Consider the following 71,974-nt stretch of genomic DNA (forward strand, 5'->3'; position numbering starts at 1 on the left):
TCCTTGCAATTGTCACTGTGCAGCCGGGTACAAGCCAAAGTGGACACCTGAAGCAGTTGTTATGGGCAGGGAGAATACATGTGTTTCACAGCTCACTGTGTCTATGTTTTTTTGCAGAAGAGGCGAGGCAGCACCCCAGCAACAAGGCTACATCCTTTTGGAACCTCCATGTTTGTGTCAGCCTGGCTCCTACGCAAGGCAGTTATCTGCCTTCTCCTTCTTCTCCTCCATGGACATTCTCCTGTTCCCTAAAGTAGCAGGCAGAGTGTTGCTCCCACTCCCCCTCCCTCCTATGACATGTGTAAAGTCAAAGATTGCCATATGCTGTTAGATCTGATTGGCTTGGGTGGGAGCAGCCACACAGCCGATCACTTGCTAAATTCCACTCTGCATATGCTAGAACGTCTGTACGATACAAGCAGCGTAAAGCTGTGAATTATTTTGCCATACACCTCAGCAGGGAGCATTTGATGTTTTGATGTCAAACAGTGGCAGCTCATCAGAGACATTTGTCGTATGTTAAAACCCTTAAACCCCTTAAGGACCTAGGACGTACCGGTACGCCCTATTTCCCGAGTCCTTAAGGACCGAGGACGTACCGGTACGTCCTGACTTAAAATCAGAACTCCGGCGCCGCAGGGGTTAATCGGAACGGGATTTCGGCTGAAATCATTCAGCCGGCATCCCGTAACAATGCAGGGGGGGGTCATTTGACCCCCCCGTATCGGCGATCGCAGAAAACCGCAGGTCAATTCAGACCTGCGGTTTTCTGCGTTTCCGGTCCATTCGGGTGTCCTGTGACCCGATGAACCGGAAAAAGACTGCGATCGGTGGCGTAATTATACACCACCTATCGCAGTCCGAGGATTTGGAGAGGCGGTGCTGGCCCTGGTGCTGAATGCCGCTGTCCAGGGTGCTGATTGGTGCAGGGGAGAGAGGCGCGAGATTCAAACTTCCTGCGCTCCTCTCTCCCCTCCTCTTCCTGTCCAGCACCCTGACCGTGCAGCATCGTCCAGCACCAGCTCCTGTGTCCCCCTAATCGGAATCCATCACCCTCCTGCACCCATCGCCACCCAGGTAGGTTAGGGTCAGTGAGGGAGAGGCACCGTTAGGCAGGGAAAGAAGGGAAAAGTAAGTTAGAGAAAAAAAAAAAAAGTACTTTTATTCCAAACTTCCAAACTTCCATCTAACCCTAACCCAGACCCCTCCTGCCACTTGTCCCCCCCCCCCCCCACCCCCCACCAGCCTCCCTGCCTACCCCCTCCAGGTACCTATCCCCAGGGGTGAGACCCGTGCCCTTACCAGTGGAAACCTGTTGCTGGTCAGGTATAAGGACAAGAGGGATGTCCTTATGCTGTCCACAATCCACAGTAACGGCACCACCCCTGTCCCTGTGCGAGGTACCGCGGCAACGGTCCTCAAGCCCGATTGTATCGTCGACTACAATCGGTATATGGGAGGAAAAAAAAAAAAAAAGTACTTTTATTCCAAACTTCCAAACTTCCATCTAACCCTAACCCAGACCCCTCCTGCCACTTGCCCCCCCCCCACCTGCCCCCCCCCACCCACCCCCCACCAGCCACTTCCCCCCCCCCCACCTGCCTCCCCCCCCCACCCACCCCCGACCAGCCCCCCCCACCCCCCACTCACCACCACTTTTTTTTTTCTGCGTGCGCTGACTGGCCGGCACTTTTTAGCGTCCGTCCACTGTTAGCGCATCGCCCGCCCCACCACCCCACCGACCGCTGATCAGCGTTGTACCGCTGATCAGCAAGTTTTAACTTTTTTTTTTTCTAACACTTGCCCATTTTTTTGCCTGGACTTTTTAGTACGCGAACACCCGTTGCCCCCACACACACGCACATATAATAAAGTTTGCCACACACGCACACCTACACGCACACACACCCATGGCCCGCCGGATGTTCTCGGCCGAGGAGGCATACGCCCAGATTGCCTCCGACTCTGAGAGCCCCAGTGAGGATGAGGATGACCCCACATTCCTTTTATCATCCGCATCCTCCTCATCATCATCTGATGACGATGAGCCACCAAGGCGGCGGAGACGCCGCCAGGCGGAGCCAGGGGCCCCACATGCTAGGGATCCTGTGGCCCACCCTAGTACGAGCCGCCCTGGGGTTCGTACTGGTTTCCCGGCCCACCAAATAAGTCCACCGGAGCCCCCTGCCGATGAACTTAGCTGGTGTCCCCCAGTGGACTTTGAGCCTGAGATTCCGGATTTTGCTGGCAATCCTGGAATCCAGATTCCCACAGTGGGGTTTACTGAAATAGACTATTTTAGTTTTTTTTTCAGTAACTCACTGGTGAATTTGATGGTGGAGCAGACGAATCTGTACGCCCAACAGTTCGTCGCTCAAAACCCAGGCTCAGTTTTGGCTAGACCCGGTGGCTGGACGCCGGTCAGTGCAGCCGAAATGAGGACATTTTGGGGCCTCGTGCTGCATATGGGTCTAGTCCAAAAACCCAGTGTCAGGCAATACTGGAGTGGGGACGTCCTATACCAGACCCCACTGTACAGTATGGTCATGATACGTCACCGGTTTGAGGCCATCCGGAAATGTCTGCATTATTCCGATAATGCAGCATGTCCCCCCCGAAGTGATCCTGCCTATGACCGGCTGTATAAGATACGGCCGGTCATCGATCACTTTGGGGCCACATTTCAGCAGGCCTACGTACCTGGAAGGGAGGTCGCGGTTGATGAGTCTCTCGTTGCGTTCAAGGGGAGACTCAGTTTCCGCCAATACATTCCCACAAAGCGGGCGAGGTATGGCGTGAAGCTATACAAAATTTGTGAGAGTGCCTCAGGGTACACTTACAAATTTCGTGTGTACGAGGGGCGAGATTCCCGTATTGAACCCCCAGAATGTCCCCCCACTCTGGGTGTTAGCGGGAAACTCGTGTGGGACCTTATGTACCCACTGCTGGATAATGGTTACCACTTGTACGTGGATAACTTTTATACCAGCATTCCCTTGTTCAGGTCCCTTGCCGCCAGATCCACGTTCGCTTGTGGGACCGTGCGGAAAAATCAACGCGGCCTCCCTGCCTACCCCCTCCAGGTACCTATCCCCAGGGGTGAAACCCGTGCCCTTACCAGTGGAAACCTGTTGCTGGTCAGGTATAAGGACAAGAGGGATGTCCTTATGCTGTCCACAATCCACGGTAACGGCACCACCCCTGTCCCTGTGCGAGGTACCGCGGCAACGGTCCTCAAGCCCGATTGTATCGTCGACTACAATCGGTATATGGGAGGAGTTGATCTCTCTGATCAAGTCCTCACGCCATATAACGCCATGCGCAAAACCCGGGCATGGTACAAAAAAGTTACGGTCTACTTGGTACAGGTTGCCATGTACAACTCTTTTGTACTATCCCGAAGCGCTGGCAGCACAGGGACATTCCTCCAGTTCTATGAGGCAGTCCTCAAAGACCTGATCTTTTCGGACCGGGAAAGAGCAGGCCGGAGTACCTCGGGAATTGGAGGCGCCCGGATCGTCCCTGGCCAACACTTTCCAGGTGTGGTCCCCCATACTGGAAAGAAGGGACGAACCCAAAAAAAGTGCAGAGTGTGTCACAAGAGGGGGATACGGAAGGACACCACTACTCAATGTGACACTTGCCCCGATCATCCGGGCCTCTGCATTATCAATTGCTTCAGGGAGTATCACACTTCCATGGAGTACTAAATTTTTATAATCCTCAACAGTCCACTAGAGAACATAAAACACTATGGCTCTCAGACTTTGGAGACACGGAAACAATTTTTCTTTCCCCAAAAAATATTAGTTTTAGAGCAGGCATCCTCAAACTGCGGCCCTCCAGATGTTGTAAAACTATAACTCCCAGCATGCCCAGACAACCTACAGCCATCAGCAGGGCATGGTGGGAATTGTAGTTTTACAATATCTGGAGGGCCGCAGTTTTAGGATGCCTGCTTAGTGTCTCCAAAGTCTGAGAGCCATACATATTGGGCATCGTCGCGTGCGTAAAAGTCGTCGCTATAAAAATAACTTTTGACCAAACGCCTCGGATGAACGGTGTTAAAAATATAAAATAAAAACTGTGCCAAAACACCAATTTTTGGGCAAAATTTCAATTTGAATCCATTTTGCCGGTAATAAAGCAAGGGTTAACAGCCAAACAAAACTAAATATTTATTGCCCCGATTCTGTAGTTTGCAGAAACACCCCATATGTGGTCGTAAATGGTTATATAGCCGCACGGCAGGGCATAGAATGAAGGGAACTCCATATGGTTTCTGGAAGGCAGATTTTGATGGACAGTTTTTTTTTTGACACCATGTCCCATTAGAAGCCCTCCCTGATGTAGCCTAGACTAGAAACTCCAAAAAAGTGACCCCATCTAAGAAACTACACCCCTCAAGGTATTCAAAAGTTACTTTACAAACTATGTTAACCCTTTAGGTGTTCCACAAAACCAAATAGTGAATGTAGAAACAATTTTAGAATTACATTTTTTTGTTACATTGCCTCAAAAAAGAGTAATATAGAGCAACCAAAAATCAAATTTACCCCAAAAATAGTCCCAAAACAACAACCACCTTATCCCGTAGTTTCCTAGATGGGGTCACTTTTATGGAGTTTCTACTCTAGGGGTGCATCAGGGGGCTTGAAAGGGTACATGGTGTCAATAAACCAGTCCAGCAAAATCTGCCTTCCAAAAATGACGTTCCCCTTCTTCTATGTCCTGCCGTTTAGCCAAATAGTAGTTTACGACCACATATGGGGTGTTTTTGCAAACTACAGAATCAGGGCAACCCATTTTGAGTGTTGTTTGGCAGTTAACCCTTGTTTTACTCCTGGAAAAAATTGATTATATTGGAAAATTTTCCAAAAAATATAAATTTCAAAATTGTTTCTCCATCTGCCATTAACTCTTGTGGAACACCTAAAGGGTTAACAAAGTTTGTAAACCCAGTTTTGAATACCTTGAGGGGTGTACTTTCTTAGATGGAGTCACTTTTTTGAAATTTCTATTCTAGGGGTGCAACAGGGGGCTTCAAATGGGACATGGTATAAACAAAACCAGTCCTGCCAAATCTGCCTTCCAAAACCCATATGGTGTTCCCCTCCTTCTATGTGCTACCGTTCGGCCAAACAGTAGTTTACAACCACATATGGGGTGTTTATGAAAACTACAGAATCAGGGCAACCCATTTTGAGTGTTGTTTGGCAGTTAACCCTTGTTTTACTCCTGGAAAAAATTGATTATATTGGAAAATTTTCCAAAAAATATAAATTTCAAAATTGTTTCTCCATCTGCCATTAACTCTTGTGGAACACCTAAAGGGTTAACAAAGTTTGTAAACCCAGTTTTGAATACCTTGAGGGGTGTACTTTCTTAGATGGAGTCACTTTTTTGAAATTTCTATTCTAGGGGTGCAACAGGGGGCTTCAAATGGGACATGGTATAAACAAAACCAGTCCTACCAAATCTGCCTTCCAAAACCCATATGGTGTTCCCCTCCTTCTATGTGCTACCGTTCGGCCAAACAGTAGTTTACGACCACATATGGGGTGTTTTTGCAAACTACAGAATCAGGGCAACCCATTTTGAGTGTTGTTTGGCAGTTAACCCTTGTTTTACTCCTGGAAAAAATTGATTATATTGGAAAATTTTCCAAAAAATATAAATTTCAAAATTGTTTCTCCATCTGCCATTAACTCTTGTGGAACACCTAAAGGGTTAACAAAGTTTGTAAACCCAGTTTTGAATACCTTGAGGGGTGTACTTTCTTAGATGGAGTCACTTTTTTGAAATTTCTATTCTAGGGGTGCAACAGGGGGCTTCAAATGGGACATGGTATAAACAAAACCAGTCCTACCAAATCTGCCTTCCAAAACCCATATGGTGTTCCCCTCCTTCTATGTGCTACCGTTCGGCCAAACAGTAGTTTACGACCACATATGGGGTGTTTTTGCAAACTACAGAATCAGGGCAACCCATTTTGAGTGTTGTTTGGCAGTTAACCCTTGTTTTACTCCTGGAAAAAATTGATTATATTGGAAAATTTTCCAAAAAATATAAATTTCAAAATTGTTTCTCCATCTGCCATTAACTCTTGTGGAACACCTAAAGGGTTAACAAAGTTTGTAAACCCAGTTTTGAATACCTTGAGGGGTGTACTTTCTTAGATGGAGTCACTTTTTTGAAATTTCTATTCTAGGGGTGCAACAGGGGGCTTCAAATGGGACATGGTATAAACAAAACCAGTCCTACCAAATCTGCCTTCCAAAACCCATATGGTGTTCCCCTCCTTCTATGTGCTACCGTTCGGCCAAACAGTAGTTTACGACCACATATGGGGTGTTTTTGCAAACTACAGAATCAGGGCAACCCATTTTGAGTGTTGTTTGGCAGTTAACCCTTGTTTTACTCCTGGAAAAAATTGATTATATTGGAAAATTTTCCAAAAAATATAAATTTCAAAATTGTTTCTCCATCTGCCATTAACTCTTGTGGAACACCTAAAGGGTTAACAAAGTTTGTAAACCCAGTTTTGAATACCTTGAGGGGTGTACTTTCTTAGATGGAGTCACTTTTTTGAAATTTCTATTCTAGGGGTGCAACAGGGGGCTTCAAATGGGACATGGTATAAACAAAACCAGTCCTACCAAATCTGCCTTCCAAAACCCATATGGTGTTCCCCTCCTTCTATGTGCTACCGTTCGGCCAAACAGTAGTTTACGACCACATATGGGGTGTTTTTGCAAACTACAGAATCAGGGCAACCCATTTTGAGTGTTGTTTGGCAGTTAACCCTTGTTTTACTCCTGGAAAAAATTGATTATATTGGAAAATTTTCCAAAAAATATAAATTTCAAAATTGTTTCTCCATCTGCCATTAACTCTTGTGGAACACCTAAAGGGTTAACAAAGTTTGTAAACCCAGTTTTGAATACCTTGAGGGGTGTACTTTCTTAGATGGAGTCACTTTTTTGAAATTTCTATTCTAGGGGTGCAACAGGGGGCTTCAAATGGGACATGGTATAAACAAAACCAGTCCTACCAAATCTGCCTTCCAAAACCCATATGGTGTTCCCCTCCTTCTATGTGCTACCGTTCGGCCAAACAGTAGTTTACGACCACATATGGGGTGTTTTTGCAAACTACAGAATCAGGGCAACCCATTTTGAGTGTTGTTTGGCAGTTAACCCTTGTTTTACTCCTGGAAAAAATTGATTATATTGGAAAATTTTCCAAAAAATAGAAATTTCAAAATTGTTTCTCCATCTGCCATTAACTCTTGTGGAACACCTAAAGGGTTAACAAAGTTTGTAAACCCAGTTTTGAATACCTTGAGGGGTGTACTTTCTTAGATGGAGTCACTTTTTTGAAATTTCTATTCTAGGGGTGCAACAGGGGGCTTCAAATGGGACATGGTATAAACAAAACCAGTCCTACCAAATCTGCCTTCCAAAACCCATATGGTGTTCCCCTCCTTCTATGTGCTACCGTTCGGCCAAACAGTAGTTTACGACCACATATGGGGTGTTTTTGCAAACTACAGAATCAGGGCAACCCATTTTGAGTGTTGTTTGGCAGTTAACCCTTGTTTTACTCCTGGAAAAAATTGATTATATTGGAAAATTTTCCAAAAAATAGAAATTTCAAAATTGTTTCTCCATCTGCCATTAACTCTTGTGGAACACCTAAAGGGTTAACAAAGTTTGTAAACCCAGTTTTGAATACCTTGAGGGGTGTACTTTCTTAGATGGAGTCACTTTTTTGAAATTTCTATTCTAGGGGTGCAACAGGGGGCTTCAAATGGGACATGGTATAAACAAAACCAGTCCTGCCAAATCTGCCTTCTAAAACCCATATTGTGTTCCCCTCCTTCTATGTGCTACCGTTCGGCCAAACAGTAGTTTACGACCACATATGGGGTGTTTTTGCAAACTACAGAATCAGGGCAACCCATTTTGAGTGTTGTTTGGCAGTTAACCCTTGTTTTACTTCTGGAAAAAATTGATTATATTGGAAAATTTTCCAAAAAATATAAATTTCAAAATTGTTTCTCCATCTGCCATTAACTCTTGTGGAACACCTAAAGGGTTAACAAAGTTTGAAAAAACAGTTTTGAATACCTTGAGGGGTGTAGTTTCTAGAATGGGGTCATTTTTGGGAGGTTTCTATTATCTAAGCCTCACAATATGACTTCAAACCTGAACTGGTCCATAAAAAGTGGGATTTTGAAGATTTCTGAAAATTTCAAAATTTGCTTCTAAACTTCTAAGCCTTGTAACTAGGGTTGTCCCGATACCACTTTTTTAGGACCGAGTACAAGTACCGATACTTTTTTTCAAGTAGTCACCGATACCGAATACCGATACTTTTTTTAAATGTCATGTGACCGTTTTGGGGGATCTGTGGATGACGCACTGTCATGTGGGGGATCTGTGGATGGCACTGTTATGGGGGACCTGTGGATGGCACTGTTATGGGGGATCTGTGGATGGCACTGTTATGGGGATCTGTGGATGGCACTGTTATGGGGGATCTGTGGATGGCACTGTTATGGGGGATCTGTGGATGGCACTGTTATGGGGGATCTGTGGATGGCACTGTTATGGGGGATCTGTGGATGGCACTGTTATGGGGGATCTGTGGATGGCGCTGTTATGGGGATCTGTGGATGGTGCTGTTATGGGGGATCTGTGGATGGCACTGTTATGGGGATCTGTGGATGGCACTGTTATGGGGATCTGTGGATGGCACTGTTATGGGGGATCTGTGGATGGCACTGTTATGGGGGATCTGTGGATGGCACTGTTATGGGGATCTGTGGATGGTGCTGTTATGGGGGATCTGTGGATGGCACTGTTATGGGGATCTGTGGATGGCACTGTTATGGGGGATCTGTGGATGGCACTGTTATGGGGGATCTGTGGATGGCACTGTTATGGGGATCTGTGGATGGTACTGCTATGGGGTGGGATATCTGTGGATGGCATTGTTATGGGGTGGGGGGATCTGAGGATGGCATTGTTATTTGGTGGGGGATCTGTGGATGGTGCTGTTATAGGGGATCTGTGGATGGAACTGTTATGGGGAGGATCTGTGGATGACACTGCTATATGTCATCCACAGATCCCCCTCATAACAGTGTCCCCCAATACACCGGGCCCCGCCGCTCACCGAAGTATTTATAAACGTGAATCCTTATCCTGTTGTTAAGTTGAACTAACGCTGCCCTCTCCCATGTTCCCCTGTATCCCCCTGTATCTCCACAGCACTTACTTAAGCTTCCATAGCAGGCAGAGCGGACGGCACCAGTAACGTCACTCACTGACGTCGCGCGCCTGCTCCGCCTGCTTCACTCATAAAGTGGGCGGAGCAGGCGCTCTACGTCAGTGAGTGACGTTACTGCTGCCGTCTGCTCTGCCTGCTATGGAAGCTTAAGTAAGTGCTGTGGGGATACAGGGGGGACATGGGAGAGGGCAGCGTTAGTTCAACTTAACAACAGGATAAGGATTCACGTTTATAAATACTTCGGTGAGCGGCGGGGCCCGGTGTAAGAGTACAGTGACTGCACCGGGCCCCGCCCATAGTTACGCCCATAGTATTCTATTTATGTATCGGGGCGGGGTATCGGCGGCTGAGTACCGCCGAGAAAACTCGGAATCGGTCCCGATACCGATACTAGTATCGGTATCGGGACAACCCTACTTGTAACATCCCCAAAAAATAAAATATCATTCCCAAAACAATTCAAGCATGAAGTAGACATATGGGGAATGTAAAGTCATCACAATTTTTGGGGGTATTACTATGTATTACAGAGGTAGAGAAACTGAAAATTTGAAATTTGCTAATTTTTCAAAATTTACGGTAAAAATTGTATTTTTTTATGCAAAAAAATTAACTTTTTTGACCCAATTTTAGCAGTGTCATGAAGTACAATATGTGACGAAAAAACAATCTCAGAACGGCCTGGGTAAGTCAAAGCGTTTTAAAGTTATGAGCACTTAAAGTGACACTGGTCAGATTTGCAAAAAATGGCCTGGTCCTTAAGGTGAAAATGAGCCCGGTCCTTAAGGGGTTAAAGTCATGAAATTTATCAAGAGGGACAACTCTAGCAAGAACGACATCCCCACCATATTTTAGAACAGATGCTCTCGCTCATGCAATAGGGACAATGACAGAAGAAGAACAGCTAACACATCTTGCTTCCTATCCTGTAGCTGTTACGGACCCAAAAGAAGAACATCCCATGGAGGAAGAGGAGGTAGAAGAGGAAAAAGATGATTACCACTTCAGTCACGACACCTAATCATCTCAGTGGGGTGCAGAGCTGGAAAGAGCTGGCTCCTCAGGCACACTAGCCAGAATGGCAAGCTCTGTGCTTGCTTATATAGTGACAGGCGTATCCATTTACATGAAGCAGTCTGATGATTACTGGATAGCCATGCTTTTAGACCCTTGCTATTTAAGCAAAATAGGGGAATGTTTTCCTCCTGCCAACAGGGAGGCCAAAGTACTTTATTACCAGGAAACACTGTGTACGCAGCTAGTCTCAGCTTTCACAAAAAGATGCCTGCCACCATGATGTCTGAAATGGAGGCCCCTCTCCTTCCCCACAAAGGTACCCACCTCCCGCCATCTCCACTGCCACAAGGAGCAGAAGCTACAGCAGCAGCCGCTATTAATGTCCTCAACATGATGGAACAGTTTTTTTATGTGCCGCGCCAGGGTAAGGCAAATCAGCAAATCTAAACCTACTGCCTCAACACCCAGGTTCAGACCTACCTGGATTCTGGCCTTTCTCCAGCATATATCCTGACCCCTGACCCCATGGAGTCTCTGTGCACTAATACAAATAGACTCAAGGGTTGACCGATGTGTATTTTTTAAAGTATATAGTGTGCCTTACTTTGCAGTTTCTGTCCAGAGTCAAGGTAAGGCTGTCTTCATATCTGCAATGTAGCTGCCCTTACAGATACAGTCAAAAACAACTGATTAGCACAGCATACAGCTCTTTTTTGTCCAGTAAAATTACAGACATTTGATAAACACTCAACAGACCCCATTATAGTCATTAGGTTCTGTGGGCCACCATTGTCCATCATGTGATGGATCCAGCACTGCTGTCATTTAGACGGTTCTGCTCCATCAAGAAATGAACAATACAGCGCTAGACCTTAGCCTGTCGTATAAATACAGTATACACTAAAGTCATTGGTACAGTACTAAAGCCAAGCACAGGCATATCAGGACCATGCTCTGTACATAAATATATACATATAGTGTATATATCAGAACTACACTCAGTGTATAATACTTTAAAAGAACAATCAGTACATAGCTATCCTACAAGAACCAAATTTATCACACAGATGCAGTTAGAGAACCACCATTATATTGACAGAACCAAGCACATTGCATAGACTTGTTATTAAAATCTCTGCACACAGAAATACCAATAGAACCAAGCTCAATTCACTGTTATTACAATAGAACAAAGCTCAGCACATTGCTACAAACATAGCTAGGAAAAAAAAATAAACAGCTTAAACAAGGCCATCCTGTGAAATTGCCATCCTGTGAAATCTGACATAGTATATATATGTGTTAAATTAGGAACAAGAATTAGTGTGTGTGATGAAAATATTTGTACAGGACTATGGTCTGTGTTGGTGCTATTTAAATAATACAAATGCAATCAGCCAAGGAGTAGCCGGAGTGGAGGATGGGAGTGGTTGTGGCTCTGGCTGTCCTAGGCAATTACAGTTAGGCCTCATGCAGACAAGCGTGTCCAGATTAGGTCCGGATGCGTTGCGTCTGCGATCAGAGAAAATCGTGCGAGTAGGTACGCAATTGCAGTCCGTTTTGACTGCAATTGCGTTCCGATGTTCAGTTTTTATTGCGCGGGTGCAATGCGTTTTGCACGCACGTGATGAAAAACTGACTGTGGTACCCAGACCCGGACTTCTTCACTGAAGTTCGGGTTTGGGTTAGGTGTTCTGTATATTTTATTATTTTCCCTTATAACATGGTTATAATGGAAAATAATAGCATTCTTAATACAGAATGCTTAGTAAAATGTAAAAAATTACTTACCTGTTCCAATTGATCACGTAGCCGGCATCCTCTTCTTGCTTCTTCTTTCAGGACCTGCAAAAGGACTTTGGTGAATAAATCTTCTATCTTTATTCAGCAGGACCTGCACTGACGTCACCGCGCTCAGATTACGTCACCAAAAGTCTTTTTGCAGGTCCTGAAAGAAGAAGCAAGAAGAGGATGCCGGCTGCCCAATCAATTGGAACAGGTAAGTAATTTTTTTTTATTTTTTAACACCTCAATCTACAGTTTCCTAAGCATTCTGTATTAAGAATGCTATTATTTTCCCTCATAATCATGTTATAAGGGAAAATAATACAGGGGATACACTTTAATGGGGTCCGGGGTTGCTTTCATCCCTATCATCTCCTAGCAACCATGCATAAAAATTGCATTTCATCCGCACTTGCTTGCGGATGCTTGCGATTTTCACGCATCCCCATTCATTTCTATGGGGCCTGCGTTGCGTGAAAAACGCAACATATAGAACATGCTGCGATTTTCATGCAACGCACAAGTGATGTGTGAAAATCACTGCTCATCTGAACAGCCCCATTGAAGTGAATGGGTCTGGATTCAGTGTGGGTGCAATGCGTTCACCTCACGCATTGCACCCGCGCAGAATTCTCACCCGTGTGAAAGGAGCCTTACTTTCTTCATACAATTGTTCCCTAGGGCCGTGCAGTGAAAGACGGGCACACCCTTTGTTTCCTCGGGGCACAACCCAGTTCTGGGGCTCCTGCCTTATGGTAGTTGGGGTGCCTAGGTTGTTAAATGCTTGTATGAGTGCACGGCGGGGGTGTAGAGGACAATGATTGGCATATGGTACTGGAGTTAGAAAATCTGGCCATATATAGTAGAACAAATGTGTTTTTTACCTAGGTGCAAAATGGGAGTTGTAGTACATCCAATTATAGCAGATATAGTTCCAACTGTACACCACAAGTTTGGCTCGTTTTGTAACTTTCATAGAATTCAATGTAGATATGCACAAATTTGCATTGACAAATAGGGGTTAGAGGCTATGAAATGAAACAACATGGCAGCTTTCATAAATGACACCAGAAGGAATAAGGATAATAATTATAAGGATGACCTGAAAAGTACTTGTATTGTATGGATGCTGAGTGTTATAAGAATGCACTGTCCCTTTAAATTGTGCATAAATCACCATAGCATCAACCAATAGAATTGCAGGATTTGAATTCAAAGGAGGAAGAAAACTGACAGTTGTGGCCAGTCTGCGATTTCTCTATTAGAGATACGACAGGCTCCTTACTTCTGCGAGCAGAAGAGACAAAGCGACGAATTTTTGGAGAGAGACGAAGATGGGGATCTGCGCACTGAAGAACCACCTGCTAAGTGCGATTCAACGGAGGTAAAAAACCGTCATCTGATCAGTGGAATTGCTGATTTATATCATCCCCGAAACTGACCGTTGGTAAACCAAAATCTATTGGACTTTATTGATAAAACACAAAGGTTTCAATATAAATATCCAAAATATGAAGAATCAGAAGTTATTATGTAAAAATACAGAGAAACTGAGGTTGTTGTATAAAATATGGAGAAATGAAAGTTATTGTGTAAAAATATGGAGAAACTTTGGTGCCAATCTTTATTAATATGGAGAATTTTCAATAAATATGGTACAATATAGAGGACCTTGTTTTTCAAATTCTTCATAGAAAATAACATATGATATAGACATGTGCATTAGAATGCTGTATATAATACTTGTAGAATATACATACAGGTGGTAACATGCTTTTACCATGTATCTCAGTGGTACTATGAAGTATAGGTTGGGGGTCATTTACTAGAAAGCCAGAGACAGGATATACAGTCATAGGCTCACATTTATTAATGTGTGTGCACTTAGATTCTGGCATAAACTACACAAAAATACAGCACAATTTGAGACAATTTGGCAAATCTAGGTCCACTACAAGTTTGACATTGCTATGTAATACCGGTGCCAAATTTCTTGAAACAGCTACACCAGAACAGTTGTTCTATGGAGGTGTGCGGTGTTAGACCCCTCCTGATCCGTGAGTGACGGCCAAATCTGAAGATAGGATTTTAATTATTAAAGGCTGGACATCTCCTTTAGTAAAAAAAAAAATTATATTGCCCTTGGCCTCATTCACCCTGCATATTATTAATTTATTTTTGTTCTCTTCAAGCTTCCCAGGAAGAACGGGAGAAGCGACCATGAAGAAGAGGAAGAGAGAGGAGTAAGTGGAGGAGTTTATATCCCTGCAGGCACCATAGCTTATACCCTTACACCAGCAAATCCATACTAAACATTACACAACATCACTACATATATTCTAATCAGATATGAGTATGTAAGGAAATCCTTCCGTAGGTCTAAGAAACAGGGGTGTACACATAGGGCCCCCATAGCAAAAATTACTAAGGGCCCTCCTCCCAATAAGATTGATTCCAAATTTAGGATTTTTTTTATTATTAAGTAGAAGAATTGAAACAAAGTTTAAAAAAGTGAATCAGGTAATTAAAAAAATTGTCACCAATTCTGTACACCATATTTCTCAATGTATGGCTTAAATACTAGACATAGATGAATCCTCCCCATACAGCGTATGTCTCCTGCTTCTCTCATATAATACATGATAACACTGTCACCTGCAGCAACCACTAAGGGGAGCTCAGTGGATAGGAGTTTATACAGTTACTATTGAACTCAATAGAAGCTGTAAAATGTTTATACACTGAGTTCCCTCTAGTGTAGGTGCAGATAAATGCCATGGTGTCATGTTGAGAACATAGGAAGCAGCTCAGTGCTGGGCCCCTTGGTGAGGACACCACTGTTATGAAATATAGAAGAACTGAGGTGCAGCATAGGCCGACAGACATCTCCTGGTGCCATAATACAGCGCCCAGCAAATCAGAAGTAATGCTTATTGTAGTCATGTGCATGAGGCCTAATCCTGCAATATCTCTCTTCTATCACAGTTCACTGACTGCCACCCAGGAAGAATCCATGAAGAAGAGGAAGATGGATGATTACATCCTTCATCCAGAAGAGCGGGCCGCGTTCTTCACACTCCTTGGTAAGACTGAATGCACCTTCCAAGGATGCCAACCAGACACAATGGACACATTTACTAAAGACCGGTACTTCATATGCCCGTCCTATTAAGAGGTCCTTTGTAGTAAGATGCACTAAATTTATTAAGGCACAGGACTCTTAAAAAATGTGCTACATCTTGTGCCATCAGTGCACCATAAACTGTAATCTACATCATGTACAGGCTGCCATAGACTTCATTTATTATTTACACCAGTTTTCTGCTGTAAATTATTATAAAAATGCCTCGTCTTTTTCCATTAATCTCTGACCATTTTAATTTTTTTTAAAGAGAAGAATGGGCATTGGAAAATCATGAAATAAAATTAACTTTAGAGCAAACTATGGCTTGCTCAAAGCACTGAGACTTTTATACACCAGAAAACTGCCATATAGCTTCAGTAACTGTGCCGCACTGGTCACTGGTGAATTCACTGCTCAGGTGCTGATTATAATATGATGTCTCACTGAGGTTTATCAGCATGTTTCTGTACTGTATATGGAGGTCATACTGTTATAGTTCAGAAGATATCAATTACACGGTTAAATAGTGAAATAATCTTATTTTTATTATTTTGTAGAAGACGAGAACATCCAGTCATTTCTTATCAGGGACAGCTGCTTTAAGATCTCGGACAAGGTATTACTATATTGAGGGACAGAAATTATTCGAGATTTCAGAAGACAGACTGGGGATACACAGCACTGCATGACCTGGTGGTATTATCGTCATCAGTAGATGCTGCAGCCCTTATATCTGCAGTAGGATTGTGGATAGGAATATAAGGAACATACTGAACACATATATGTACTGTATAATATAATATATTTACATAGGAAGTTTATCACCAGCCTCTAACTCTGCTTCTCACCCTACTAGTATCTCCTGGCCATGGCCCTGACTTACTTCAGAAGAGCAGGCCTGCCTACTGAAGAATATAGAAAATATTTCTTTCCATCTCTGTGAGTTACTTTTATCATGAACCAATGTATATATTTACTATTCATTGTGTAAAAACCCTACATATTATCATGCATATAATATTACTATCTGTGATATCAGTACTGGTTCTTCTCATTGTCTTCTGACATATTCTTTCTTCCAGGTTTTTGGCCAACCAATTTGAAGAGGACGAGCCATTTTGAGAGGAGATCTACCCCTGGGCCTTCGGATGGACGTGGACCGTACAGCGGGAGCAGCTTCACCAACTGCGTAACCTATTGTTCATCCGGATGGGATTCAGAGCTTGGGTGGACCGGGCCACCTGTGATCTGGTTAGTAACATAAAAGCTATAAACTGTGATTAGAAGCCAGTAGTAATTATAATAATGTATAAGATATTTAACTCCAGATCATGGCACAAGACCCTGGACATTGGGCATGGAAGAGAGAGAGGAAAGTCCATCACAGCTGGGCCATACGCCAATTCAGGAGAAAAGATACAGAATTCACCATCAAAGGCCCATGGATCAGACCTGAACCCTGCTCTCTTTGTAACCGCCTTGCCCATTGAGGAGGAGAACATCTACTGCCAGACAGACACATAGGAACGCAGTACAGCAGACTGACAAACATCTGTGGTAAGTGTAATTTTATTGTGACAAAAAACTTTGTACGTGTATGTAGGTCAGGAAGGGGGGAGTTCTTGGATGCTAAACTTTTCTCTAAGTAATGTGACCTTTATAGAAGAGCATTATATCATTTTTATGTTTATTCCCACAATGAACATTTTTATAATGTTTTCTACTGTGGTTTCTATTAATAATTTAGATGTGCTGCTGCCAGGAGAAGAAGATCGAGAGGACAGGATGGATGAAGACCTGGATGATGGTATGTATCATTCATAGTCATGCACTCACAAAAACACACATAAATGCACAGACTTAAAGGGGCTTTCCGAGACTTAAATACTGATGATCTATCCTTTGGATAGGTCATTAGTGTGTGACTGGCGGGGCTCCAACACCCGGGACCCCAGCTGATCCGCTGTTTGAGAAGGTAGCAGCGCTTGCAGTAGCACTGCAATACCAAGCAATACAATGTACAGCGCTGTGCTTGGTAAGATGCAAGAAGGCCATGTCACTCACAGGAACCCTGGTGCCTCCTCAAACAGCTGATCGGCACAGGTCAGGGTGTCGGATCCCTACTTATCAGATACTGATGACCTATCCAGTGGATAGGTTATCAGTATTTAAATCTCAGAAAACCCTTTTAATCATTGCACACAATCACAATACATACACGCACACACACACACACACACACACACACCAAAACGTATGTTATAGCGGTAACCTCCCTTAGTATGCCTGGAGGAAGGGCAGTACAGCAGCCATGGCTTCCCACAGGTTTCCTCCACAGGGGTTTTTTCCTGTCCTGAGTGCTGCTGTACGCTCTTCGTGAGTGATGGGAGGTAACCAGCACATATACAATACACATATTCTCATAATAAACTTCACATTATTTAACACTCTTTACCGTCTCTGAGTCATTTCTTCCATTTTTGTGTGTGAAAGAAAAACATTATTTAGAAAATGTGGATGATGTGGGATTTGCCTTTTGAGATAAAGAGACAAACTGATCTCCTGGTTTTGGTGACTGATCAATTATTATTTGATGTAAATGCTTGTTTTCTATGCAACCACTGCATAAAAAATAGGCAATTCATGCAGCACACTGAAATAAATGAGCATCTGTGGATTTTACTGGTCACCATTATTTATCCATTGAGGCCTATTAGCAAAGAACCACCATCAACTATGGTTCAGAGGTGGACTCTAAGGAAAGCAAAAGGTGCAGTTGTCCAGGGGCATCTTTGGGTCTCTACCGCCCAGTTCTGTGCATTCCAGACCCTCCAAGCAGCAAGCTGTAGATCTCAGAACTTCTTTATGTTTGGAGCTCCAGTGCCTTATCCCTGACATGCACAATGCTGATAGGGTATTTGGTCATTACTGTGCACTTAAAGGGGTTTTCCAGGCTCCTGGTATTGATGATCTATCCTCAGGATAGGTCATTAATATCCAGTCAGTGAGGGTCTGATGCCTTACAATATCATGGATCAGCTGTACCTTGCAGCCTCTAATGCTGGAACTAACTCTTTAGAGGTGTAGGAAACACTCAGTTCAAAGTGTAGTGGCCGTGATGGGTTACTGCAGCTCATATCCCTATGAATTAAATAGAAGCTGAGCTCCAGTAACCCTGCATGGCCACTACATTTTGAACTGAGCCATACTGCCTATTCCAAAGTGCTAGGGAACAGCTGATCTGTGAGGTTGCAGGTTGTCGGACCCTCACTGATCGGATATTAATGACCTATAACACTGCTGCATTAATGTATCCTGTGATCGCATTGTAGAGTGCCGTTTGCCGGAAATAGGGAGCTCCCTCAGTTTGTCAATCACCCTAGATGCCATAATGACTACTAACAGCAGCTTCTAAGGGGTTAAACTGCTGGTATTGGAGCTAATTTAATTCAGACAGTTGTGGCAAGGGCCTGGCAGTGTATAACCGAAGAGCTCCCGCTGCAATCTCGTAAAGGCTTGGGCAATGCCCACAAGATTTTCATGATGGATATATCATGGTGCAGGAAGTAGCACCTGCTCATGACTGATATAATCATCATAGATCCTTAAAGCACGGCCAATGCTGATGGATTGCAGGGGGGTCTGTAACCATGGAAACGAGCAGTGTATAATGTGATGGAAAAATGAATCCAGCCAGCAAATTAAGCAATATGGACAATCACAAATACATTAGTAAGTGCCTTGTATTTACTTTCTCTAATAAATGCTATTTGCTGAAGTGACACAACCCCTTTAATGGAGTTCATTAACCACTTCCAGACTAGGCCATTTACCCCCTTCCTGACCAGGCCTAATTTTGCAAATCTGACATGTGTCACTTTATGTGGTAATAACTTTGGAACACTTTTACTTACCCAAGCCATTCTGAGACTGTTTTCTCGTGACACATTGTATTTCATTTAATTAGTAGGATATAGGTGAGCACTCTGGCACTTGGACTTATTCTAAAAATTTTATTAAATCAGTTTATACATGTATAATATTACCAATTAAGATAAATAAAACATCAATAAAATATCAAAAATACTAATGCCAAATGGATATATTGGGATTCAACACTTTGCATATAGTCCTCTTAATATCCCATCAGACCGCCAGGGTGGTGATAATTGGACACAAATCTGCTGGTACAAGTGTATTCAGGATATAGTCTTATCCCATATATCAATCCTGTGTCACAAGTAGATATGAATATACCCAAGGCAATAGACGTATACCGTCCACAGAGTTCTCAAGAGGGCATTCAAATGACTGAATCTCCGAAATAATTCCAGGCTTAATAGCCGTAGGTATTCATCACTCTGCTTAGTTGGTGCTTTTAGGAAGGATTAGCTCTTACCTTCCTTCTAATCCAAACGACAGTCGAGCAGTGCAGGTAAGTCTCAGCGTCACGCTTCCAGCGTCTCTCGCCGGCTATCCCGAACTATCGCGGGAATTGGAGCGGAGCTTGGTTGGTCCGTGCCTGTTGCCGTTCCGGCTGGAATACAGAAACAGCCTCTTTGGTCCGAGTTGATCTGTTCCGATACACTTTACTCTGTCTTGCAGCTGTAATGTTTGTAGCGTGGCCACGCTAGTAGTAACGGAGGTACTTTTTACAGGTGTCCAGCCCAGACGCGTTTCGGGAATTAGCCTTCCCTTCCTCAGTGGTGCCTTGACACCTGTATGCCTCCGCCTTTTATATCCCAAACGGCACCCGCAAAAATATGGAAGCCTGGATTTTCCATTTTAGAATGCACTTGCGGTTTCTTTGCATGCGTTTTCCACGCGGTTTTTTGAGCACATATGCGTTTTTTGGTGCTGCATGGTTCTACTTCTCTTGTAGACTCAGGGTATAAACGAATTTATTATTGCTGGTTACTTTACTGAGATATATCATTTTAAAATTTCTCACTGGCAAATAATACATTCTCTAATGTCCATATAGATGGAATGGATCTTCCATTATTCTAGCCATCATAAATGTGCTTGGTCATATAATATAATTGCAGTAAAATATATAAATGAAACATAATAGTTTAAAATATTAAAAATAAATTTATAAAAATATAAAAACATTAGTATAGAGCATACATATTCTATAAAACCTGACGAAGTGAGCATTTAAAACATTATGAACATTATGGACATTTGGTGGGGATCTTGCATGGACCCCAGAGACATGATAGATCTTCACATTGAATAGTGACCCCATGGCCAATTTCCCTAATCTAGGGCTAATTGACAGGTGAATATAAGATGAATGTATAGTGGATGACATATTGATTGGATGTCTGAGGGCTGGGGGCCACAGCCCGAGTCAATGGCGCAGTGTCGGTAATCGACCAAACTGCGGCATATGAGTCGGATCTGGGGCACCCAGCCTACAAGAATCCAAAGATCTCAAGATCAGCATTTAGACCAGCCGGTAGCATTGATCCAAACTCATAGATACGTCTTGACTCCATCCTAGACATCTGTTTAATATAGTTCCCCCCCCGCCAGTGTATATCCACCTTCTCCAGTGCCATGAAGACAAGGTTGGACGGATCTTTATTGTGGACATCTCTGTAATGTTTTGAAAGACAATGTTTGTCATATCCCTTACGGATATTTGAGATGTGTTCCGCCAACCTAGTTTTCAAGGGTCGTTTGGTGCGTCCTATATACTGTCTTTTACAGGGGCACTGGATCAGGTAGACAACACCCGTGGTATTGCAGGTTAGACATTCCTTCATTTCCCATTTATATCCATTTTGGGTGGAAGAGATTGTTAATATTTTCTTTGGTGTTGGGGTAATCTTACATGCCAAACATCTACCACATTTGAAAAAGCCCTTTAATTTCATCCAGGTACCCATAATTGAATTGTCCTGTTTTATTGGTTTCTTAATTGTTGGGGCTATTTTAAGACCCAAATTAGGGGCTTTGGTAAATGTTAAAAGTGGCCCAGTGGGCATTAAATGGCCGATTACCCGATCACTCAAAATATGATGCCAATGGGTTTTGATGATTTTCTGTACTCTCTTATGATTATTATTGAAGGGAAGTATCATTCTGGTATTAATTATACCGCTTTCTTGTGTGTCATTGTTAGCTACTTTTTTGTCTTGGAACCAAGATTGTCTGTCTTTTTTCTTTGTTTTTTCTAATGCTTCATCTAAGATTTTCTCTGGGTACTGTCTATTTAGGAACTGGTTTCTCATTTTTGCAGCTTCTATTTCAAAATCACCTTCTTGTGTGCAATTTCTTTTAATTCTACCGAACTGGCCAAAAGGAATATTGATCAGCCAGTTAGGCAGATGACAGCTGGAAAACTGGATGAAACTATTTTTTGATGTAGGTTTGGTAAATGTACTACATATATATTTATCACCCTCTTTCCTGATTTTTAGGTCTAGGAATTCAATCACTTCAGTGATATTGGGGGTGAACCTTAAGTTCATTACATTATTGTTTATCTCTCTCAAAAACAATTCCAGTGTCCCTCTACTGCCTTTCCAGACAAAAATAATATCGTCTATGAATCTACGCCATAGGGCCAGATCCGCCCCCAGTTTGGGTTTGATGATATTTTCTTCCCATTCAGCTAAAAATAAATTTGCGTAACTTGGGGCGAATCTGGTCCCCATGGCGGTTCCACATTTCTGTAGATAGTACTGGCCTTCAAAATAAAAATAATTATGGGTCAAGATATACCCAATACCCTCTATGATGAACTCTACATGTTTCTCTTTTATTGTTCCATCCCTATTCATTTGTTCTTGTATAGCTGACATCCCTTGTTGATGGTCAATTACAGTATATAGAGATTGTATGTCGAGTGTCCCCATAATCCACTCTGGTTCTACTACCAGTTCTTCTAATATTTTTATAATATGGGTAGTGTCTCTAATATAAGAACTGGTTTTTTTCACAATTGGTTGAAGCTGTACGTCGATATATTTTGACAAATTTGAAGATATCGAACCTATACCCGAGACAATCGGTCTACCAGGTGGTCTCATCATGCATTTATGGACCTTGGGGAGACAGTAGAAGACTGGTAGTCTCCTCTGTGTCCCCAAGATGAAATCATGTTCTTGATTTGAAATGACAGCTGAGTCCAAACCTCTCTTACACAGTATCCTGAGTTCACGATCAAAATGCTCCAGCGGGTCTTTTTTCAACATCTCATATGTCTTCACATCTCTAAGTTGTCGCAAACATTCATCATTATAATCAACTGTGTTCATCACCACTGTCCCGCCCCCCTTATCTGCGGGGCGTATGGTGATCTTTTCATTTTTCTGTAATTGTTTTATAGAATGACATTCATGTCTGGTTAGGTTCCCCTGTCCCAGACCCTTTGTTTTTAATTTGCGTATGTCCACTTCAACATTTCTCTGAAAAGTGGACATTTCCGCACTAATTTCATTCCTGGGAAATAATGTGGATCGATTTTTAAGAATGGTTTTAGTAGGTAAATTTTTGGGTTCAGTTCTCCCTACAGGATTTTTTAGGAAATGTTTTTTTAAACATAGGTTCCGTATAAATTTTTGGATCCCTATATAGACAGAAAATTTGTCCAATTTTTCAGTGGGTGCAAACTTAAGGCCCTTTTGTAATAATAGTGATTGTGAATTCGTGAGTTGAACAGTACTTAAATTAATTATGGTTGTGTCATCGTTTGTTAGTGTCTCCTGTGTTGTCTTCCCCTTCCTATGGCTTCTTCTGGTCTTTCTCCTTCTGTGTGTTCTCTGTGGTAATGATTCCGGGGACCCCTGTGGTTGTGATAGTGATGATCTGGTGTTTGTACTGGGTGATAGTGTTTGTGCCTCAAATTGTAATGGTGTGTTGGTGATTCTCTGTTGTGTATAGGGGGTGTGTGTTCCTTGTGTCTCGTTCGGGTCCTGTGATGTGCTGGTGTGTGATCTAAAAAATGTTGAGTGGACAATTGATCATATCTATTATTCACAGTCACTTCATATTTGTTTTTATTTTGTATCTCTTCTTCTTCTCTAATTTCCCTATTATTGGATGGATTATCTTTGGATCTATTAATCTTCTCTCTATTATCCAATATATAGGGATTTTTTTGGGGATCTGTGTGTTTCCTCCCTTTCCTGTTAATTATATCATTCTCAATCCTATCCAGTCCTCTACAGATTCTCTCTTGCCAATTTATAAATTCATCATTTTTAGGCAACTTGTCTACATGTTCTTTAACTTTTTGTATCTTACTGTTCAAGTCCTCCAGCATTTCGATTCTTCTTTTAATAATTAGTTTGATCAGTGATACTGAGGTTGAGAACAGTATAGTATTCCATTCTTCCTCAAATTTATCACTGAATAAATCTTGTGCTGGGGTCTTCTGCAGTAAGAGTCCTTTAGGTATTTTATTGTTCTCTAGATATTGTTGTAGGGATCTTATCTCCCAATATTGTTTTAATTGTCTCTGTAAGAGACCCTCCAATTCCCGAAAAATATCGGTCATGTCTCTGTTGTCCAATTGTATCTCTCCAATATCACAAAAATTATAGGTTTCTGCTCTCTTTCTCTTAGTTTCTAAATGATGCCAAATGTCCATAGTCTCGCCTGGAGGAGCTCACTCAAATGGGTGATTATAGATAGGAAATGTTATACAATATGGTGGCTCACTTCAGGCAGGGCTATGGAAATCAGGTGCTGCCAACCCAAATTAGAGGGACACCCACCCTCTAGTCAGGTGTAACAATTAATTAGTAGGATATAGGTGAGCACTCTGGCACTTGGACTTATTCTAAAAATTTTATTAAATCAGTTTATACATGTATAATATTACCAATTAAGATAAATAAAACATCAATAAAATATCAAAAATACTAATGCCAAATGGATATATTGGGATTCAACACTTTGCATATAGTCCTCTTAATATCCCATCAGACCGCCAGGGTGGTGATAATTGGACACAAATCTGCTGGTACAAGTGTATTCAGGATATAGTCTTATCCCATATATCAATCCTGTGTCACAAGTAGATATGAATATACCCAAGGCAATAGACGTATACCGTCCACAGAGTTCTCAAGAGGGCATTCAAATGACTGAATCTCCGAAATAATTCCAGGCTTAATAGCCGTAGGTATTCATCACTCTGCTTAGTTGGTGCTTTTAGGAAGGATTAGCTCTTACCTTCCTTCTAATCCAAACGACAGTCGAGCAGTGCAGGTAAGTCTCAGCGTCACGCTTCCAGCGTCTCTCGCCGGCTATCCCGAACTATCGCGGGAATTGGAGCGGAGCTTGGTTGGTCCGTGCCTGTTGCCGTTCCGGCTGGAATACAGAAACAGCCTCTTTGGTCCGAGTTGATCTGTTCCGATACACTTTACTCTGTCTTGCAGCTGTAATGTTTGTAGCGTGGCCACGCTAGTAGTAACGGAGGTACTTTTTACAGGTGTCCAGCCCAGACGCGTTTCGGGAATTAGCCTTCCCTTCCTCAGTGGTGCCTTGACACCTGTATGCCTCCGCCTTTTATATCCCAAACGGCACCCGCAAAAATATGGAAGCCTGGATTTTCCATTTTAGAATGCACTTGCGGTTTCTTTGCATGCGTTTTCCACGCGGTTTTTTGAGCACATATGCGTTTTTTGGTGCTGCATGGTTCTACTTCTCTTGTAGACTCAGGGTATAAACGAATTTATTATTGCTGGTTACTTTACTGAGATATATCATTTTAAAATTTCTCACTGGCAAATAATACATTCTCTAATGTCCATATAGATGGAATGGATCTTCCATTATTCTAGCCATCATAAATGTGCTTGGTCATATAATATAATTGCAGTAAAATATATAAATGAAACATAATAGTTTAAAATATTAAAAATAAATTTATAAAAATATAAAAACATTAGTATAGAGCATACATATTCTATAAAACCTGACGAAGTGAGCATTTAAAACATTATGAACATTATGGACATTTGGTGGGGATCTTGCATGGACCCCAGAGACATGATAGATCTTCACATTGAATAGTGACCCCATGGCCAATTTCCCTAATCTAGGGCTAATTGACAGGTGAATATAAGATGAATGTATAGTGGATGACATATTGATTGGATGTCTGAGGGCTGGGGGGGCTGATCCGACTCATATGCCGCAGTTTGGTCGATTACCGACACTGCGCCATTGACTCGGGCTGTGGCCCCCAGCCCTCAGACATCCAATCAATATGTCATCCACTATACATTCATCTTATATTCACCTGTCAATTAGCCCTAGATTAGGGAAATTGGCCATGGGGTCACTATTCAATGTGAAGATCTATCATGTCTCTGGGGTCCATGCAAGATCCCCACCAAATGTCCATAATGTTCATAATGTTTTAAATGCTCACTTCGTCAGGTTTTATAGAATATGTATGCTCTATACTAATGTTTTTATATTTTTATAAATTTATTTTTAATATTTTAAACTATTATGTTTCATTTATATATTTTACTGCAATTATATTATATGACCAAGCACATTTATGATGGCTAGAATAATGGAAGATCCATTCCATCTATATGGACATTAGAGAATGTATTATTTGCCAGTGAGAAATTTTAAAATGATATATCTCAGTAAAGTAACCAGCAATAATAAATTCGTTTATACCCTGAGTCTACAAGAGAAGTAGAACCATGCAGCACCAAAAAACGCATATGTGCTCAAAAAACCGCGTGGAAAACGCATGCAAAGAAACCGCAAGTGCATTCTAAAATGGAAAATCCAGGCTTCCATATTTTTGCGGGTGCCGTTTGGGATATAAAAGGCGGAGGCATACAGGTGTCAAGGCACCACTGAGGAAGGGAAGGCTAATTCCCGAAACGCGTCTGGGCTGGACACCTGTAAAAAGTACCTCCGTTACTACTAGCGTGGCCACGCTACAAACATTACAGCTGCAAGACAGAGTAAAGTGTATCGGAACAGATCAACTCGGACCAAAGAGGCTGTTTCTGTATTCCAGCCGGAACGGCAACAGGCACGGACCAACCAAGCTCCGCTCCAATTCCCGCGATAGTTCGGGATAGCCGGCGAGAGACGCTGGAAGCGTGACGCTGAGACTTACCTGCACTGCTCGACTGTCGTTTGGATTAGAAGGAAGGTAAGAGCTAATCCTTCCTAAAAGCACCAACTAAGCAGAGTGATGAATACCTACGGCTATTAAGCCTGGAATTATTTCGGAGATTCAGTCATTTGAATGCCCTCTTGAGAACTCTGTGGACGGTATACGTCTATTGCCTTGGGTATATTCATATCTACTTGTGACACAGGATTGATATATGGGATAAGACTATATCCTGAATACACTTGTACCAGCAGATTTGTGTCCAATTATCACCACCCTGGCGGTCTGATGGGATATTAAGAGGACTATATGCAAAGTGTTGAATCCCAATATATCCATTTGGCATTAGTATTTTTGATATTTTATTGATGTTTTATTTATCTTAATTGGTAATATTATACATGTATAAACTGATTTAATAAAATTTTTAGAATAAGTCCAAGTGCCAGAGTGCTCACCTATATCCTACTAATTAATTGTTACACCTGACTAGAGGGTGGGTGTCCCTCTAATTTGGGTTGGCAGCACCTGATTTCCATAGCCCTGCCTGAAGTGAGCCACCATATTGTATAACATTGTATTTCATGACAGTAATAAATTAGAGTCAATATATTTCACCTTTATTTATGAAAAAAATCCCAAATTTACCCAAAATTTTGAAAAATTCACAATTTTCTAAATCTTAATTTCTCTGCTTTTAAAACAGAAAGTGATACCTCATAAAATATTTATTACTTAACATTCCCCATATGGTTTTAGAAATGTTGTTAACTAGAGTTGAGCGGACACCTGGATGTTGGGGTTTGGCAGGTTCGGCCGAACCCCATTGAATTTAATGGGGACCCGAACTTTTGGGCACTAAAATGGCTCTAAAATAGTCCTGGAAAGGGCTAGAGCGCTTCAAAAGGCATCAAATGTGCTTAAGAGCATGGCAACTCTTCTGCAAACAAATGTGGATAGGGAAATGACTTAAAATAACATAAAATACAGAAAAATTAAAAGTAACAATCTGGATCTAGGAGTAGGAGGTTGAGGAGGCGATGGATGGGTGGATGTGGCAGTGTAGGTTGACGTGGCGGTGTAGGTGAAAGCGGCGGTGAATGAGGAATAGGTAGCCAACACTGATTTGTGTTATTTTTTATTTTTAAATTGGGGTATCCCCCAAAATATTGGGACATATAACAAAATAAAACAAAGAATAAGTGCACTTGAGTACAAGAATGGATGGTTGAGGCTGGTATAAATATCTATTCTGCACAAGGTACGGACAAGTCCTGTGGGATCCATGCCTGGTTCATTTTAATAAACGTAAGCTTGTCCACATTGGCTGCGGCCTGTGATAATGCTCTCTGCCGTGCTAAACACACGTTCACACTATACACTGGCTGCAGGGCAGGTCAGCACCTTCAAGGCTGACAAAGCTTTTCCACATTTTGACCATGCTAACCCTGCCTTCTCAGGTGCTAATGGTGCCCCAGCTGCGTTGGCGACCTCTTCCTCCTCCTCTGCCTTCGCTTTGTGCTTCCACTGTGCCCCCGCTGTCAGGTGGGAATGCTATCATCAGCGTGTGCTTGTAGTCGCGCATCTTCCGATCAGTAACAGATGTTTTCACTAAATTTAGTTCCCTGTCAGCAATGCCGATCAGGGGTTCATTCACGACAAAAGGGGGTTCATGTCACCCAGCAATACAACAGAGGATTTTGAGAGATTTAGGCACCTGTCACCGAGGCACATCAGGCGTTCATTCACGGCAAAAGGGGGTTCATGTCACCCAGCAATAGAACAGAGGATTTTGAGAGATTTAGGCAATTGTCACCCAGGCACAGCAGGGGTTCATTCATGGCAAAAGGGGGTTCATGTCACCCAGCAATAGAACAGAGGATTTTGAGAGATTTAGGCCCCTGTCACCCAGGCACAGCAGGGGTTCATTCACAGCAAAAGGGGGTTCATGTCACCCAGCAATAGAACAGACGATTTTGAGAGATTTAGGCCCCTGTCACCCAGGCACAGCAGGGGTTCATTCACGGCAAAAGGGGGATCTTGTCAACCAACAATAGAACAGAGGATTTTGAGAGATTTAGGCCCATATCACCCAGGCACAGCAGGGGCTCATTCACGGCAAAAGGGGGTTCATGTCACCCAGCAATACAACAGAGGATTTTGAGAGATTTAGGCCCACGTCACCCAGGCACAGCAGGGGTTTAGTCACGGCAAAAGGGGGTTCATGTCACCCAGCAATACAACAGAGGATTTTGAGAGATTTAGGCCCCTGTCACCCAGGCACAGCAGGGGTTCATTCATGGCAAAAGGGGGTTCTTGTCACCCACCAATACAACAGAGGATTTTGAGAGATTTAGGCCCCTGTCACCCAGGCACAGCAGGGGTGTGTATACGCCAAAAATGGTAAAATGTCACCCGACAATTGAAAATAAGAATTTTTTCAATTTAGGGCACTAAAATTGGCAACTTTTTGAATTAAAATTGCTCTAAAATAGTCCTTGAAAAGGCTAGAGGGATGTAAAAGGCAGTAAAATGTGCTTAAGAGCATGGCAAACTGCTCTGCAAACAAATGTGGATAGGGAAATAACTTAAAATGAAATAAAATAACTAAAAATTACAAATTATTAACCTGCAACTCAGAGAAGGAGGTGGATATGGAGTCGGAGGTTGAGGAGGCGGTGAATGTGGTGTTGTAGGTGGAGGCAGCAATGGAGGAGGAGGAGGTAGCCAACAATGTTTATTTTTATTTTTTATTGGGGTAGGTAGCCCCCAAAATATTGGGAGAAATAAAAGAAAACAAAGAATCATTGCACTTGACTTGACTACAAGAATGTATGTTTGATGGTGGTATAAATGTCTATTCTGCTCAAGGTACAGACAAGTCTTGTGGGATCCAAGCATGGTTCATTTTAATGAACGTGAGCTTGTCCACGTTGGCTGTGGACAGACGGCTGCGTCTGTCTGTAATGACGCCTCCTGCCGTGCTAAATACACGTTCAGAGAGTACACTGGCTGTAGGGCAGGCCAGCACCTCCAAGGCATACAGGGCAAGCTCTGGCCATGTGGACAATTTGGAGACCCAGAAGTTGAATGGGGCAGATCCATCAGTCAGTACGTGTAGTCGTGTGCACAGGTACTGTTCCACCATGTTGTTCAAATGCTGCCTCCTGCTAACACGCTCCATATCAGTAGTTGGGGCCGGTTGTTGCGGCGAGGTGACAAAGCTTTTCCACATGTCGGCCATGCTAACCCTGCCTTCTGAGGTGCTGGCGCTGACACAGCTGCATTGGCGACCTCTTCCTCCTCCCCTGCCTTCGCCTTGTGCTTCCACTTGTCCCTCGGCGTCAGTCGGGAATGCTCTCAGGAGTGCGTCTACCAGCATGCGCCTGTAGTCGTGCATCTTCTGATCACGCTCCAGTGAGGGAATTAAGGACGGCACATTGTCTTTGTAACGGGGATCCAGCAGGGTGGCCACCCAGTAGTCAGCACACGTAAAAATGTGGGCAACTCTGCAGTCGTTGCGCAGGCACTGCAGCATGTAGTCGCTCATGTGTGCCAGGCTTCTCAGAGGTAAGGACAAACTGTCCTCTGTGGGAGGCGTATAGTCTGCGTTCTCCGTATCCCCCCAGCCACGCACCAGTGATGGTCCCGAGCTGCATTGAATGCCACCCCGCTGTGAACATGCTTCATCCCCATCCTCATCCTCTTCCTCCTCGTCCTCCAGTAGTGGGCCCTGGCTGGTCAAATTTGTACCTGGCCTCTGCTGTTGCAAAAATCCTCTTTCTGAGCCACTTCTAAAAGACTGTCCTGAAAGTGTTAGAGATGACCCCTCTTCCTCGTCCTGGGCCACATCCTCTTCCATCATCGCCCTAAGTGTTTTCTTAAGGAGACATACAAGTGGTATTGTAATGCTGATAATGGCGTTATCGCCACTGGCCATGTTGGTGGACTACTCGAAACAGCGCAACAGGGCACACAGGTCTCGCATGGAGGCCCAGTCATTGGTGGTGAAGTGGTGCTGTTCCGCAGTACTACTTACCCGTGCGTGCTGCAGCTGAAACTCCACTATGGCCTGCTGCTGCTCGCACAGTCTGTCCAGCATGTGCAAGGTGGAGTTCCACCTGGTTGGCACGTCGCATATGAGGCGGTGAGCGGAAAGGCCGAATTTACACTGTAGAGCAGACAGCCGAGCGGCGGCAGGATGAGAACGCCGGAAGCGCGCACAGACGGCCCTGTCGGGGTAGTTGTGAATGAATTTCTGCACCACCAAATTCAGCACGCCAGGCAAGGGATGTGCGTCAATCCGGCTAGTCCCAGAGCTGCAACGAGATTTCACTCCCTATCGCACACCACCAGGCCGGGCTTGAGGCTCACTGGCAGCAACCACTCGTCGGTCTGTTGTTCTATACACCGCCACAACTCCTGCGCGGTGTGCGGCCTGTCCGCCAAACACAACAGTTTCAGAACGACCTGCTGACGTTTACCCCCGGCTGTGCTGAAGTTGGTGGTGAAGGTGTGTCACTGACCTGATGAGGAGGTGGTAGAAGAGGAGGAGGAAGCTGAGTAGGAAGAGGAGGCAACAGGAGCCAAAGAATGATGCCCTGCGATCCTTGGCGGCGGAAGGACGTGCGCCAAACAGCTCTCCGCCTGGGGCCCAGCCGCCACTACATTTACCCAGTGTGCAGTTAGGGAGATATAGCGTCCCTGGCCGTGCTTACTGGTCCACGTATCTGTGGTTAGGTGGACCTTGCCACAGATGGCGTTGCGCAGTGCACACTTGATTTTATCCAATACTTGGTTGTGCAGGGAGGGCACGGCTCTCCTGGAGAAGTAGTGGCGGCTGGGAACGACGTACTGTGGGACAGCAAGCGACGTGATCTGTTTGAAGCTGACCGTCTTTACCAGCCTGAATGACAGGATTTCAAAGGCCAGTAGTTTAGAAATGCTGGCATTCAGGGCCAGGGATCGAGGGTGGCTAGGAGGGAATTTACGCTTTCTCTCCAAGGTTTGTGAGATGGAGAGCTGAACGCTTCCGTGTGACATGGTGGAGATGCTTGGTGACGGAGGTGGTGGTGTTGGTGGCACATCCACTGTTTGCTGGGCGGCAGGTGCCAACGTTCCTCCAGAGGCGGAGGAAGAGGCCGAGGCAGCAGCAGAAGAGGTAGCAGGAGGGGCCTGAGCCCTTTCTTGGTTTTGAAGGTGCTTACTCCACTGCAGCCCGTGTCACGCATGTAGATGCCTGGTCATGCAGGTTGTGCTAAGGTTCAGAACGTTAATGCCTCGCTTCAGGCTCTGATGGCACAGCGTGCAAACCACTCGGGTCTTGTCGTCAGCACATTGTGTGAAGAAGTGCCATGCCAGGGAACTCCTTAAAGCTGCCTTTGGTGTGCTCGGTCCCTGGTGGCGGTGGCCAGTAGCAGGCGAACTGTTTTGGCGATGGCTGCTCTGCTTTTGCACCCTGCTCCCTCTTTTGCTACGCTGTTGGCTCGGTCTCACCACTGCCTCTTCCTCCGAACTCTGAAAGTCAGTGGCACGACCTTCATTCCATGTGGGGTCTAGGACCTCATCGTCCCCTGCATCGTCTTCCACCCAGTCTTCCTCCCTGACCTCCTTTTCGGTCTGCACACTGCAGAAAGACGCAGCAGTTGGCACCTGTGTTTCGTCATCATCCGAGATGTGCTGAGGTGGTATTCCCATGTCCTCATCAGGAAACATAAGTGGTTGTGCGTCAATGAATTCTATGTCTTCCACCCCTGGGGAAGGGCTAGGTGGATGCCCTTGGAAAACCCTGCCAGCAGAGTCTTCAAACAGCATAAGAGACTGCTGGATGACTTGAGGCTCAGACAGGTTCCCCGATATGCACGGGGGTGATGTGACAGACTAATGGGCATGGGTTTCAGGCGCCACCTGTGCGCTTTCTGCAGAAGACTGGGTGGGATATAATGTGAACCTGCTGGATCCACTGTCAACCACCCAATCGACTAGCGCCTGTAATTGCTCAGGCCTTACCATCCTTAGAACGGCATTAGGCCTGACCAAATATCGCTGTAGATTCTGGCGGCTACTGGGACCTTAGGTAGTAGGTTCAGTAGGACGTGTAGCTGTGGCAGAACGGCCACGTCCTCTCCCTGACCCAGAGGCTCCACCAACACCACCACCACGACCATGACCGCGTCCCTTATTAGATGTTTGCCTCATAGTTAGCGTTCACCAAGCAAAGTAAAAAGTGGTTGAGTCTGTTAAAACTAATTTTTTCACTGTTGTTTGTGGTGAGACACTGGCTGTCATGGGACACTTCCCATAGTACAGCAGGGATAAGAACGACTGAATATCCTGAGTGAAGATACGAGGCCAAAACCACCTTGATCTTTATTGCCCTTGAATACATGTGTGAAGTCCCCTGATGATGTCTCAAAAGCAAGACAGAAACATGGCATGTAGGGCTTTGTAATTAGGGCCATATAGAACACTAGACCCATACTGAGGGAAAGGTTCGGTGTGGGGTCGCCCCTGTCGGGGCGGGTGCTCCATGTGTGTTAGGCAGGCGCTGTCAGTAGCCCCTAACCCTTAACGAGGTAGGAAAGGCAGAATAGGGCCTGCTAGGAGCTATTTACAGTGCCAATACCAACGCAAGCACCCTGGTCACACCGGTTCCTGGTATCATCCAAAACCAGGAAATTCTCCAATGGTTGTGGATCCCGCACAATGTGGTAAGATCCACCCTTTTTTTCATGTATCTGAAGTGGTATATTGGAGATATATGTTGTTGTCCATCACCTTGCAGAAACCAATATTTTAAATGACTTAGTAAATGTTATGTTTTAAACTAATCCCAGTTTACAAAATGAATCTGTTAAAACAAATTTTCTGCCAATAAAAACCCTGATGTAGGGTATTGCACTCAAATTTTTTTTTTAACTCTATATGACAGCGGTATTTGTGGCCTAAATTTCACAGTAACTTATGCACCTCTAATCCCAGATGTGCAGTATATCAGAGTTTTTTTTTTAACCCCAGTAAGCAAAAGCCGTATTTGTGGCCTAAATTTCACAGTAATTTATGCACCTCTAATCCCAGATGTGCAGTATATCAGAGTTTTTTTTAACCCCAGTAAGCAAAAGCCGTATTTGTGGCCTAAATTTCACAGTAACTTATGCACCTCTAATCCCAGATGTGCAGTATATCAGAGTTTTTTTTTTAACCCCAGTAAGAAAAAGACGTATTTGTGGCCTAAATTTCACAGTAATTTATGCACCTCTAATCCCAGATGTGCAGTATATCAGAGGTTTTTTTTTAACCCCAGTAAGCAAAAGCCTTATTTGTGACCTAAATTTCACAGTAACTTATGCACCTATAATCACAGATGTGCAGTATATAAAACACAGTGTGGCCCAGATTCAGGTAGATTTGCCCATTACTTACACCTGAGCCGCTCAGCTGAATTTCTCTGCGCTGGAGCAATTTTGCCAAATTGCCACCTGATTCAGGAATCGTTTGTTCATTTAATTTGCTCCTGTTTAAGGCAAAGCTGAGGGCGCAAGGCCGTGCAAGTCAAAGTGGGTGTGCCCCTATGTAAATGAGGAATTTTCGGCTCAGCAGAGGTTTGCTAGCATAATTTCAGGGCAAATCCTGCTCAGCTGCTTGCACTGAGCAAATAAATAGAAGCAGACTTGCGCAGGTTCTTTGCTGAATTTCATCCTGCTTTTTCCTACCCCCCCTGAGCAAGGAAATTCAGCCCTTTTGCAAGACATGGCACCTCCCAAAGGGACCAAAAAAAGGAAGCCCAACTTTGTGGCTGCAGAGATGGACATCCTGATTGCTGCACTCCAGCAGCATAAGGAAGTCCTATATGGTGCCCAGCGGGCAAACACCACCATTGCCCAAAGGAGGGCTATATATGAAGCCATTGCCCTGGACATCAATGCCCTGGGTAATGAAGTGCGTACCTGGGATGACATCCAGAAGAAATTAAATGATATGAGGCGCAGGGTCCGTGAAAAACTGGCTCTTATCAGGAAGCATACCGGTGGCACGGGAGGTGGTCCGTGATGTATGATCCGGCTCAATCAGGAGGAGCAGCTTATTGCACAAACGTTCGTGCAGGAGCAGGTGGAGGGACTTGAAGGGTACGACTCCACTGTTGGGAAATTGGGGACTGGTAAGTTATTTTTCTTTCATATCTGCTGTGCATCATGGGAGGGGGTACAAGTGAACATATGAGAAGTGTGTTGCACCAGCAAAATATGTCGTTTTGGTGTCATCCACAAGTGGTGATGAGGAAGAAGAAGCTGGGCCGTCTTCGGCTGCAGCTCGACCCAGCCCATCCAGACCAGAGCCAGGGGTCCAGTCAGGCCCCATGGACATTCTGGCTATGCTGGTCCAGGAGGAGATCATACCGGGGTATGGAGGAGCAAGTGGTATTGGAGGAGGATTCCTTTTTCCTCATCCAGGAGGACTCTGGCTCCCTCCAGGAGGATACCACCATCCCTGTGCAACCCACCACCCCCCCGCCCAGCACGTCACCCCCCTCCAGGGCAAGCCCCTCCAGGCCATAGTCACCTGCTTGGTGGCTCTGGAGACCACACCAGCTTTGTTAAGCAGGATGACAGCTGCGGTGCAGGCCAACACCGCTGCAGTGCAGGAGGAGGCGAGAGTTACCCGCCGGCATCAGCGGGATACCACCACCCGCCAAATGCGGATGTTGGCCCAGACCAACACCATCCTTGCCCGCCTGGCCAACGCCATGGAGGGCATGCAGCCACCACCTGCAAGGAGTGTGGAAGTAGGGGTTGATGCTCCTCCCCCCCCCTCCTCCCCCCACCCCTCCATCCCCACCCCATGCCTCCTCCGCACCACGGAGATTGAGGAGCCAGAGCCGGGGCACCCTTGGCCCAAAGAAAAAAACAAAAAAATAATTTTATGTCTACATTTTTTTGCTCAACACAATATGATTTTTTTATTATTTTTCTATATGCTCAGGGTATGAGATTATTTTTTTTTTATATGCTCAGGATATGAGTTTTTATATTTATTTGTAGTCCCTACACACGGTGAGGAGTGTATACTACAGTGTGACTGGTGTGTGAATGGGGGGGGGGGGTGGCACTCCTGCTGGAAAAGGGGTGTCACCCTCTGCCATGTGAAAGGTGTATGAATGGACAGCAACATAATTGGAGCCTTGACGCGGCGTTGCTGCTCCCTAATACCATGGGGTATTGTTGGGTCTAATCCAATTGGGGGTGCATGTGTCGGGTGTGTGCTAGGGACTACAGTGGTGTACATACATGCATTATACTTGTGACAAGATCAGGGTGTGTTTAATGTGCAAAGAGACGTTCCACAAGACCATTCCGGATTGCTCTTCCCTCAGAAGATCCGGTAGTGTTTCTTGGGGGGGGGGGGGGGTTGCGTGGTTCGGGGGTAAGGTCATTGCATAGCTCAATGTGCATGCCCCTTCTTTGAGCTAAATTGTGGAGAATACTACATGCCCCTACGATTTGGCATACAAAGTTGGGTGAATACAATAGGGTCCCCCCTGATTTATCCAGACATCTGAATCGAGATTTAAGGATGCCAAATGTGCGCTCCACCACCGCATGGGTACGTGCATGGGCTTCGTTATATCTTTCCTCTCCTGGTGTTTGAGGGTTACGAAATGGGGTCATCATGTGAGGTCCCAGGGCATAGGCAGAGTCACCTGGAAGGGAAAAGACAGGAGGATGTTAGTCGTGCATGTGCCCCTTGTGATGTGTGCATCATGGGGGGGGGGGCAGTCATACCTGACACCCATGTCACTCACCAATCAGCCAGCTGTCTCCATACATGTTCTGGTCAAACTCGGTTGGGATGGGGCTGTGTCGGTAAATAAAACTGTCATGGCTTGACCCTGGGTGTTTGGCACGGACATGCCATATGAGGCCATGTGCATCCACAATCATCTGCACATTTATCGAATGCCAATGTTTCCTGTTGCAGTAGATATGCTCGAGGTGCCGGGGGGGGGGGGGGGGGGGGGCGTAGTGCCACATGGGTACAATCTATTGCACCCACAGTGCGTGGAAATCTGGCTAATAAATAAAAATCACTGATTGCCTTCTGCCGCACGTCAGCCGTGGTTGGTTTGATAAATTGTGTGCCCATTCGTCTGAGTATTGCAGGGATCACTTGGTGCACACACCTGCTCATGCTGGATTGGGACATCCCCGCCACCACTCCACCTGTGCGCTGAAATGAGCCAGTTGCCAAAAAATGAAGGGTTGCCACTACCTTCACCAGTGGCTGCACTGCCTGTCCCCGATGGGTCGGGCTGCTGATGTCATCCTGCAGGATTGTTACCAACTCAAGGATGACTTCAGGGCTAAAGCGAAACATGCGATACACCTCAGTATCAGTCATCTGAAAAAGGTTGTAGCGCCCTCTGTAAATCCTCTCCCGTGCCCTCCTACGAGTCGGCTCAGTCAATAGAATATCAAGAACCATAGCTGCCCCTGGCATGTTGGTGCACAGATGTGAGGTCCCGAAAATGTGGGTGCTCTGCTTGTTCAGATCGTCTGTCTAGGTGCTGCTGAAGTTGCGCGCTCCTTCAGATGACATTTGGCCATCTTTTGCTAACTTGCCCCTGCTTTTAACAGGAGCAAGTTTGCCCAGGGAAAAAAGCTTGCACGCTTCCAGCGCAAGATGCGCATCACACGCGCATGTTTCTGAATCATCGGCAGTACCTAATTTGCATATTCGCTGAGGGAATTCCATGAAGGCGCAACTTACACCCCGCGCAAAATTGCACGAAAATTGCGCAGGAACAGCTAGGCTGCGTGCGCGGGAAAATGGCCGCATTTCAGGCTTAACTGGTTTACAGAATCAGCCGCAAATTTGCATAGGAGCAAATCAGTACTTGCGCGGCGCAAATCACACTTGTTCCCGCGCAAGTGCTTCTTGAATCTGGGCCAGTGTTTTTTTCACCCCGGTATGCGAAAGCTATATTTCTGGCCTAAAATGAACAGTCCCTTATGCACCTATAATCCTAGATGTGCACTATATGAAACAGATGGTTTTTGTCCGCCCCAGTATGAGAAAGCCGTATTTCTGGCCTAAATGTAACACTCACTTATGCATCTATAATCACAGATGTGCAGTATATAAAACACAGTGGGCCAGATTTATCATTAGCTCAGGTCAGAATAATGGAGTGAAAAAGTCCCAAAAAAAGTCCCAAAGGCTAAAACTGCGCACAAATTTGCGACTTTTTTCTGCTCTGCACTATGCTCGCCAGTTTTCTGAAAGTGGGCGTGTTTTCTTATGTAAATGAATCTCTAGACAGATTTACTATTGGGACTATTTAAAAAAGTCGCAAAAAAGTCGCAATTTCACTCCAGTGAGGACCATGCTTATCTTATGAGACTTTTTAATAGAACATGTGACTTTTTCATAAAAACGTGCAACTTTTTCGTAAAGATGTGCGACTTTTGTAAAGCTGCTTACTGACGGATAAACTGCTACCGTCAAACCACATTTATTACAGTCTTAAAGGGCCGATCATAAATCTGACTTGGCTAAAACTGACTTTAGCCATATGTTAATGTGGAGTGAGCTGTCAGAGTAATGATAAATCTGGCCCAGTGTTTTTTCCACCCCGGTATGCGAAAGCCATATTTCTGGCCTAAAATGAACAGTCCCTTATGCACCTATAATCCTAGATGTGCACTATATACGAAACAGAGGTGTTTTTTTTCACCCAGTATGCCCCAGTATGCCAGAGCCATATTTCTGGCCTAAATGTGACACTCACTTATGCACCTATAATCCTAGATGTGCAATATATGAAACAGATGGGGTTTTTTCACCCTAGTATGCCCCAGTATGAGAAAGACGTATTTCTGGCCTAAATGTAACACTCACTTATGCACCTCTAATCTCAGATGTGCAGTATATCAGAGTTAAAATTGCACGAAAATTGCGCAGGAACAGCTAGGCTGCGTGCGCGGGAAAATGGCCGCATTTCAGGCTTAACTGGTTTACAGAATCAGCCGCAAATTTGCATAGGAGCAAATCAGTACTTGCGCGGCGCAAATCACACTTGTTCCCGCGCAAGTGCTTCTTGAATCTGGGCCAGTGTTTTTTCCACCCCGGTATGCGAAAGCCGTATTTCTGGCCTAAAATGAGCAGTCCCTTATGCACCTATAATCCTAGATGTGTACTATATAAAACAGAGTTTTTTTTTGCATCCCAGTATGCCCCAGTATGCCAAAGCTGTATTTCTGGCCTAAATGTAACACTCATTTATGCATCTATAATCACAGATGTGCAGTATATAAAACACAGTGTTTTTCCACCCCGGTATGCGAAAGCCGTATTTCTTGCCTAAAATGAAGAGTCGCTTATGCACCTATAATCCTAGATGTGCACTATATGAAACAGAGGGATTTTTTTTCACCCAGTATGCCCCAATATGCCAAAGCCGTATTTCTGGCCTAAATGTGACACTCACTTATGCACCTATAATCACAGACTGCCGAGAAAACTGAACCTGCCTCCCCCAACCCATCTTATCGCAGCTAATATAAAAAAACACGCAACACCTTCTATGTTGGGTGAGAGTCGGTCACAGCTTTTATTTGCATATTGATTTTTTTCAACACCAACTTTTTTTAATTCAAACTTATACCAAACTGGGAATCATAAGAAGCAGTATGCCCCACGGAATCCCTCCGTGGGCAAGTCCGCCTTCTTCACCGACCTCTACTGAGGAACCCGTGTACTCCTACACGGCGCTCCGACCCCCACCCAACAAAAATAACGCTTGCTCCACGCTATCTTGCAAACCAGATAGAAAGATATCCAATCCAATATCATTCAAATGAACACCATCCGGTCTCATAAGTCTCATATTGTCTCCCTCCAGCTGTCGATGTCTAACTACTACCCCAGCCCTGGAACTTATAAATCGGGAAATTCTGGTGTTAACTGTTCTCCTGGCACGCTCTATGGCCTGCGCATCCCTTGTTCCTTGCCACGTAACTCTAGAAATAATTTCAGACCAAACAAGAATTACTTCTTGGAAGAAGGAAGGGATGCGGTCCAAATCAGCCTTCAGGCAACTGAAATATTCCTGAAACCGAGGCTACGGCCGCCCGGCCTGTGTTCTGCACGTTGTCCTGCCCAAAATATATAAGAGTGTCCCACGAAGCAGATGGTGGGCTGGCCGGAATCTGGAAACAAATTAAATCAGTAAATGCGGGCGAATATATGAAGCATAACATGCAGATCTCCATCTGCCGATACGTTGGACCGCAGCTTCTGGTAAACCTGCCTTAGCCGCTTCGGTAGCCGCGCCTATGCGGAAGGAATGAGTGCCAAATTCCGCCGCTAGAAGTTCTAAAACCAATAGGCAGCGGCGCAAAATAGCTTTAAATTAGAAAAGTGTCAATGGGCTGCCGTCAGCATGAAGCAGGTATGCCGGACCCTGAGCACGGGTACGATTCCAGTCCCAAACTGCAGCATGGGGGCAAATAGGGCCATCCACCTTATGCAACGGAACCCAAGACCCTGGTGCCAACAAATCAGTTTTGGATTGGCGTATAAGTATCCTAAGAGATAATTCAGTAAGGAAACATCACCTGAGACCAAGCCTCCTAAACAAGAGCTGGTCGGGCAAACTATTTCGCTAATACAAAACGCAGCAAAGAAAGCTAACGTGAAAGCAGCCTTAAACAGCAAAGCTTAATAAGCAGAAGCGCAAACATCTGGGAGAACATTGCAAATTCGGATTAACAGGGGATAAGATATCGGGCGCCTACACTCTCGACAGGTATGTTCCTTTACTTTAGGTAAAAAATGACACCCGCCAGCCGCCGTTGCACAACTACAGCTGAAACCCCTAGCGTTCTAAGCCATAACACATATAAGATCGTCACCTGAAAGGTATCCTCGGGTAATGCATCATTAGGTGTAATACTCGCTTGCACGCACCATTCAGCCCATGCCTTACCATGTCCTGACCACGTTGACGGCGTCACTGACGCTCTCACCAATGCCATCAGGCATTCGTCAGCAAATCCCATAGGTGCCGCGGGCAGGGGAGGCCTTCCTTGTTGGCTCCCGGTAGGATACTACGGAACTCCTGCCATTGAAATCGAGAGAGAGCATCAGCAGCAGAATTAAGTATGCCTGGTACATGGCGAGCGCGAAACCAGATGTTGAGCTCTAAACAGCGAAATACTAAATGCCGGAGCAGCGCCAGTACAGAAGGGGAAGAGGACGTAAGCTTATTTATACCGAAAACCACTGCCATGTTGTCTGTCCAAAAACATACTCTCTGATTAGCGAATTTGTGACCCCATAAGTTAACAGCTACAATGATAGGAAATAGTTCTAAGAGGGTAATATTAGTAAAAAGGCCGGAGGTACGAAAACCATTGAGATGGTGTCGATTTCGATGCCTAGATATGTAATAGTCGTGTCGGGGCCACAAGTTTTTTCTTCAGATAGGGGAACATCAAATTTATACATAAAATAACGGAACGTGTTAAGGAGGTGTTGGCATTGATTCGTATCGCTTGGGGAGACAAACAGAAAATCATCCAAGTAGTGTGTTATCGACTGAGAGAGCCTGACTCATATCTAATCACTCATTCCAGGAAAGTGCTAAACATCTCGAAATAATGACACAAGATGGAGCCATCCATTGGCAGGCAGGTGTCGTAATAGTACAATTTGTCAACCATGCAACCCAGTAGGTGATAACAATCTGGGTGGACGGGGAGTAAACGGAAAGCCGCCTCAATGTCCGCCTTAGCTAATAGCACACCTTGACCGCACGTCTGACTAAGTCTACTGCCCGGTCGAAAGGGACATAGGTGACTGATGAATCAACTTTTGAAATGGCGTTGTTGACCGATGTGCCTTTAGGGAAGGACAAATGGTGGATCAACCTGAATTTCCCTGGTTCTTTTTTTGGGATAAGGCCTAGTGGAGAAACACGAATGGTATTAAAAGGGGGTGTGGGGGAAATGGCCCCACTATTCTGCCTAATGAAACTTCTTTTGCAATTTTATCCCGTAGCTGCTCCGGGTGTTCTAATGTTGATTTTAAATTTTGGGAAAACATGGGTAACCTCGAATAGTTGAAAGGGATGAAAAAACCGAAAGTGAAACCAAAGCGCAACAGTGACGCCACATCTTTACAGAGGTAATTATTTAGCCAATGTGCCATCACGTAAATGCTCACCGGGGTCTTTTCCGCCAGCGGGAGAAGGCTTGTGTCCGTGGGGGTTACGTGAGCAGCAGACGGCGGGGTGGGATCCTCCGCACACTGAGCACTCATGTCTATACTTGCACAACGAAAATAATTTACAGTGCCCTTTGTTGTATAGCCAACAGGCCCCTGGTCTGCGGACGGCCACTGGTCCCTGCATACTTGCTGGGGGGCCAGCGGCCGCAGAAAGAAAGGGGTTGGATTTTTGCGTTAACATGAGCCGAAGCCACAAATCCGTAGCTTTCACACCCCAACCAATCTCTGGGTGCAATGCCAGCCGTCGACGGAACTCCTCATCATATTGCCACCAGGCTGAACCCCCATGTGACTTATAAGCATTATAAATGGAGTCCATATAGATGAAGAGTTCCGCCGACCGCTCAGGATGACGAGTAGCCATCGTATAGCCTAAAACCGAAAAGGCTTGTAACCAATTTCCTATGGTGCGAGCTACTTTTGGTTTACGGTGTAGGAAACGTTCAACATTCGGCCTCCTTTCTTTGTCTACTGTATGCTGATCTATGGAAATTAAAGATCATATATCAACATACTGGTTTGACCATATCTTATTTTTCGTTTCCTCATCCAAATGGGTACTTAATGGGCTAAGACCGCAAAATAAAGACTCTTTATGGACGCTAGGGCGTGTTTTATCAGGTAACCGGACAGGAAGGGGATCAACCACAGGTGCGGGCTCTAGCTGAGCTAACAACGCTCGCAATGCTGGCACTAAACCTGTACCCACCTTGTCAACGCCCCATGCCACTGTGCAATCAAGCTGACCTTGTGTAGATGGAGCCACCACCTCGGCTTCAGCAATCTGAGGGTTTTCAGTCTGTGTGATGCTTTTTGGATCGGTCCTGCGAGACGAACGGCTGGCCGCTCGCCTGTCATCACGTCTTCTTCCGGTCCTTGACCTGCCGGAACTGGGTCCGCTGGAAATCCAATCAGATGAGGATGGCGACCGCCACCTGGATGACCTGGAGCGGGTATCCCTGAGCCTAAGACGAGAATCCCTGACACGTGAATGGCGCCGCGAATGGTATGCCGAAATGCGCCGGTGTCGGCGGTCGGGTACTGCAGCTGGGGATCTGGATCTAGCCGATGATCGGCGTGTAGGGGTTAATCGCATCGGTGCAGTTAAAAGAGGAGGGGTAGAGGATGGCCTCACAGAAGCTGGGTCCTGAGGCTCCAGGTTAGACATTAGTGATGGGGTTAACTGGGAGGGGGCTGGAGGTATAGGCACCGCCTGTGTAGCAGTATTGAACAGGGCTATGGAGTCTGAGGGCATGGTGGGGGTGTTCTCCTCAGCAGAGGAGACATTACTTGGCCGATTGCCCATATTAGCAGGCACGTGTGTTGGCAGTGGCGCGCTGTGCGAGATTCTTCTGGCTTCCTGAACATCAGCGCCAACTGCCAGGTCGGGGGGGGCGTGGCCAAGAGCCGCTCGGCCGGAAGACACACTTCCTGTGCTGCCGGCGCTCTTGCCGTGGCTCTCCCCCGACCAGTTCTACGCTGTGAACGCACAGGTAAGGGAGGGGAGGGGGAGCGCAAGCGAGCTGGCGGTCGGACGGTTCTATTAGTGCGCCTGACCACCGCTCTTAGCGGAGGTGGAGTGGGATCAGGAGGGGCTAGGGAGGACAGCGCAGGGGCTTGTAATCCCGCCAGCAGGCGAAATATAAAAGCCGGCCCTTCAGTATGTAATCGGGCTGCAAGCGCAGCCATGAGATCTTGTGGCCATACCTGGGAAGCTGCACAGGTGCCAGGAGAAAGAGGCAGGGAGGAATCCTGCCGCCCCTTTTATAACCTCCAGCAAGACCACCCCTACAGCCAATCAGATAACGGGGGAGGGGGGGCGGATAATTAGTGAATACACCTACTACAACCTTTATTTAAGTTGAATGCCATACACCCCTATCGGGTTAAACCACTCTCCTTAGCTGCTCCATACAATTAACCCCTGCTCCTCTCGCTTCTCTGCAGTCCAATACGCCGTCGATTATCCTCGGCGTTGGCTAGATGTGCAGTATATAAAACACAGTGTTTTTTCCACCCCGGTATGAGAAAGACGTATTTCTGGCCTAAATGTGACACTCACTTATGCACCTATAATCCTAGATGTGCACTATATGAAACAGAGTTGTTTTTTTTCACCCAGTATGCCCTAGTATGCCAAAGCCGTATTTCTGGCCTAAATGTGACACTCACTTATGCACCTATAATGCTAGATGTGCACTATATGAAACAGATGTTATTTTTCACCTTAGTATGCCCCAGTATGAGAAAGCCGTATTTCTGGTCTAAATGTAACACTCACTTATGCACCTATAATCACAGATGTGCGCTATATAAAAACAGAGTTTTTTTTGTTCACCCCAGTATGAGAAAGCCATATTTCTGGCCTAAATTGAACAGTCACTTATGCAGCGATAATCCTAGATGTGCACTATATAAAACAGAGGGTTTTTTAAACCCCAGTGTCTCAAAGCAGTATTTCTGGACTTGCAGACATGCAGATATCCTGTGCTGGTGTACTATCCTTGCATAAAATGGTTGCCGATTATGTATCGACTAGATCGCTGAGTAAAGAAGCAGTTCTTTATAAGATTCCTCCCTGATCTCTCCCTCACAGCAGCTGCAGCCTATCCCTACACTAATCCGAGCAGAGTGACGGGCAGCGATACGTGACTCCAGCTTAAATAGAGGCTTGGTCACATGCTGCAGTTGGCCAATCACAGCCAATTGTAGGCATGGCTGTGATGGCCTCTTGGGGCAAGTAGTATGACGCTTGTTGATTGGCTGCTTTGCAGCCTTTCAAAAAGCACCATAAAAATCGCCAAACACCGAACCCGAACTTTTACGTAAATGTTCGGGTTCGGGTGCTGAAAAACCTAAAGTTCGGTACGAACCCGAACTTTGCAGTTCGGGTTCGCTCAACTCTAGTTATCATGGACCAAATGGAGAAGATGAGGAAAGAAAAGGACTACATCAGAGGAGACGTCACATGGGAGGCTCTGGATGTAATAGGTATGTGGTGCTGTATAGTCCTGTATTTTTGGTAGCGCTGAATGTTCATCCAGCAAGTAAAATATATTTTTAGTGCTAGGGCGTGTGTGTAAGGAGCACATATGCATTGGGGCTTGGACCCCATTTCTTTTGAGACCCTAGCAATGCCCCTCACTGCTTCCTTTAAAAATACAGTACCACACATGTCCATTCCATAGTTTATGCCTGGTATTGTAGATCAGTCCTGTGGAAATGATTCATTCCAAGCTGCAATATCACATACAACCTGTGGTACTGATTTTGGAAGAAAGCAGCCATGTTCTTCTAGTCCTGCATGACCCCTTTAACAACCATTCCACTCAAACTAGAGGATGAACACGTTGACAGAAGAAATAATGATAAATCCCTTTAAAATGAATTACCAGTGTATTATTAGTGTAGCTGTGATTTTTATACTGGGTTGTGATTCATCATCATGCACAGCTTTGTCTGGAATATTCGAGGAGAACGAAGAGTTGCCCCTTCCTCCCTGGAAAGTTATATTTAGAAGCCTGAAAGTTTGTGTGGCTTTCCCTTGGTCAGACAAATCATACTGAACAAAGCCTTCACCTGGCATCTGTTTCAAAACCAGGTACACATTTCTTCAAGAAGTTCTGGAAAATTTTCTAAAATTAAAAAGATGTGAAAGAAATATAAACTGAAGTGAAATTGAATATCTCAAGGGTTATTCCCATCTAAGTGATAGATATATCATTGCTTTATAATTGTGGGGGTCTAAGTTGTGGAAACCCCACAATCATAAAGTGATAGCATATCTTAGTGATGGTCCTTAACTACAGTGTAAGTAATCTACATTATCCTGCCTAAACTATCAGGTCACAACAAAGAATTCATAGATCTAACTAAATGCAATTAGTTGGCACAATGACCCAGATTAACTAATGTGTCTGTGCCTAAAATCTGTCTTGGCACAACTAGGGTTTCTACACTTTTTTCTAGTTGTCTGACAAAAGGGTGTGGCTTAATGGAAAGGGGTGGAGTTTCACTGGAAAGAGTTGAAATTTGTTCCACAATTCAGGGGTAAAATTCTGTCCCAAAGTAAGTCAACCAATAGTTGGTATAAAGTCAGAGAAAAATGTCTATCCCTGCACCACATTTATCATCCAGCCTGAGCCCCTGTGATAAAGGTCTAGACGGACTATCTAAACTTACACCATCTATAGGATTAGTAGATATGGGCCACTGTTTTGCACATTACATGATTGCTCGCTTATTCTATGTAAACAGATTGCAGATTACTTCTTTAAATTACACCACCGGAGATAAGGGTATGGTAGGTTATTAGCCGTGATGCACTAGGCCGTACTTTATTAAATTTAGATTAGGTGAAGATACATAAATAAGCAGTAGGTACAGTCTGCATCGATTAAATAAAGAATCTTTCCCTTAAAAGACATACTGTAGGTGTCTCCCAAAAGATAATAAGACGATGTACAAGAGGCATTATTGTGGGAAAAAATATTTTGCAGCTTTTATTTACATTTGAGCAAAAAGTGTCCAGTTGGCGTAAAAAAGGAGAAGCTTTCAACCCAAAGAACACCATCCCCACTGTCAAACATGGTGGTGGGAACCTAATGCTTTGGGGGTGTTTTTCAGCCAATGGACCAGGGAACCTAATCACAGTAAACGGCACCATGAAAAAAGACCAATACATGAGGATTCTCAACGACAACATCAGGCAGTCTGTAGAGAAACTTGGCCTTGGGCACCAGAGGACATTTCTGCATGACAATGACCCAAAACACACAGCAAAAGTGGTGAAGAAATGGTTAGCAGACAACAACATTAACGTTTTGGAGTGGCCCAGCCAGAGTCCAGACTTGAATCCAATTGAGAATCTGTGGAGGGAGCTAAAGATCAGGGTTATGGCAAAAAGACCCTCCAACCTGAAAGATTTGGAGCTCATTGCTAAAGATGAATGGGCAAAAATACCTGTGGAGACATGCAAAAAGCTGGTCTGCAATTATAGGAAGCGTTTGATTGCTGTAATAGCCAATAAAGACTTTTCTATTGATTATTGAGATGGGTATGAATAATTTTGGACTGGACACTTTTTGCTCAAATGTAAATAAAAGCTGAGAAATGTTTTTTTTCCCCCACAATAATGCCTCTTGTACATCGTCTTATTATCTTTTGGGAGACACCTGTGTTATTTCCCGTCAAAAAATTACTTGCTAGTTGAATAAAAGTAACTAAGTCAAAATTTGCCAGGGGTATGAATAATTATGGGCAGCACTGTATCAGTTTCACCTTTTAAGTTGCATTACTGAAATAAATGAACTTTGCACGATATTCAAATTTTTTGAGTTTTACCTGTACAGGTTCTTCTAAAAAAATTAGCATATTGTGATAAAGTTCATTATTTTCTGTAATGTACTGATAAACATTAGACTTTCATATATTTTAGATTCATTACACACAACTGAAGTAGTTCAAGCCTTTTCTTGTTTTAATATTGATGATTTTGGCATACAGCTCATGAAAACCCAAAATTCCTATCTCAAAAAATTTGCATATTTCATCCGATAAAAGAAAAGTGCTTTTAATACAAAAAAAGTCAACCTTCAAATAATTAAGTTCAGTTATGCACTCAATACTTGGTCGGGAATCCTTTTGCAGAAATGACTGCTTCAATGCGGCGTGGCATGGAGGCAATCAGCCTGTGGCACTGCTGAGGTGTTATGGAGGCCCAGGATGCTTCGATAGCGGCCTTAAGCTCATCCAGAGTGTTGGGTCTTGCGTCTCTCAACTTTCTCTTCCCAATATCCCACAGATTCTCTATGGGGTTCAGGTCAGGAGAGTTGGCAGGCCAATTGAGCACAGTAATACCATGGTCAGTAAACCATTTACCAGTGGTTTTGGCACTGTGAGCAGGTGCCAGGCCGTGCTGAAAAATGAAATCTTCATCTCCATAAAGCTTTTCAGCAGATGGAAGCATGAAGTGCTCCAAAATCTCCTGATAGCTAGCTGCATTGACCCTGCCCTTGATAAAACACAGTGGACCAACACCAGCAGCTGACATGGCACCCCAGACCATCACTGTGGGTACTTGACACTGGACTTCAGGCATTTTGGCATTTCCCTCTCCCCAGTCTTCCTCCAGACTCTGGCACCTTGATTTCCGAATGACATGCAAAATTTGCTTTCATCCCAAAACAGTACTTTGGACCACTGAGCAACAGTCCAGTGCTGCTTCTCTGTAGCCCAGGTCAGGCGCTTCTGCCGCTGTTTCTGGTTCAAAAGTGGCTTGACCTGGGGAATGCGGCACCTGTAGCCCATTTCCTGCACACGCCTGTACACGGTGGCTCTCGATGTTTCTACTCCAGACTCAGTCCACTGCTTCTGCAGGTCCCCCAAGGTCTGGAATCGGTCCTTCTCCACAATCTTCCTCAGGGTCCGGTCACCTCTTCTCGTTGTGCAGCGTTTTCTGCCACACTTTTTCCTTCCCACAGACTTCCCACTGAGGTGCCTTGATACAGCACTCTGGGAACAGCCTATTCGTTCAGAAATTTCTTTCTGTGTCTTACCCTCTTGCTTGAGGGTGTCAATGATGGCCTTCTGGACAGCGGTTTTGAGTAATGAACCAGGCTGGGAGTTTTTAAAAGCCTCAGGAATCTTTTGCAGGTGTTTAGAGTTAATTAGTTGATTCAGATGATTAGGTTAATAGCTCGTTTAGAGAACCTTTTCATGATATGCAAATTTTTAGAGATAGGAATTTGGGGTTTTCATGAGCTGTATGCCAAAATCATCAATATTAAAACAAGAAAAGGCTTGAACTACTTCAGTTGTGTGTAATGAATCTAAAATATATGAAAGTCTAATGTTTATCAGTACATTACAGAAAATAATGAACTTTATCACAATATGCAAATTTTTTGAGAAGAACCTGTATATATTGATAAATCATGGGGGACCAAAAATGTAAAAATCTAGATATGCAAATATCAACATGTAAGTATAAAAAGGCATATATATATATATATATATATATATATATATATATAAAAACATGTAAAAAATATATGAAAAACATTAAAGGCACTAAGATTAAAAATATAGAAAGATATTTGGCCAATGAAAAAACATTCTTTTAATGGACTAATGCCACATATGACTCAATTCTGAAAATTTTAAGCAGAAGGGAACTTGGAATGCGGTGGAATGTTCCCAAAGAAAGAAAGAATATCCACTCCAGCTTTTATGTACAGCTTGATAAGTGTATAAAAGGAACGCAATGGGAATATGCGGGTAACCACTGATGAAGAAGTCAGAGTTAGACTTCGAAACACGTCTGGTATAACAATTATAATACCCGCACACTCCATTTCGAGAGGAGCCAGACTTCATGTACTGAGTGGAAAAGCTTCCATTAATTTAAAAACCTGTCTGCGCCGGCCTGTGCACGCATCCCAACAGACTGATTAATAGACACGTGGGACTCCAAGCTTCACAGCACCTTGTGAGACGTGCACAGAGAACCAGGCACATACCAGCGGCAATAGCCCGTGAAGACGCCGGGACAGGTAATAGCGGCCAACACAACCGTGCATGGTGGGACGCCAACTGCAAGCACTGGGTAGTGTTGGTTTGCTACTATAACAACTTTTAACGAATGGGACATATATTCAAACTACTGCGATATAATTCTTAGCTATCCACAACATTGGCATCAGTGCCCCAAGTGATTATATGTATCGTACTACTGTGCAATGCAATTTATTTGATTATACTACTGAACTATATCACGCTACAATTATTTCACTGGAAACATATTTGAAACATTGTAACATAATCGCCTGTGACCTACAACATTGGATATAAATCTTCAAGCAAGTTCATATGTCACGTTCTATGCTGCACAGTATAAATTATTGTGACTGAACTAGCGACTGTCTAAAACCACATTGGGGCAACATAACAACATTTAACTTTGACAATGCTAGCCCTTTGTGGCCATGCCCCCATTTCATTGTATATTAGCGGGACAATATAATAATAGCAAAGACAGGTGCACTCTGGGGTACTACTAAATCCTCAAACTGATTTTAAAATTGAGAGATTAGCCAACATATCCTACTGTGGAGGACATGTCTGAGCCCAGGCACCTCACCAAGGTTTCTCAAGTAGCTTGGGTCCTAACACTCACCTACCTGAGCAGTATGGGCAATGCCAGGGGCCAGTGGGCGAATTATAGGAGCATGAGGTCCGACTCACAGATGCCTCACCAGTTACCTCCAGCATGTAACCATGCTAGCAATGGGAGGAGGGAGGAGTCTGCGAGTCCCACTCAAGACTGGCTGATATGGCCCAGGCCTCGCAGGTGCACCTGAATGTAGCCAGTGGATGGAAAACAGGCTCATTTAAATAGGAGTTTATACACCTCCAGGCATCTCTAGATACAAACAAACAGAAAAAAAATTGTGTGGTGTTAAACAGGCAGGAAGTGCTCAAACAGGCACTTCCTGCCTGTTTAACACCACGCCATTTTTTTCAGTTTGTTTATATTAGTGGGACGCCATATATTGTCCGCTAACCCTGGATATGGGAAACTGTCCCTGATGGAGTTGATAATGATCTGCACTATCTGTCTTTTAAGCAAAAGATTCTTTATTTAATCGATGCAGACTGTACCTACTGCTTATATATGTGTCTATACCTGATCTAAATTTAATTAGGTACGGCCTAGTGCATCAACCAGGTACGGCTAATAACCTACCATACCCTTGTCTCTGGTGGTTTCGATATTTGTCATTTTTGCCCTTTTTGTGTCTCTTTTAGCGAATATTTATTATTCAATATTTTTAGTTGCACTCTTTGGGGGGGGGGGGGGGGTTTTTTTGTTCTATGTTTTAGTTCTTATTTTATTTAATAATTTGTACTTATTGCCTCTGTATGACTCCGGATATAAAGTGCCTGTCTAAACAATACATTTTTTCTTTTTTTTCTTTTTTACTGATTGGGTGAATCAGCCAGACATAGAGCACCTATTACATGTGGGTAGACAAGTGAGCCACTATACTATTTTATACCTAGACTTCTTTAAATTACACTGTATCAGAGGTCTTGTGCACATATGTTCTCGAAGAAGCTTCTATATATTATTCAACTACTACTATGTCAGTGTACATACATGTATACAGTGTAAAGTATATTTCTAGTAGCCTGTCACTGCATTGTTATGCTGAGACTCGAGACCTTTCTATCACAACTACTTGAGTTATTTCCAGTTATAGCTCACTCATTCCAACTTCTAAAAATAAACCCTGGATTCTCCATAAAACAGCTGCACCCTCCAAATGCCAAGAGCAGACTGAGTTCCACACAGAGCACAGATAGATTGTCTAACTGATCAACGAGCAAAGCAAACAAGAATGTCTGAACGTAGAATACCCTTTACTTTCCTCCGTACCCCTAGCTGGGAACCATTCCGGGACTGGTGTCAAGGAACCAACCGATTGTTTGACCAGTCATTTGGTATGCCAAGGATACCTGAAGACTGGTACCAGTGGCCTAGCACTAGCTGGCCAGGCTATGTCCGTCTCTTTCCAAGTCAGTCATTAGATGTTGTACCACCCACTACGCCAGCTGTAGTTCCACCTGCTGGCGCAACTGTGCCTGATTTTCAAAGGGTTCTAAGTCGGCAACTCAGCAGTGGAATCTCTGAGATCCAACAAACATCAGACCGCTGGAAGGTCAGTCTGGATGTCAATCATTTTTCTCCTGAAGAACTGGTTGTGAAAACGAAGGATGGCATTGTGGAAATTACAGGTACAATGATACATATTGTGCTTTAATTACATATCTAAAACTTGTTGAATGAATAATATGCATGAATACTCAGAATTCAAGGTATTAAAAACATTTTGGGGGAGGTTTATCAAACTGGTGTAAAGTAGAACTGGCTTAGTTACCCATAGCAACCAATCAGATTCCACCTTTCATTTTCCGAAGGAGCTTTGAAAAATGAAAGATGGAATCTGATTGGTTGCTATGGGCAGCTAAGCCAGTTCTACTTTACACCAGTTTGATAAATCTCCCCCTTTCTGTTCTTACTTGCACTAAGATAGGTGGAACCTAAAGAATTAATCTGAAATCTCATAGCATGTTTCTACTCTAGTAAATGTTTAATGTAATATCTCAAGAGATATGGAGAATTAGTGTTTAATTGACCCATACAGGGTAAAGTTCATCATCAGGAGTGGTTGACCATACAGAACGGTTCTGTTAGCACCAAGAAAAAAAATCATCTCTACATTTTAGTCATCAATCAGGGAGTGAATACACATTACCCAACTTAATGAGATTAATATTCTAATAAAAATGACATGTTAAAAGCCTTCTAATACAATAACAAGGCATAATGCCATCTTCACTTAGCAACAATTCGAACCTGCTCATTTTATAAAGTAGCCAGGGTTAATTATTTAAAAGTGAAATAATTCTTCTATACTCATGAAAGCCTGCTTGGTTAGGCTACTTTCACACTAGCGTTCGGAGCGGATCCGTCTGATGTTTCATCAGACGGATCCGCTCCGATAATGCAGACGTTCGCATCCGTTCAGAACGGATGCGTCTGCATTAAAACTTGGAAAATTTTCTAAGTGTGAAAGTTGTCTGAGCGGATCCGTTCAGACTTTACATTGAAAGTCAATGGGGAACGGATCCGCTTGAAGATTGAGCCATATTGTGTCATCTTCAAGCGGATCCGTCCCCATTGACTTACATTGTAAGTGTGGACGGATCCGCTCGCCTCCGCACGGCCAGGCGGACACCCGAACGCTGCAAGCAGCGTTCAGGTGTCCGCTCACTGAGCGGAGCGGAGGCTGAACGCTGGCAGGCGGATGCATTCTCAGTGGATCCGCCTCCACTGAGAATGCATTGGGGCCAGACGGATGCGTTCGGGGCCGCTCGTGAGCCCCTTCAAACGGTGCGCACGAGCGGACACCCGAACGCTAGTGTGAAAGTAGCCTTATACTGTAGGCTCAAAAGATACAAAATACAAACAGAGTGAGTTATTACTGTACATGTAGTAATCCACCAGGAAACACATAATAGTACGTATGGAAATGTTGAGGCATAGTAATGTGTTTGGTACAGGAGTTTTACTTATGATATACTTTTTTGACTTTCATTGCAAATAACATAACAAGGGTGACTTTGCTATTCTAGAATGCTGCACAAAAATCTTGAATCTGTAAACCCCTACCCCCAAATCATCATAATTACAGGGAACCCAACCATACAGAGACTAAATAATACCACCATAGAGTAACTGGAAAACATCTCTACACTGTGACCAGATAATACAACCATACAGTGACAAAACAACACTGTGACTGGATGACTACAGCATACTATAACCAGGTAATAGCACCATACCATGACTGAATAATACAACCAAATGCAAACATAAAATTGAGGTGCACCATGTGCAAAAACAATTAAAGGCAAAAGGCCCTAGGACCATTGGTGGCTGCTCACCAGATTTCCACTGGATTGTAGGTGTATTGCTAGAAAGCAACCACAGCAAAGTCCAAGATCCCCTCCAGAGGTTTCTCAGTCACACTGACACTCCAGACAGGAGGTCAGAAATACCATGAGGAAATAGTGGGGAGGGATACTGAGTACTAAACTGAAGAAGAGATCATTTATAAGGTAAAAAGATAAAACAAGGGAGCAGGGTTATTTGTTTCAATACAGTTTCATCTCTTCAGCAGATCCAGGAGGGTCTGATAAAGAGGGGAGACCCCACTTGAAATGCTTTACCCTGTTTCCCTTGTTTACCCTGTTTACAGAGCCATACGTTACTGCAGTATGGTGCCTCCAAGTGTATATGTAATACATTGTATAATACAGTAGGCCACATTTTTCCTACATGCTTTGGTATGAGGAGGCATACGCAGGTACTGTAAAGCCCCATAAAATTCTATAGTCGCTGTATTGCACTCTGCACAACTCGAAAGCTGTAAAATACTGCCATTAGTAAAGCAACTAGAAACCTACTAGTAATATTTCTTAAAGTATGTATTCTAGCTCAGCATTCGGCCAGGCATCAACACATAAATAATGCACAAAGCCAAGTAACCCTTTCCCATGTGCTGTATACTGAAATATGTGCTGGGCCAATGCATTTCTACCACTAGAGAGATATATATGAGTATTTGAAGAGGTAATTTACTGTATAGCCACCATACCCGTAATGACTATCACAAAATATGTAATATTAATGCACCACTGCTCTGTGTTTCTTATCTGTCCTTTTGAGCCTATGTCATTGTTGCTCCCATATTCTTGACCTCAGCTTTTCTACAGCTGTCATATCTGCCCCATCTTCTTAGTTAACCAAAAGCTGGTCTTCCAAAATGTGGTTTTAAATCAGTAGAAGACCTGCATGGAACTTGTATTGATGAAACAATATGAAAGCAAATATGCAAGCAATGCGCTTTCAAGAACAAGAGATCTTCAACTGTTCTAGAATGAAATAGATGGTGGTGACGTAGGGATCAGACTATCACTGCGGAAAGCAGAGTCACCTCTTACTTCATGATCTACATAATGCAAAAGTCACCTACCAGAAGAATAATTGGCTCTATGCTTACACCAACCATGACTGTTCTTTCTAGAAGAAAGGAAGGATATAAACTGCAACTACAGTGATTTTGTAATGGATAGCACTGGCTCTGCACATTAAATATTAATCTGACTTTTAGTTTGCTTTTCGTCTATAATGCAGGAAGGTGATGCTTATTGTGAAGCACTATGTATAATGGTGTAAAGAGGACATGCCTTTATAGCAATTCATGATGTAGTCAACCTGCACCCCGGGGCTCATAAGTCCCTCTCATACTGAATAGGGTTGAGCTTTAACTGATGCCATTGTATAATATTGTAGATTTTTTTCACATAAAAGATTCATTTACTATGGGATAAGATGGTAACACGGATTTTGGCATAGCCAGCTCTAGCTGCATCAATTATACAGCAAATTATCTGACCACAAGAGTTAAAAGATTAACTTAATCCTTTCTCAGTATCATAAATGTTAGCTGTTTAGTGACCTGAGTCATTGTGACATAGTATGCAGATATAGAGCATAATGCCTTCTTTAACTTGGTCATCAAGTATATATAGCAAATGTATTCTTTTAATGGAACATAGAACTAACCTGACAGTATTTTCTTTGCATTATATATTAAATACTTGCTTTGTGCCACCGATCTCACTATGGTCCACCTAAATTCTCTTTATATGTCAACTGTCAATACATTTCATTCTTTTAAATAGTTTTATAGTAAATAGCATACACATAAAACAAAGTAGAAATGCCATGTACACATAATTGTCTTTTCTATGTAAATACAGGTACAATAGAAAGAGCTGGTGGGTAACAAAATTCATACATTTTAATACCATTAAAAAAAAGTAGTATTTTTAGACCATGTTAGTTCTACTGTAGCTAGTAGGTCATTTGGGAGAGTAGATATAGTAAGTGATACATACATCTTGGAGGCCCATACATCTTGGAGCTTGTAAGCTAATTGCGGACATATTGTAATATCACCAGGCTTAAAGGGGTATTCCGGCTATATTAAGTTATTAATCCCCAGGATACGGGATAACTATTAGATCAATGAGGGTCCTAGCACTGGCATCCCCTCCAATCATGAGAATCTGGGCCTCATACCTCAAGAGCCCCCTGAAATTAACAGAACAGCTAGTCAGTCATGTAGTCAGCCACTTCATTCATTTCTATGGGCGTTCCAGAGATAGCCATGTACAGCGCTTAGCTGTCTCCGGAACTCCTATAGCAATGTGCATGCCTGACTGACTGTGCTGTTTGTTTCTGAGGGCTTCAAGGGGTTCGGGGCTCCCATCCTCGTGATTGGTGGTGGTCCCAGCAGTAGGACCCCCACCAATCTAATCCTATTGGATCCTAATCCTGTGGATAGGGGGGTAATTTAATATAACTGGAATACCCCTTTAAGACTCGAGTCTATATCAGTTTTACAGGACTGACAAATTTTAGCAAATTAGGACACTGCCACAGATTCAGACTATACCATTGACTCTGCCAGCTAATATAATATACTGTGGATACCAGAAGGAATCATGATTATTTATGGGGACAAGATACAGTATATAGGATAAGCTATTATTTTCAACCGAAATGTATCTTTACATCTGCATATTCATTATGTTCACTTTTAAGATGAAATTAAATGATGATGATAACATATTTGAAATCCTTTAGGAAAGCACGAGGAGAAACAAGACGAACATGGATTTATTTCTAGATGCTTTACCAGAAAATACACGTGAGTATATATATATTTCTATTTCTTGGAGGGCCCGACAACCATTCCATCAGAAAATACTGCTTTCCAGAGTTCGTACAATGACGAGCTATAACTGAATAAATAATTACAATATAGTAATCCAAGGTGATCACAGCACTCTATCTATTCTGGCTGATGTGGGTGCTCGTCAAGGGTGTGTTCCTGGCTCCACCTCTTGGAACTCAATTTGTATTAAACAATTCAGACAGCACATACATTTTTGTTATGCTTGATTAGTCTTTATTTAGCCGTACATGGTGGTACACTGAACAACGTTTCGGGCAAATTAAATGCTCTTCATCAGGCAAGCGTGCATCCACTTGACAGCAGGGAGTGCACGACGGCTCTCCCTGCTTTTAAGTGGACGCACGCTTGCCTGATGAAGGGCATTTAATTTGCCCGAAACGTTGTTCAGTGTACCACCATGTCCGGCTAAAAAAAGAATAATCAAGCATAACAAAAATTGGTGTGCCGTCTGAATTGTTGAATAAATAATTACACAATATATGATATACTGTACAGGTTATGTGATTTAAATGGTCAAGAAAGTGATCAGTCTCTGTGAATCTACAAGAAAACCATCACATTATTTTTAAATTCTATGATTCTTAGGAGTCCAGTGGGCAGTGTTATCAGCAACTGACAGTCTTCCCAGTAGGAGTGTGCATGCACAGAGAGAGTTCAGTCACAAAATAGGACCACCCACTGGACTCCTAAGTATAGAAATAAAATACAAGTAATACTCAGTCTTCTCTCATAAAACTATAGATACATCTACTCACGTCCTCCATGCTCTATAACATAGCACCTGCAGATTAGATCATATTTTTAAACTCTATTAACTGTAATGATTTAGACCATGTATATTAAAACTAATAATAGTAGTAGTGCTTCTTCACTATGGACTCAGAGTGGACTGGTCTTGAGAGCTTGGTTTCATTTATGGGCAACGAGATTCCATAAAACAGTTCAATTTATGAAGCCCTCTAATCTTTTGATCTGGAGGCTACGATCAATTGGCCTAAACTGCAAGGTCTCTACACTCTTTGGAAAAAATGCAGGATACAGGCAGACTGTGACCAGGGAAACTGTGAGACATCCCTATTTCAAGATGTTACATTTTATATACACCCTGTTGAAAGAACATACCCAATGTTTCCAGATAAAATGACATATTTATGGGTTAGGGCTTGTTCACACGACCGTGCCGTTTTTTGTGGTCCGCAAAAATCGGATGATGCCCGTGTGCCCTCTGCAATTTGCGGAGCGGAACAGGAGGCCCATTATAGAAATGCCTTTTCTTGTCAGCAAAATGGACAAGAATAGGACAGGACTCATAATTTTTGCGGGGACACAAAACACAGCAATGGATGCGGACAGCGCACAGAGTGCTGTCCGCATCTTTTGCGGACCTATTGAAATCAATGGTTCCGTATAAGGACCTCATGCGGAACGCAGAAAACAGCCCGTATACGGAAGGCAAAATACGTTCATGTGAATGAGCCCTTAGTCAGAGAAGTTATCAGCTGACAGCTATTTTTTGTGCAAGCCTAGATTTAGATGGCCCCTTTTAAAGCCCCAAAGCCGAAGATATGTCTGGTTATTTTCAACTAGATAATGTACTGCAATTCTACAGAGACTGAAATTTCCACTGGAGGATCTCAGATAATATTTTGTCACTCACTGTTATATGGTGTTCAATGTTAGATTCCAAGTACAAAGAGAGATAAAGTGTTTTGCCTTAGACATAAGAGAGATGACACATGGGAAACCAGCCAAGGAACCCATTAACGTTCATTCTGATTCTATTCCACACTAACAATTAACCTGCTGGTGAACTTGTCTTCATCTTGAATTGTATTGTTGGCTACCTTTACCATTATGCATAACAATGTAGATATACAGTTTATGGCAAGAACTTCACACATGAACATCCTGGGAGGCAACGATTTGTATGAACATTTGCACATAATATTCATACATACAGTACAGACCAAAAGTTTGGACACACCTTCTCATTCAAAGAGTTTTCTTTATTTTCATGACTATGAAAATTGTAGATTCACACTGAAGGCATCAAAACTATGAATTAACACATGTGGAATTATATACATAACAAACAGGTGTGAAACAACTGAAAATATGTCATATTCTAGGTTCTTCAAAGTAGCCACCTTTTCTTTGATTACTGCTTTGCACACTCTTGGCATTCTCTTGATGAGCTTCAAGAGGTAGTCCCCTGAAATGGTTTTCACTTCACAGGTGTGCCCTGTCAGGTTTAATAAGTTGGATTTCTTGCCTTATAAATGGGTTTGGGACCATCAGTTGCATTGAGAAGTCAGGTGGATACACAGCTGATAGTCCTACTGAATAGACTATTAGAATTTGTATTATGGCAAGAAAAAAGCAGCTAAGTAAAGAAAAACGAGTTGCCATCATTACTTTAAGAAATGAAGGTCAGTCAGTCAGCCGAAAAATTGGGAAAACTTTGAAAGTAAGGAGAATGATGGGGTGCTGCGCCAGATGACCTGGCCTCCACAGTCACCGGACCTGAACCCAATTGAGATGGTTTGGGGGGAGCTGGACCGCAGAGTGAAGGCAAAAGGGCCAACAAGTGCTAAGCATCTCTGGGAACTCCTTCAAGACTGTTGGAAGACCATTTCAGGGGACTACCTCTTGAAGCTCATCAAGAGAATGCCAAGAGTGTGCAAAGCAATAATCAAAGCAAAAGGTGGCTACTTTGAAGAACCTAGAATATGACATATTTTCAGTTGTTTCACACTTGTTTGTTATGTATATAATTCCACATGTGTTAATTCATAGTTTTGATGCCTTCATAGTCATGAAAATAAAGAAAACTCTTTGAATGAGAAGGTGTGTCCAAACATTTGGTCTGTACTGTATGTCCAAGAGACAGTTGCAAAGCCAAATCAGCTTCCCTGTTATTAGCACATGGAATGCGGGAAGATGAGCACCTGTTCTAACCCTGGCACTCAGAGCTGTAACTTCAGGAGGGGGGATGCAATTATATGTTTAGTTAAGGCACAAGGAATGTGTAGACAGAGTCTTAAGGTGGCCATATTCTTTAGATTAATATAGACCAAACCCCATGATTTCAGCAGGATCGGCCAACAATCTTATGTGTATAGGGTGTTCTGATTCTTTCCTATTGGCAGATGTAGGAGGAAAAAAGGGTCTGACATATTGGATTGTAACATGCCAGATCCTTTTGTTCTCAAAGGAGATAAGCCAACAGAGGTGTCTGGCAGGAGCTTATTCACCTCTCCCTATTATATGGTGATTGAAAGAAATAGATTTTGGCTGAACAAGCACTTGACCAACAGCTATCTAAAATGTATGGCCTGTTTTAGTATGCATTCCACATGTACACCAAGTAAACAAATTGAGAAGTCTCTGTATCTGCAGTGCCCATGATCTTCTGATCTGTACAGGTGGAACTAGCTGCTTACTGTTTTATTATTGACTCTTATTGATACTATGTATAAGTATGGCTATGTAGGGCATTTGGCAGTCTATATAAGAAAAACACTATAGAGATATACAAATTTATTATCAAGCACAGACCTTCTTACCTGGTATTTAAAGGTGGACATTCAGTTTAAGGCAGTGCTCAGTGTCTAATCATCAGCATTAATTGGGATTTCTTTTTGTAGTCTTCCCCCGAGTGTCGACAATTCTGCCGTGACCTCAACTCTTTCCCCTGATGGGATTCTGACAGTGGAGGCACCACTCCCTAAGCCAGCAATCCAGTCTGCAGAGATCACTATTCCAGTAACTTTCCAGAGTCAAGCTCAGATTGGCACATCCGACACCAAGAAAGCAGAAGAAGCTGGCAAAAAATGAGACGCTGAAAGGTCAAATGACCGGATTTCTTTCACTGGTTTCTGTGTATCACCATGTGTTTTTACCTAAATAATGCAGTTTTGAAAAATACATTTTGAAGCAAAAATGACATCTCCTTTTCTTTTTTTTCAATGCAAAAAGAAACAGATACATTTTATCAGAAAAAAGTTTCGCTCATCCATAAACATGAATGAACACCACAAACTTGGTGTGAGGGTGTGAACAATATAGCAAGAAACAATCCAGCATTTCTTCACATTGGTATGAAAGTAGCCTCAAAGGGGTTTTCCGGTAATAAATTACTTATGCCTGGTAGGCTGCCTCATCTATTGAAAAAGTTGCGCCTATCTACCTCCCACAGTTCCGATCCTGCATGGTGGCTTCCCCTTGTTCAGCTTGCTTTCTTCAGGCCAAGTTATGGAAATGGTCACGTGTGCTGCTGCAGCCAATGACTGCCTTCAGTGGTGACATGCCAATTGGGGACACCTCACCACTGAAGCCAGTCATTGGCTGCATTGTTGCACATGACCATGTCCATACCGGGCAGGAAGAAAACACGCCAGGGACCAGAGGATGGACAAGCGGGAGCCAGTGCTCAAGAACAAATTGCCGGAGAAGAGGTAAGTATGATTCTTTCAATAGGTAAGGCAGCATAGGTAAAAAGTCATTAATTTCTGGAAAACCCCTTTAGGCCCACAGTTCTACCATTAATTAGATGAAACAGTAGCTTGCATATGCAAAAAATAATTTAAAAAAAATAATAGGAAGATTCTTTACAAATCGGTTCTGTTCATATTGGGGGAGAGTTATGAAACTCTCTAAAGGCAAAATGGTCTCTGTTGTCCATAGCAACCTATCAGCTTTCTTTTTATGTTCTAAACTTGAAAAATGAAATCTAGGCTGTGATTGGTTACTATGAATAACAGATAGTTTTTCTTTTAGGCAGGTTATACTGTATGTTTAGAAGGAAAAAAGGAACAGCCTACCAGTGTTCCCTCTAAGCCTTGGTAGCTGCTGAGCGGGGTCAGCTCAGAGCTGGGCATAGCGCCATCAAATGTGGGCAATAGGAAAACCTGATAATTGTCACATTAAAGAGCATACAGTGTAACCCCTGCACCATCTTGAACAATACAGTATAATCCCTGCACCATGCTGTGTAATATACAGTATAATCCCTACACTATGCTGTACAGAATACATTATAATCCCTGCACCATGCCGTACAATATATAGTATAGTTCATACACCATGCTATACAGCATAACCCCTACACCATGCTGTGTAATATACATTATAATCCATACACCATGCTGTGTAATATACATTATAATCCATACACCATGCTGTGTAATCCATACACCATGCTGTACAATAAACAGTATAATCCCTGCACTGCTGTACAGTATACATTATAATCCCTGAACCATGCTGTACAATATACATTATAATCCATACACCATACAGTAAAATGTACAGTATAATCCATACACAATGCTGTACAATATACATTATAATTCCTGCACCATGCTGTACAGTATACATTATAATCCATACACCATGCAGTAAAATGTACAGTATAATCCATACACCATGCTGTACAATATACATTATAATTCCTGCACCATGCCGTACAGTATACATTATAATCCCTGCACAGACTATAATTGGGGTGTTTGGGTTGGCATCCCCGGGCCCAGGGTGAGTGAAGGGCCCATCGCCAATTCGCCATCCCAAACACCCCATTTTGCGCCACCAGTACCTAAGTTAGTCTGTACAAATTAATATAGCAAAATATACTCTGCAGCAGCAGCGCTTCACTTATGCACTGCCTGCTGCAGACAGTAACAGCCGGGTCCCGTCCCCGTCAGCACCACGCTGGAAGGCTGGAACGAAGCTAGGCAGAAGAGTGCTGAGGACTCAGAGCGGGCACGTGACTCAGTCACTCACTGCAGCTCCACTTCCTCTGGCACAGAAGGCAAAGCTGCAGTTCTTATCCCTGCCAGCCGGAGCCGCCGATGTGTCGGCCCCATCTGTGAGTGTGACCTAACTAATATCCACCCCAAGTCTTCTCAGTGCCAGCAGCCAGCTTCATCAGAACGCTGGCTGGGTCTGTGGGCGGCAAGCGGCAGGCAACTACAATAAAGCAGCAAGCAAGCAATGACCTGCTTCCAGCAGCAGCCAGAGTGAGCAGCAGCCAAAGCTCCATAGTAAATTTTAATTAATGTTAATAATGGGCAGCAGGGCAGGGCAGTGGGCTGTGTGAGTGTGATAGAGGCGCTCAATCAAAGCAGCAGTGGCAGAGAGATTCACTGAGGCCAGCAGCAGCCATTTTAGTCAGATTACAGCCACTCTGCAGCTTTGGCTCTAATCTGACTGAAATGGCTGCTGCTGGCCTCAGTCTCTCTGCCACTACTGCTCTCTACCTCTTTTTTCACAGATGCCACTGCTCAACACACCAAGTGTGTTTGACCATCAAAATGGTGGATTATTAATCGCACACCAAGTGTTCGAATATCACAATGGTGGATTAATTATTAATCCTTCTCTTCATAGGTGCCTAGCCCAGCACACCAAGTTTTTCAACATCAAAATGGTGGATTATTTATCATACAGGGATTTATAATCCACCATTTTGATGTTCAAACACTCAGTGTGCTGGGCTGGGCATGTGTGAGGAGAATGATTAATAGTAATCCACCATTTTGATGTTCAAACACTCGGTGTGCTGGGCTGGGCATGTGTGAGGAGAATGATTAATAGTAATCCACCATTTTGATGTTCAAACACTCAGTGTGCTGGGCTGGGCATGTGTGAGGAGAATGATTAATAGTAATCCACCATTTTGATGTTCAAACACTCAGTGTGCTGGGCTGGGCATGTGTGAGGAGAATGATTAATAGTAATCCACCATTTTGATGTTCAAACACTCGGTGTGCTGGGCTGGGCACGTGTGAGGAGAAGGATCAATAGTAATCCACCATTTTGATGTTCAAACACTCTGTGTGCTGGGCTGGGCATGTGTGAGGAGAAGAATCAATAATCCACCATTTTGATGTTCAAACACTCGGTGTGCTGGGCTGGGCATATGTGAGGAGAAAGATCAAGTAATCCACCATTTTGATGTTCAAACACTCAGTGTGCTGGGCTGGGCATGTGTGAGGAGAAGGATCAATAATCCACCATTTTGATGTTCAAAGTAATACTTGGTGTGCTGGGCTGGGGGATGAGCAAACTTTTGTTTTAAAGTTCAGCGTACAAGGTTCGGGTTATCTAAGAATTCTGTTATGGGTTCCTCTACCACGGACCATAAGGTATGGTACCTGTTAGCGGAATCCATAACGGAATTCTTAGATAACCCATACCTTATACACCGAACTTAAAAACGGAAGGTTATGTTGTGTAGTTATATTTGAATATTTTCTATAAATAGAAATAACTATGGGGCAGAACACAGAATAGGGCGGTCATTGATAAATAGAGGAAAGGGGCCCAAGTTTGGGAAACAGCCCCGGGCCTATGATGCACTTAATCCACCCCAGTCCCTGCACCATGCTGTACAATATACATTATAATCCATATACCATACAGTAAAATATACATTATAATCCATACACCATGCCGTACAATATACAACATAACCCACAGTGTAGGTGTTATACTGTGTATTGAACGGCATGGTGTATGAATTATAATTTATATTATACAGCATGCTGCAGGGATTATAATGTATACTGTACAGCAAATGTATGGAGGTTACACCATGCTGGACAATATAACCCCTGCGCCATGCTGTACAATAGACAGTATAACCCCTACACAGTGTAGAGGTATACTGTATATTGTGTCGCCCAGTGTATGCTATAGCATCACTCACCCCCCCCCCCTCCATTCTACATCTGTTTCAGCACACCCCCCCTTCCCACCCTCATTCCATTTGTCACACCATGGGATGGCCTCCTTCAGTTATCCCTACAACGTTGCGGTTACGGCACAAATCAAACCGTTTATTCAGGTAACTACTAGTTAGGATTCCTGTTCTAGTTGTAGCCCCGACCATAAAAATTACTTAGTTACAGATTGCAGTCATGTATGTGAGGTTCCTCTTATCTATTTGGTGTAAGCCCTGTGCAGAGGGTAACGGGGAGGTGCTAGTGAATTTTCAAGTGATACCTGTCTGTCTTTTTGTAGTGTCAACATCTGGTGGGATGTATTTGCATGCTGTAATTAAGAGAATTCTTGAACACTGCATTTCAAAGGAAATGAAGTGTATTGTCTCTAGAGCCTTTATAATCAATGCCAGGGACAGTTCCTGATTCCTATATCATAAATATATATAATATATATATAATATATATCAGATAGCAAAGTTATGAAAAATCCCTTTCACACATAAAAACTTACAATTACTTGGCTTGGCCCTTGGGGATCTCGGACGCCACTTCAACACTTTGGCTGGGGGGCAAGGTCTAAGAACATGCCGTCCCCTCCTCTTTTCCCCTCTTTTGCCACGCTGCACATGTTTTCCTCTTCCAGTAGCGGCAGCGCATGAGGAAGGAGGCGGGGCCAGCTTGGATCACCGCACAGGAACTTCCTGACACTGGATAACGTCAGGACATTAAGGGAACTGTGGACAGTATGATGGGTGCCTGTTCCGATTTATAGGGCCACCCACTACAGCAATGCACACAGTGAAAATTGTGTGCATTGATAGTACGGAACAGGCATACACCATTACATGAAGTCCGGGCTGCAGCAGTGAGTGGGCCTGCAGAGGTCCTGAGCGGAGGCATAAAGGAAGCTGTGCGGCCGCGCAGCTTACAGGGAACACTGCAGCCTACACTCTGCAGTAGAGAGAAACAAACAATATTTATCTGAAAAACCATCAAACATATGGGAAAACAAACCAGCTTTTGACTGATATTCTTACATTAGGCACCTATAGGAATATTACTGTCTTGGTATCGTTTTTTTTGTACACGTTTGTACAGAGTTTGGTTCTTTTGATCTACTAGAGGACATGGTTCTATCTATTCAGAACATGCGTACATCCACTTTAATTTGAATTGGTGACTTGGTTTTTATTATTACACATGCTGGACATATCTTCAATAAGGTTAAGGCCTCATGCACACGACCGTTCTTGTGTTTCGTTCCGCAAAATGGGGTTCCGTTGTTCCGTGATCCGTTTCCGTTTTTGTTTCCGTGTGTCTTCCTTTATTTTTGGAGGATCACCAGACATAAAGGAAAGTACAAAAAATCTAAGACAGGTTTGCCATGCAAATGATAGGAAAAAAACGGACGCGGACGCGGATGACAATCTTGTGTGCCTCTGTGTTTTTTAGCGGTCCCATTGACTTGAATGGGTCCGCGAACCATCTCTACTGCTTGCTGCCGGGCGTCGTCTGTTCCTCGGAGCACTCTGACGTCATCGGCGCAGGCGCAGGGGAGATGTCTGTGCAGGGAGCGGTCAGACATTCACTGTGCCTGCGCCGAATACAGACGCGCACGGTGCAGGCGCGAGAATTCGTCCGCTGGCTCAGAGGGAGGATCGCATTCCAGAGGAGATGGGCGGGCTGGAGGGACGCGCTGGGCAGCATTTTGTGTGAGTAGACCGAGCCTCTAGGTGCTGAAAAGACGCCCCCATAGCAGGAGATGAATCAACCATTCAGCCATTTTGACCTTTTTTTTTTTGTTTCGCCATTTGCCATATGGGGTAAATATTAATAGTACAGGCATTTTTGGACACGGCGATGCCCATGATGTGTATTTTTTAAATTATTTTATATATTTTTATTTTCATTTTGGGGAAAGGGGGTGATTAGAATTTTTATATTTTACATTTTTTATTTTGTAAATATTTTTAAAAACATGCATTAGCATTGGAGTCTATGAGGATTTTACTATGTTCCTATGGAGCAGCTTCTGTTTATTCAGGAGGACAGGAGCCAGAGAACATCGGGAAGTGCACGCTTTTGGGTTTTTGCGCCTCCAGATGTCGTGTTTACATTTGACCATGGCATCTGAGGAGTTAACGGCTTTAACTGAGGAGTTACCATTGGGCCCGGGTGTCTGCTGTGTGAAACAGCAGGCATCTGGTTTCTATAGCGCCTGCTCCGCTCAGTAAAAATTGACCCTAGTGGCAAGTGATTGACTCCACAGTCAGCCCAAATGGGGTTGTCTTCTGCAAGACCTTTGGAGCCCATTCCTATATTACAACCTTGGCCCACTTAAGGAACAATTCACAAGTGAAACCCTGGTTAGATACAAGGCTCAAATACAGTGTAAATATAGAGTAGTTATTAATACAGTATGTGTATATGTACATTTTGAGGTGTTATTCTTGTAAGCTCAACCATTTGGGCTCTACACTTCTTTGTTCCATTTCTACCACAAGTGAATGCTTCTTTCTTTCAGCCATTGAGCAGATATAGGAACTGTTATGGGGTTGCTTCTCTGTACATCAAGGCTACTCCTCCTCCTGAGGGCTGGGCAATGTTTGTTAGTGATGAAAGCATTAAAGGAAGTATGTCAGCAGGTTTATGGGGTGAGCAGCCAAGGCATACTAGAGATAGGGTGATGTAGGTTGCATGTAGCAGAAATTTATGTTTTCATCCTCCGGTGTCAAGATCACAACTGCATAGGCAACAATATCACCATAGTCTATGTCCTGAGTTCCTGGCACTGAATGCTTCCCAGTCCTTCCTCTGTGCTCTTTGACCTATCTAGTGCGGTCCGATTAGAAGCTAGATAAGCCAACATTTCTAACAACACCAAGATTGTCTACTACAGTAGATATAAAGACAATTATAACTGTGGCAATAGCTGTCAGCTGAATTCTTGTTCGGCCAGAAGCTATCTGTAGTGTACGGGGACTGTAATGCCCGTCACTACAAAAGGGTCACTTGGTGTGCTGTCGTCCCCCCTTAGTTATGGGGAAGTTGGTATATGTCATCTTTATAAAATGTCATGTAATGTAATGCTATGTATTTCCCTGTTACTGTGAAACTTGCATGTACAGGCCTGCTAGGGGTGTCATTCCAGCTCTTAGTCACTAGAGGGAGCTAGGGAGCCCTAGGTTATATAAGGCCCAGTCAGGGAGAGAAAAAGAGGAATTTAGTCTGTGTTAGAGATCAGACTATGTCAGAGACAAGTCCAGGCCTGAAGCCTGCGGACCAGGAGAGGGTATTGCAGTCCCTGTAACCGGGTTCCAGATCCAAGGAGAAGGTTCCCCTCCTGAACTTATATATGCAGAAGCAGGAAGACCACTGTTAAACAGCCTGGGAGTTCAGAAGCTTCCAGAGGGAGTTCAGAAGTTTCTAGAGCCTGAGGAAGCTGAGAGAGAGACAGAGGCATGTCAAGGAAAGCAAGAGGTACTCAAGACAACAGAGGAGGTACTTGATAAAGATAAAACCAAGGATATACGCCAGAGCTAGGGCATTGGACCTTGGAGAAGAGTTTATATGTTCCAGGATCAGTCAGGAATAGAGTGCAAGCTGCCTGTACTACAAGTCCTGTGTTTAACACTCTGAAGTCACCTTGCTATACATATATTGCCTGCATCAACCGTACCGAAAATCAACCGTTATTGTCCCTATATGATGACTACTAAAGTTTGAGTTCTGCTTTAACATCACGTGGTTCCTCAATTATTCCTGCTATCAGCAAACGGCGTGCCACCGTTTAATTGGCACTGGCGTCACGAACATTTCCTATCATCCCCTGCCCTTGCAGAGAGTCAGCCGTCTCAGGTTAGTGTCATGATTGCACTACAACACCCAGGAACACTATTAACCCTAACTTGAGTACGCTGCATATCTCTCCCAAATCCCCCTCATAATTCATGACCGCCTGAGAGCAGGGTAAACCGTTGCAAGACACTTCTGCAGGCAGCCTACCTCCTGAGAGCGAGTATGCTGGGAAGAGAGTCAGTGTTATGAACTGTGGGTGTTAAACCACTGCACCAACCAACAGGTTTGACTTTGGGCTAACACTAAGGGAATTATCCGAACAGTCCTCTGTTTTTCAACCCTTAAGCCCTATACAGGGAACTGGACTTCCCTGAATGGATTTTTCTGTGTGGTTGACAGGGGTCAGAGACACAGTTCGGAGCACCATAGGGTAAGGCAAAATCATAGACAGGGGCAGGCTGAAGTCAGGGTAGGCAGAGTACATGCAAATCCGTGAAACAAGTCCAAGGACAGAGCAGGCAGCAAAGGGTTGATATTGTACAGTAATCAGAGGTTAAGTTAGGCAGCGGAAAGTCAGGAAACAGGCAGAGATTGGTACATAAGCTGACAAACAGAACAGCATACCTTTGCAATGAACTAGCAAGCTAGATTAACCTTTTCCCACAGGGGATGGTGCCTTAAAGAGGTTTTCATGGAGTTTTACACTGATGAACTATCCTCTGGATAGTATATAATCAGTGGGGGTCCGACACCTGGGCCCCCCGCCAATCAGCTGTTTGAGAAGGCACCGGCACTCAGAGTAGTGCTGCAGCCTTCTCTCAGCTTTCCCTAGACCATGTGACGTCACATTAATCGGTCACATGGCCTAGGCGCAGCTCAGCCCCATTGAAGTGAATGGGTCTGAACTCCGACACCAAGCACAGCTACTACACAGTGTATGGTTCTGTGCTTGGTTTGCAGGGAGAACGCTGTGGCGGGAGCACAGCAGATTTGCGGGGGTCCCGGTGGTCAGACTTCCACTAATTAGATACTGATGACCTATCCGGTGGATAGGTCATCAGTATACTGAGAAGTGACCAGGCTTCAGATGAATTAGGGTCTGCATGCTTGCCCTTTAAGAAGCTTGTGCCTCCTATAGGCAGAAAGGAGAAGACCTGGCCAGCAGGAAGCAGGCTGCAGCCTGCGAGGGGAAGACACACAGGACTATGATACAGGAGGCCAGAAAAGGGGCAACGAGTCCAGTCTGCTGAACCAACAGCAGAGGCAGAGTGAGTGGAGCAGTGCCCGTGCCCTGCCTGGAGTAGCGGAGCTACGGCGGGAATGGACAGCCAACGTAACAGTCGGGAGATCCCCCATACACATTAGATGGTCGACTAGTATGAAAAGCTTTACAAAGGGTACACTAAATTATAGGCTCATTTTGACCTACAATCTAATCAATAATATTAGGGGCATATGCATGGCACAGACTGTAAGTCCTAAGTTGGTGAAGAATGGTGAAAGATGGAAGTCCTATGTAAATTACTGTAGAGTTCCTATAGAAGTCTATGCGACTTTTATCCTGAATAGGTCACTCTGCTTTTCAGTGGAATTTTACCAGATGCAATTTACTATCTTTACCAGTTGTTGTATTTATATGTAGGCAATCATTTCTGTGCTACTGTGCTGGGATCACATTACATAAGGCTAAGTTAATGAAAAGCAATATAACCGAGAGAAATATGTGTATAATAGAAAAACACAAGAAATAAGAAACACAAACATTCAACATTATCATCTAGTACCTGATTTGGATAGTGTAAGTTACCTTATACTTCTATGTAGTCTTTTAGACTTGATGCACCAGCATGCATCTTGAGCAGGCCTAGGACATTGGGAAGGTGGAGATCAGCCATAAGTGCATTCCCCATGGTGTCTACAGGGCCTCAGCATCAATACTGGGACCATAAACTCTGCAGCATTTTACTATATAGTTATAAATAAAGTGCCTTTATGCATCATTATCATCCTTTTTTAGTTCTGGTGGATTGTTAATGTCTATAAATTACAGAAGGTAATGGTTTTACAGGGATTATTTTTGGAAAATGACTTGATGGACTTTTAGACAGTCTGTGGTAATAGCAATAAGGCCATCTAAGTCCTCTACAAGTACACATTTCTCTTGGAGTGACTGTAATGGGTGTTGTGACAAGCTACTAAAGTGTTTTCCATTGCTTAAGTCTGGTGAGGAAGTACCAGTGGAAAAACTGTGACAGGTGACTGTATGAGCGTGCCAGAAAAACTTGGCATGCAAATCAGATAGAAGTTAATGTAGAACTGACATCAACTCAGCAGATCTGTTCTTTATGGTAATACTCTGAATATTAAAATATCTGCAATAGTGCTGCAATATTACACTAGTGCCAATCATTCTCCTCCATGTATTATTTTGTTAATGTACAGTACAGACCAAAAGTTTGGACACACCTTCTCATTCAAAGAGTTTTCTTTATTTTCATGACTATGAAGGCATCAAAACTATGAATTAACACATGTGGAATTATATACATAACAAACAAGTGTGAAACAACTGAAAATATGTCATATTCTAGGTTCTTCAAAGTAGCCACCTTTTGCTTTGATTACTGCTTTGCACACTCTTGGCATTCTCTTGATGAGCTTCAAGAGGTAGTCCCCTGAAATGGTCTTCCAACAGTCTTGAAGGAGTTCCCAGAGATGCTTAGCACTTGTTGGCCCTTTTGCCTTCACTCTGCGGTCCAGCTCACCCCAAACCATCTCGATTGGGTTCAGGTCCGGTGACTGTGGAGGCCAGGTCATCTGGCGCAGCACCCCATCACTCTCCTTCATGGTCAAATAGCCCTTACTTTCAAAGTTTTCCCAATTTTTCGGCTGACTGACTGACCTTCATTTCTTAAAGTAATGATGGCCACTTGTTTTTCTTTACTTAGCTGCTTTTTTCTTGCCATAATACAAATTCTAACAGACTATTCAGTAGGACTATAAGCTGTGTATCCACCTGACTTCTCCTCAACACCACTGATGGTCCCAACCCCATTTATAAGGCAAGAAATCACACTTATTAAACCTGACAGGGCACACCTGTGAAGTGAAAACCATTTCAGGGGTCTACCTCTTGAAGCACATCAAGAGAATGCTAAGAGTGTGCAAAGCAGTAATCAAAGCAAAAGGTGGCTACTTTGAAGAACCTAGAATATGACATATTTTCAGTTGTTTCACACTTGTTTGTTATGTATATAATTCCACATGTGTTAATTCATAGTTTTGATGCCTTCAGTGTGAATCTACAATTTTCATAGTCATGAAAATAAAGAAAACTCTTTGAATGAGAAGGTGTGTCCAAACTTTTGGTCTGTACTGTATATCAGCAGTGACCAGGATGCCTGGCTAAAAGATATGGAAACAACCTGAGCACCTCCAGCTGCTGAGAAACTACAACTCTCAGCATGCACGCTTGCCTTAGTGTTCTTGTAACCCTCATAGAGGTAAATGGAGCATTCTGGGAGCTGTAGTTTCAGAACAGCTGGTGGTGGCCCCTAATAGAATAGTACTATACTTGTCCGTAATGCGGACAATAATAGGACATGTTCTATTTTTTTGCGGAACGGAAATACGGACATACGGAAACAGAATGCACACGGAGTACCTTTTGTTCTTTTTGCAGACCCATTGAAATTAATGGTTCTGTATATGGTTTAACACTGGAAGAGGTTAACCTACTTAAAACGTAACTTTTTTATTTACTTCTAAAAATAAGTCCCACAACAAAAAATAATTCATAAAATTGACTGCATGAGTAGTCTGGAAAATCATATAGAAAGGAAGAACCGCATTAAATAAATGGCAAATGCAATTTGATTCTGGTTGAATCCAGGATAATGTGGTGGTTCTGAGCTTTGAGTTTGGAGGGAAAGGCGTCTTTGGTGGTGACTCCATTTCTGTTTTTTCACCTTGTCTCTTCTGCTTGATTGCTGGATCAGTCACTGTAGAGTAGGTCCAGAGGTTTTAGATACAACAATATTTAACTCCCTGGATCTCCAAGTCCACGTGTCACTTCTTAGACGTGCTTAGGCTGGGTAATGGGAGATAAATCCCTACTTGAACTATCAAGGCCAGCCTGAAAGCAGAGGAGTCTCCCGCCTAGATGCGGAAGAATCGCCCCAAAGGGAGCGGCCCCACTTATCGGTGGCTGACCCTAGCAATAACTTTCCCTTCCTAAATGGTAACGGTAACCATACTACTTTCCAAATATACCATCCCGACGTGTTTCCTCTGTCGAAGTAGAGGACAGATTCATCAGGGGATGAAATCGATACAATAAGCTTCATAGCTATAGAGCTTGATAGCTGCAACGATGTTGGATGGATGTATGTATGGCTGGATGTAAGCAGTCCGCAAATAAAACGCAACGGACGCG

General features: G+C 43.6%; 1 protein-coding gene across 1 annotated transcript; it reads left to right on the forward strand.

Moving 5' to 3' along the window:
* Positions 1-50,942: 50,942 nt before the first annotated feature.
* On the forward strand, positions 50,943-59,957 carry HSPB1 (heat shock protein family B (small) member 1). Its single transcript, XM_040424725.1, has 3 exons — positions 50,943-51,419; positions 55,903-55,966; positions 59,662-59,957. The coding sequence occupies exons 1-3, from the start codon at positions 51,023-51,025 to the stop codon at positions 59,849-59,851; spliced, it is 651 nt and encodes a 216-aa protein (XP_040280659.1). The 5' UTR covers positions 50,943-51,022; the 3' UTR covers positions 59,852-59,957.
* The last annotated feature ends 12,017 nt before the right edge of the window (positions 59,958-71,974 follow it).

The sequence above is a fragment of the Bufo bufo genome, chromosome 3 (genome assembly GCF_905171765.1).
Source record: "Bufo bufo chromosome 3, aBufBuf1.1, whole genome shotgun sequence".
Classification (NCBI taxonomy): Eukaryota; Metazoa; Chordata; class Amphibia; order Anura; family Bufonidae; genus Bufo; species Bufo bufo.

What these genes read in the sequence shown, in the direction of transcription:
- HSPB1 (XM_040424725.1), top strand. Translation starts at nt 51,023, where the DNA reads ATGTCTGAACGTAGAATACCCTTTACTTTCCTCCGTACCCCTAGCTGG. An exon ending in TGGCATTGTGGAAATTACAG is followed by an intron (nt 51,420 to 55,902) that starts GTACAATGATAC and finishes GAAATCCTTTAG; the next exon opens with GAAAGCACGAGGAGAAACAA. An exon ending in TGCTTTACCAGAAAATACAC is followed by an intron (nt 55,967 to 59,661) that starts GTGAGTATATAT and finishes TTCTTTTTGTAG; the next exon opens with TCTTCCCCCGAGTGTCGACA.